The 72,089-nt window shown below is 44.0% G+C and overlaps 1 pseudogene; it reads right to left on the bottom strand.

Annotated features, from left to right (window-relative positions):
• Positions 1 to 27,999: 27,999 nt before the first annotated feature.
• Positions 28,000 to 45,343, bottom strand: LOC123429190 (annotated as a pseudogene).
• Positions 45,344 to 72,089: the final 26,746 nt, after the last annotated feature.

Genomic DNA, 72,089 nt, shown 5'->3' on the forward strand with positions numbered 1-72,089 from the left:
GTATGGCCAACTAGATCTATGATTCTTGCAATGGGAGAAGTGCTTGGTTTTGGGTTCTGTCATGTGGTGACCTTTCCCAATGACACTAGGGGCAGCAAGGCACACATCAAGCAGTTGCCATCAAGGGTAAAAAGATGGGGGTTTTATCATTGGTTTGAGATTATCCCTCTACATCATGTCATCTTGCTTAGGGCGTTACTCTATTCTTATGGACTTAATACACTAGATGCATGCTGGATAGCGGTCGACGTGTGGAGTAATAGTAGTAGATGCAGAAAGTATCAGTCTACTTGTTTCGGACGTGATGCCTATAGAAATAATCATTGCATAGATATCGTCACGACTCTGCACAGTTCTATCAATTGCTCGACAGTAATTTGTTCACCCACCGTCTACTTGCTTTCATGAGAGAAGCCACTAGTAAACACTACGGCCCCCGGGTCTATTCACATCCATCGTTTACATCTCCGCTTTTACTTTGCTTTGTTACTTTGTTGCTTTCAGTTCTCACTTGGCAAACAATCTATAAGGGATTGACAACCTCTTCGTAACGTTGGGTGCAAGCATTTCTGTTTGTGTAGGATCTTGAGATACTCTTTCGCCGGATTGATACCTTGGTTCTCAAACTGAGGGAAATACTTACCGTCGCTCTGCTACATCACCCTTTCCGCTTCGATGGAACACCAACGCAAGGCTCAAGGCCACGGGGGAAATCCTTTGCATACTTTCCTAGGAAGTCCCTTAAGGCGTAGCCGTAGCTGAAGGATTCCTAGTGCCGTCGACACAACTATTTCTGGCACCGTTGCAAGGGATACACAGCAAACATCAGAAGTATTTCTGGCGCCGTTGCCGGGGAGGAGAAATCAAGATCTATCCAAGTAGGTCTCACAAACTCTTCTCTTGCATTTACTTTTTTTGCGACTTGGCTCTCGTTTTCCTCTCCCCCACTTCACATTTGCCGATTTCATTTGCCCTTTGCCTTTTTCGTTCGCCCTTCTCTCTTGCTTGCTTTTTGTTCGCTTGTGTACCATGTGCCTTCAATATGCTTGCATCTTCGCTTGCTGAAAATCTAGTGATATGGATCCTCATCCACATGCTAGTCTCTTTAAGAGACCCACTCGTGTGGAACAAATTGCTAGTGAGTTGAGGGCAATTGACTATTTCTTTCGAGTTTTGCGTAAGATGCGTGAATCTGAAAATTGTGAGGAAGAAATTCATGAAGTGATTCACGAGGGCTCCTTGGATGAAAAGCATGATTGCAATGATTTCACTATAAATCCTATTAGTGACAATCATGATAAAATTATGCAAAATCCTTTTAGTGACAATCATGCTAAAATCAGCATCCAGGTCCCGCTATTGGATATTGACCAAAGAGTCCCTCGGGTCATGTCTACATAGTTCTCGAACCTGCAGGGTGTGCACACTTAAGGTTCGGCGATGTTTTATGCGTGTTTGAGTTATATGGTTGGTTACCAAATGTTGTTCGGAGTCCCGGATGAGATCACAGACGTCACGAAGGTTTCCAGAATGGTCCGGAAACGAAGATTGATATATAGGATGACCTCATTTGATTATCGGAAAGTTTTCGAACATTACTCGGAATGTACCGGGAGTGACGAATGGGTTCCGGATGTTCACCGGGGGGGGGGGGGGGGGGGGTAGCCCACCCGGGGGAAGCCCATAGGCCTTCGGGGTGCCGCACCAGCCCTTAGTGGGCTGGTGGGACAGCCCAAGAGGCCCTATGCGCAGGAGATAAAAAAATCAAAGGAAAAAAGGGGAAGTGGAAGGAAGGGAATGGGACTCCACCTTCCAATCCTAGTTGGACTAGGATTGGAGGTGGACTCCTCCACCCCTAGTTCGGCTGACCCCGTGGGGCTCTATTGAGCCTCAAGGCAAGGCCCTCCCCCTCCCTCCTATATATACTGAGGTATTAGGGCTGATTTGAGACAACTTTGCCACGGCAGCCCGACCACATACCTTCACGGTTTTTCCTCTATTTCGTATTTCTGTGGAGCTCGGGCGGAGCCCTGCTGAGATAGATCACCACCAACCTCCGGAGCGCCGTCACGCTGCCGGAGAACTCATCTACCTCTCCGTCTATCTTGCTAGATTAAGAAGGCCGAGATCATCGTCGAGCTGTACGTGTGCTGAACGTGGAGGTGCCGTCCGTTCGACACTAGATCGGAGCGGATCGTGGGACGAATCGCGAGACAGTTCATGGGACGGTTTGCGGGGAGGATCGAGGGACGTGAGGACGTTCCACTACATCAACCGCGTTTCTTAACGCTTCCTGCTGTTCTATCTACAAGGGTACGTAGATCCAAATCTCCTCTCGTTGAAGGACATCACCATGATAGGTCTTCGTGCGCGTAGGAATTTTTTATCCCGTGCCACGTTCCCCAATAGTGGCATCATGAGCTAGGTTCATGCGTAGATGTCATCTCGAGTAGAACACAAAAGTTTTTGTGGGCGGTGATGTGTGATTTGCTGCCCTCCTTAGTCCTTTCTTGATTCCGCGGTATTGTTGGATCGAAGCGGCTCGGACCGACATTTCTCGTACGCTTACGGGAGACTGGTTTCATCGCTACGAGCAACCCCGTTGCTCAAAGATGACTGGTGAGTGTCGGTTTCTCCAACTTTAGTTGAATCGGATTTGACCAAGGAGGTCCTTGGAGAGAGGTTAAATAGCAATTCATACATCCCCGTTGTGGTGTTTGCGTAAGTAAGATGCGACCCTACTAGATACCCATGGCCACCACGTAAAACATGCAACAACAATTAGAGGACGTCTAACTTGTTTTTGCAGGGTATGCTTGTGATGTGATATGGCCGATGATGTGATGTGATATATTGGATGTATGAGATGATCATGTTGTAATAGTTAATATCGACTTGCACGTCGATGCTACGGCAACCGACAGGAGCCATAGGGTTGTCTTTAAACTAATGTTTGTGTTTGCAGATGCGTTTACTATATTGCTAGGACGTAGCTTTAGTAGTATAGCATAGCATACACGACAACCTCGATGGCGGCACGATGATGGGGATCATGGTGTGGCACCGGTGACAAGAAGATCATACCGGTGCTTTGGTCATGAAGATCAAAGAGCACTTGATGATGGCCATATCATGTCACTTATGAATTGCATGTGATGTTAATCCTTTTATGCACCTTATTTTTCTTAGAACGACGGTAGCATTATGAGGTGATCTCTCAATAAAATTTCAAGACGAAATTGTGTTCTCCCCAACTGTGCACCGTTGCTACAGTTCGTCATTTCGAAACACCACATGATGATCGGGTATGATAGACTTAACATTCACATACAACGGATGCAAAACAGTTGCACACGCGGAACACTCGGGTTAAGCTTGACGAGCCTAGCATGTGCAGACATGGCCTCGGAACACATGAGACCGAAAGGTCGATCATGAATCATATAGTGGATATGATTAGCATAGGGATGCTTACCACTGAAACTATCCTCAACTCACGTGATGATCAGACTTGAGCTAGTGGAATTGGATCATGAACCACTCAAATGACTAGAGAGATGTACTTTTTGAGTGGGAGTTTAGCAAGTAATTTGATTAGTTAAACTCTAATTATCTTGAACATAGTCTAAGTCCACTTTGAAAATATTTGTGTTGTAGATCAATGGCTCACGCGACAGTCACCCTCAATTTTAATACGTTCCTAGATAAAGCTAAGTTGAAAGATGATGGAAGCAACTTTGTAGACTGGGCTCGTAATCTTAAGTTGCTCCTGCAAGTTGGGAAGAAGGATTATGTCCTTAATGCTGCGCTAGGAGATGAACCACCCGCCGCGGCTGACCAAGATGTTAAAACTGCTTGGTTAACATGCAAGGAGGACTACTCAGTAGTTCAATGTGCAATCTTGTATGGCTTAGAGCCGGGACTTCAACGTCGCTTTGAGCGTCATGGAGCATATGAGATGTTCCAGGAGTTGAAGTTTATCTTTCAGAAGAACGCCCGGATCGAGAGGTATGAGACCTCCGATAAATTCTATGCTTGCAAGATGGAGGAGAATTCGTTTGTTAGTGAACATGTGCTCAAAATGTCTGGGTACTCAAACCGTCTAGCTGAGTTCGGGATTGAACTCCCGCAAGAGGCTATCACTGACAGAATTCTTCAATCACTGCCACCAAGCTATAAGAGCTTTGTGTTGAACTATAATATGCAAGGGATGAACAAGTCACCCGCCGAGTTATTCGGGATGCTGAAAGTCACAGAGTCAGAACTCCGTAAAGAGCATCAAGTGTTGATGGTGAATAAGACCACTAGTTTCAAGAGAAACGGCAAAGGAAAGAAGGGTAATTCAAAGAAGAGCGGCAAGCCTGTTGCCAATCCGACGAAGAAGCCCAAAGCTGGACCTAAGCCTGAAACGGAGTGCTATTATTGCAAGGGTATGGGTCACAGGAAGCACAACTGCCCCAAGTATCTCGCTGATAAGAAGGCGGCCAAGGAAAAATCAGGTATATTCGATATATATGTTATTGATGTGTACTTAACCAGCTCTCGTAGTAGTGCCTGGGTATTCCAATACCGGTTCTGTTGCTATTTGCAACTCGAAACAGGAACTGCGGAATAAGCGAAGGCTGGCGAAGGACAAAGTGACGATGCGCGTGGGAAATGGTTCCAAGGTTGATGCAATCACCGTCGGCACAGTTTCACTTCAGTTACCATTAGGATTAGTTATGAAATTAAATAAATGTTATTTAGTGCCTGCGTTAAGCATGAACATTATATCTGGATCTTGTTTATTGCGAGACGGTTACTCGTTTAAGTCAGAGAATAATGGTTGTTCTATTTCTATGAGTAATATCTTTTATGGTCATCCACCCAATGTGAGAGGATTGTTCATATTGAATCTTGATAGTGATAATACACATATACATAACATTGAGACCAAAAGAGTTAGAGTTAACAATGATAGCGCCATGTTTTTATGGCACTGCCGCTTAGGTCATATTGGTGTAAAGCGCATGAAGAAACTCCATACCGATGGACTTTTGAAGTCACTTGACTTTGATTCACTTGACACGTGCGAACCATGCCTCATGGGCAAGATGACTAAAACTCCGTTCTCCGGAACAATGGAGCGTGCAAGTGACTTGTTGGAAATCATACATATCGATGTGTGTGGTCCGATGAGTGTGGAGGCACGCGGCGGATATCATTATTTTCTCACCTTCACTGGCGATTTGAGTAGATATGGTTATGTCTACTTGATGAAGCACAAGTCTGAAACATTTGAAAAGTTCAAGCAATTTCAGAGTGAAGTTGAAAATCATCGTAACAAGAAGATCAAGTTCCTACGATCTGATCGTGGGGGTGAATATCTGATTTTCGAGTTTGGTGCTCACTTAAGACAATGTGGAATTGTTTCACAGTTGACACCGCCTGGAAGACCACAGTGTAATGGCGTGTCTGAACGTCGTAATCGTACTTTATTAGAGATGGTGCGATCTATGATGTCTCTTACCGATTTGCCGTTATCGTTTTGGGGTTATGCATTAGAAACAGCTGCATTCACTTTAAATAGGGCACCATCGAAATCCGTTGAGACGACACCATATCACATGTGGTATGGCAAAAGACCAAAGTTGTCGTTTCTTAAAGTTTGGGGATGTGATGCTTATGTCAAAAAGCTTCAGCCTGAAAAGCTGGAACCCAAAGAGGAAAAGTGCGTCTTCATAGTTTACCCAAAAGAGACAATTGGGTATACCTTCTATCTCAAATCTGAGGGCAAAGTGTTTGTTGCTAAGAACGGAGCTTTTCTAGAGTTGGAGTTTCTCTTGAGAGAATTGAGTGGGAGGAAGATAGAACTTGATGAGGTTGTCGAACCTCTCATCCCTCTGGATGGTGGCGCAGGGCAAGGGGAAACCCCTGTCGTTGTGACGCCGGTTGAGGAGGAAGTTAATTATGATGATCATGAAACTCCGGATCAAGTTCCTGTCGGACCTCGCAGGTCGACGAGACCGCGTACTACTCCAGAGTGGTACGATAATCTCGTCTTATCAATTATGTTGTTGGACAACAATGAGCCTGCGAATTATGAAGAAGCAATGGTGGGCCCGGATTCCAACAAATGGCTGGAGGCCTGACTCCACAACAGCAGACCTTCCCTTGCAACGGCACCAGAAAAATGTTTGATGTCTGTGCTTCCCTGGCAACGGCACCAGAAGAATGTTGTTGACGGCCCACCAGCGCGTGGGATCGTAGCAGTTTTCGTGGGTAGAGTATTCAACCCAAATTTGTTGGTTCGCACGACGGGAGGTGAGAGAATACTCTCAAGTATTAGCAGCTGAATATGTCAGATTCAACCACACCTGAAAGATGAGTATCTGCAAGCAAAGTAGTAGTAGAAAAGTAGCGAGTAGCGGCAGTGGCAAGGAACAACAGTAGTGACAGCAGTAGCAAGTAGCAACAGTAGCAGTAGGGCAAGACAAGTAACAGCAGTAGCAACAGTAGTAGCAGCAACAGAGCAAGACAAGTAAGAGCAGTAGCATCAGTAGTAGAAGCAGCAGAGCAAGACAAGTAACAGCAGTAGCAACAGTAGTAGCAGCAGCAGAGCCAGACAAGTAACAGCAGTAGCAACAGTAGTAACAGCAGCAGTAGGACAAACTCGTAGGCAATGGGTCAGTGATTTGTTTGGATGATATTCATCATGCAACCGTTATGACATGGAGAGATATGTGGGTAGCTCCCGTTCGTCAATGTGATGTAGGCATGCATTCCGTGTGTCGTCATACGTGCTTAGGGAAAAGAACTTGCATGACATCTATTGTCCATCCCTCCCGTGGCAGCGGGGTCCAAAAGGAAACTACAGGATATTAAGGTTCTCCTTTTAATAAAGAACCGGACCAACACATTAGCACTTGGTGAACACATGAACTCCTCTAACTATGGTCATCACCGGGAGTGGTTCCGGTTATTGTCACTTTGGGTTGCCGGATCATAACACATAGTAGGTAACTACAACTTGCAAGATCCGATCTAAAACACACATATATTGGTGACAACATAATAATTTCAGATCTGAAATCATGGCACTCGGGCCCTAGTGACAAGCATTAAGCATGGCAAAGTAGTAGCAACATCAATCTCAGAACATAGTGGATACTAGGGATCAATCCCCATCAAAACTAACTCGATTACATGATATATCTCATCCTACTCATCACCGCCCAGCGAGCCTACGAATAGATTACTCAAGAATGACGAAGAGCTTCATGGAATTGGAGAGGGAAGAAGGTTGATGATGACGATGGCGATGATTTCCCCTCTCCGGAGCCCAAGACGGACTCCAGATCTGCCCTCCAGATGAAGAACAGGTGCTGGCGGCGCCTCCGTATCACAAACGCGACGAATTCTTCTCTTTTTATTTTTTATGGGATGAAAGTGAACTTACAGACCTGAGGTTGGGGGCGGCAGAGCCGTGTGGGCCCCACAAGCCTGCCCACCGCCACCAGGGTGGTGGTGGCAGAGCCAGGGCTTGTGGCCCACTGGCCGACCCCCTCATGTGGAACTTGGCACATATATTTTTCATATTTTCCAAAACTGCTCCCCGTAGATTTTCAGGACGTTTCGAGAACTTTGATTTCTGCACAAAAATAACACCAAGTCAATTCTACTGAAAACAACGTCAGTCCAGGTTAGTTCCATTCAAATCATGCAAATTAGAGACCAAAACAAGGGCAAAAGAGTTTGGAAAAGTAGATACGATGGAGACGTATCAACTCCCCCAAGCTTAAAACCTTGCTTGTCCTCAAGCAACTCAGTTGACAAACTCAGAGAGAAAGAAAAACTTTGACAAACTCTGTTTGATCTTGTTGTTGCAACTATGTCTAACTCATAACCAGAATTTCAGCAAGATCACAAGTTAACCACATAAGCAAATGACACAAAGGTCTTATGGTAAACTAATATCAATGGCATAATCAGCTAACGAGCAAATAATAATGAGTTTCAAATACCAACACTTCAGTCAAAACAAGCATGCAGCAATATGAATATGTGGTATCTCGCTAGCTCTTTCTAAGACCGCAAAACATAAATGCAGAGCACTTTCAAATATCAAGGGTTGACTCAACATTGTAATTCATAGCAACGAAGATCCAGTCATAGTCATTCTCAATATCACTCAAAAGCAAAGCATAAAAATGACAGAGGTGCTCTCTAATTGGTGCTTATATAAGAGGAGGATGACTCAACAGGAAAATAAATAGACATGCCCTTCGCAGAGGGAATCATTGATTTGCAGAGGTGCCAGAGCTCAAGCTTTGAAAACAGAGATAATAATTTTGGGTGGCATGCTTTCATTGTCAACGCAATGACCAAGAGTTCTCAATATCTTCCATGCTACTCTTGCTATAGGCGGTTCCCAAACAGAAAATAAAAGTTTTAACTCCCCCACCACCAATCAATCACACTCCACGGCTAGCCGAATCCTCGGGTACCGTCCATACTAACATCAGTCGAGGGGGAGTCTTGTTTTATAGTTATCTTTTCGATTTAAGCATGGAACTGGGCATTCCAATTACCGGCCCCTTTCTCGTGAATGACAGTGAATAAACACATGTCGAGGATAACACTCCTAGCATGGAAGATACCAATAGCCACTTGTCACCACATGAGCGGTTCAGGCATGCAAAACAGATTATTTCTTGAAGGTTTAGAGAGTGGCACATGCAAATTTACTTGGAACGATAGGTAGATACCGCAAATAGGTAGGTATGGTGGACTCTCATGGAAAAACTTTTGGGTTTATGGAAGTGGATGCACAAGCAGTATTCCACTTAGTACAAGTGAAGGCTAGCAAAAGACTGGGAAGCGACCAACTAGAGAGCGACAACAGTCATTAAGATGCAATGAGTTTGACTAACATTGAATGCAGGCATGAACAGGATATAAATCACCATGAACACGAACATCATAGAGGCTATGTTGATATTGTTTCAACTACATGCATGAACATGCGCCAAGTCAAGCCACTTGAAACATTCAAAGGAGAATACCATCCTATCATACTACATCATAGTCCTCTCAAAATCTATGTTGGCATTCAAAACAAACCATTATAAGCTCTCAGCTAAATAGGCGTGGCATCAAAAACTATGATCTCTAAGTTGTCATTGCAAACATGGTTCTCTCACAACAAAGCTGAATCTGGGTTGACAAGCTAGTCATATTTACAAAAACAAAATAGATAGAGTTCATACCAGCTTTTCAGTCTCAGTCACTTCATCATATATCATCATTATTGCCTTTCATTTGCACGATCGAATGAAGTGAACAATAATAAGAGTGCTCGTGCATTGGACTGAGCTGAATCTACAGGCAAACACAAAGGAGAAGACAAAGTAATTTGTCTCTTTTGAAAGCTAAACAGGTAAGTATGCAAGAACCACTAAGCATTCTAACCAATATCTTCTACCTTGACCCAAAGACAAAAGAAAACTATTTACACAGGAAAGCTCCCAACAAGCAAAAGAAGAAAGGAAAATCTTTTTGGGTTTTCTCAAAAGGATACAAAACAAGAAAACAAGAAAACGAAAATAAACTAGCATGGATAATACAGTGGCAAAGTGTAAACACCGGCTAACAAAGTGAAAGCATAAGCATGAATGTAAAGTCGGTGAGAACACGTACTCCCCCAAGCTTAGGATTTTGGCCTAGCTTGGTCTACTCCCATGGATGATCCTGGCGAAACCCAAAATCATAATGGGTGTTATACGGGAGTGCTGCAGCCACTGCCTGAATAGCTGCCTCACGAAGTCGAGCAGCAGTCGCCTCCCTCTCATACTCCTCTGCCTCTCCTATGGTTATGTAGTATCTTCGTTTAACCTGAAAGTCAAAGAAAGCAGGAGCAGGAAGGGTAATATGGAAAACACGCTGCCGGGTAAATATCAAGCGGTATAGGAGGGATCCATGATCTCTCTCAAGGAACTGATAGCGTGTTAGAGCGACACAATCAAGGTAAGCTATACGGAGAGGAGGGTCTTCTGGACGGATGGATACTCCAAGAAAATTTGCTAAGCGTGTAACATAAACTCCACCAAAGAAATCCCCCTCACTGGCATTTTTATTCAGCCTCCTTGCTATTATAGCTCCCATATTGAAGCTCCTGTCACCTGTTACTGTGCTCTTAAGGATACTAAGGTCGGAAGCGCATAGGTGACAATGTGCACCATTGCCGTTAATGTACCTACCTATGAAGAGGGCAAGGTAGTGCAAGGCAGGGAAATGGATGCTTCCTATGGTGGCTTGGGTGATATCTGTGGTTTCTCCAACAGTTATACTAGAGACAAAGTCTCTGACCGAAGACTTAGAAGGATCATTAATACTACCCCCATCGGGTCTCTTGCAAATCCTATTGAAATCCTCCAAATCCACGGTATAGGATTTATCGTATAGATCAAATAGTATGGATGAGTCACGACCAACTAAAAATTTAAATTTACGCACGAAAGACGCAGTGAGCATAGCATACTGTTCACATTTATCTGAGAGGAATTCTTCTAACCCGGCATTGCGGACAAGTGTATCAAACTCATCCTTGAAACCTGCTTCGATCATGAACTCATCGGAAGGCCATTCACATGGTTGTACCGGTGCGTCCCTTAGTTGAAAAGGTTCGGGCTCCCGAAAAGAAAGACGATGACCTTTCTTACTTGAGGAACCACCATGAAACTTCCTCCTGAACGTAAGTTCCTTTTGCTGAAATTTTTGAAGTTCAAGAGAAAAGTGAATAAAGACCCACCACACCTTGTAGCAATTACTCATACTAGTGCCTAGAAACCGTATCATGCGCTAAAACTACTTGGGATCAGCTAAAATCAACATTTCTAGCTCAAGAACACGGTCACCAAGGTAGCAAGAATTCGCGAAGGATAATGCACTAGAGCAAAAACTAATTGGAGCAATGAAGGAGTCACTTACCAAGGAGTAATTTCCCCAAAACGGTTCAGAGAATGGTGCTTTGAGCAAGGAGATCGAAAATCACAGCCAAATGAGCAAGAACACGGGTTTGAGGTGCGAAACAATTTTTTCTGGAGGTGAAAGAAGAGGCTGGGAGCTGGAATGAGTGGAGGGGGTCCTTGTGGGCCCCACAAGCTTGCACTCCGCCACCTGGGGGGTGGCGGTGGCATGTCTTTTAGCCCACTGGTCTGGCCCCCAGGCCAGCTCTCAGGCCTAGTAATTTTCAAAAATTCCAGAAAAAATCATACTAAATTTTCAGGACCATCGGAGAACTTTTATTTTTGAGGTATTTTTCTCCGGGACGCTAAAACAGAAAACAGGAAAAGCTAAACTAATTCTATCATTTTTCTTCTAAACAACAGAAAATGAAAGCTTAAAACAGAGGTATGTGACTCTTTGATTCATCCGTTTCATGGTTATCGAAAGAAATCCGTCAATGGGGTTGATCAAGTCCTCATGACAAAACCTTCTCGAATCGCAAGAGAGAATGGAGAATTTTCGAATAGCCACTAAGTCACCTCAATGGGGATATGTATCTCCCCAACAAGCAAATCATACTTCATCTTGACACAACGAATAGGGCATTCAAAGCTCCCAATAAGAATCGATGAAGTCTTTTCGATAGCATTGATGCAATGTACTTGATATCGTTTCTTCGGAAAGTGCACGTTGTGCTCATTACCGTTGACATGAAAGTGACATTGCCTTTGTTTCAATCTATAACAGCCCCTGCAGTGTTTAAAAAGGGTCTTCCGAGGATGATAGCCATGGCATCGTCCTCAGGAATATCCAAGATAACAAAGTCTGTTAAGATAGTAGTGTTAGCAACCACAACAGGCACATCCTCGCAAATGCTGATAGGGAAAGCAGTTGATTTGTCGGCCATTTGCAGAGAAATTTCAGTGGGTGTCAACTTATCCAGTTCAAGTCTACGATAAAGAGAGAGCGGCTTAACACTAACACCGGCTCCAAGGTCACATAAGGCAGTTCTTACGTAGTTTCCTTTAATGGAGCAAGGTATAGTGGGCACTTCGAGATCACCAAGTTTCTTAGGAGTTCCACCTTTAAAAGTGTAGTTGGCAAGCATGGTGGAGATCTCAAGATCTGGTATCTTCCGTTTATTAGTCACGATATCTTTCATGTACTTGGCATACGGAGACATCTTGAGCATATCAGTTAACCGCATCTGCAAAAAGATGGGTCTTATCATCTCAACGAAGCGCTCAAAATCCTCATCATCCTTTTTCTTGGATGGCTTAGGAGGGAAGGGCATAGGTCTCTGAACCCATGGCTCCCTTTCTTTACCATGCTTCCTAGCAGTGAAGTCATTCTTACCGTATCTCTTAGGTTGTGGGTTATCAGGATTAACCGAAGGTTCAATCTCCACATCCTCATCATTGCTAGGTTGAGAATTATTATGAACATCACTGTCCATATTGTCACCAGGTTCATGTTCATCACCAGATTGTGTTTCTGCATCAGACACAGAAATATCATTAGGTTCTTCAGGTGTGACAGTATTTGGTGAACTGGCATGTAGGTTTCTATCATCCTTCTTCTTCTCCTTAGGATGACTGGGTGTATCAGCATTGATTCCTTGAGAATCTTGATCAATTCTCTTAGGATGACCTTCAGGATACAAAGGTTCCTGAGTCATTTTGCCTCCTCTAGTAATGACTATGACAGAGTTGTCATTTAATTCATTGAGCAAGTATTCTAAGCTTTAAGTACTTGTTCTACCTGAGTAGTAATCATAGAGGCATGTTTACTCAGAAGCTTCGGATCATTGACATTTCTGTCTACACAAGCACTTAAATGGCTAAGCATACGAGTACTGTTGGGGAACGTCGCATGGGAAACAAAAAATTTCCTACGCGCACGAAGACCTATCATGGTGATGTCCATCTACGAGAGGGGATGTGTGATCTACGTACCCTTGTAGACCGTACAGCAGAAGCGTTAGTGAACGCGGTTAATGTAGTGGAACGTCCTCACGTCCCTCGATCCGCCCCGCGAACCGTCCCGCGATCAGTCCCACGATCTAGTGCCGAATGGACGGCACCTCCGCGTTCAGCACACGTACAACTCAATGATGATCTCGGCCTTCTTGATCCAGCAAGAGAGACGGAGAGGTAGAAGAGTTCTCCGGCAGCGTGACGGCGCTCCGGAGGTTGGTGATGATCTCGTCTCAGCAGGGCTCCGCCCGAGCTCCGCAGAAACGCGATCTAGAGGTAAAACCGTGGAGATATGTGGTCGGGCTGCCGTGGCAAACTTGTCTCAAATCAGCCCTAAAACCCCACTATATATAGGAGGAGGAGGGGGAGCCTTGCCTTGGGGTCCAAGGACTCCCAAGGGGTGGCCGAACCAAGGGGGGAGGTCTCCCCCCAAACCGAGTCCTACTTGGTTTGGAAGGTGGAGTCCTTCTTCCCTTTCCCACCTCCTTCTTTTTTTTCTCTTTGATTTTTCTTCCAATGCGCATAGGGCTCTTTTGGGCTGTCCCACCAGCCCACTAAGGGCTGGTGCGGCACCCCCAATGCCTATGGGCTTCCCCGGGGTGGGTTGCCCCCCCGGTGAACTCCCGGAACCCATTCGTCATTCCCGGTACATTCCCGGTAACTCCGAAAACCTTCGGGTAATCAAATGAGGTCATCCTATATATCAATCTTCGTTTCCGGACCATTCCGGAAACCCTCGTGACGTCCGTGATATCATCCGGGACTCCGAACAACATTCGGTAACCAACCATATAACTCAAATACGCATAAAACAACGTCGAACCTTAAGTGTGCAGACCCTGCGGGTTCGAGAACTATGCAGACATGACCCGAGAGACTCCTCGGTCAATATCCAATAGCGGGACCCGGATGCCCATATTGGATCCTACATATTCTATGAAGATCTTATCATTTGAACCTCAGTGCCAAGGATTCATATAATCCCGTATGTCATTCCCTTTGTCCTTCGGTATGTTACTTGCCCGAGATTCGATCGTCAGTATCCGCATACCTATTTCAATCTCGTTTACCGGCAAGTCTCTTTACTCGTTCCGTAATACAAGATCCTGTAACTTACACTAAGTCACATTGCTTGCAAGGCTTGTGTGTGATGTTGTATTACCGAGTGGGCCCCGAGATACCTCTCCGTCACACGGAGTGACAAATCCCAGTCTCGATCCATACTAACTCAACGAACACCTTCGGAGATACCTGTAGAGCATCTTTATAGTCACCCAGTTACGTTGCGACGTTTGATACACACAAAGCATTCCTCCGGTGTCCGTGAGTTATATGATCTCATGGTCATAGGAACAAATACTTGACACGCAGAAAACAGTAGCAACAAAATGACACGATCAACATGCTACATCTATTAGTTTGGGTCTAGTCCATCACATGATTCTCCTAATGATGTGATCCCGTTATCAAGTGACAACACTTGCCTATGGCCAGGAAACCTTGACCATCTTTGATCAACGAGCTAGTCAACTAGAGGCTTACTAGGGACAGTGTTTTGTCTATGTATCCACACAAGTATTGTGTTTCCAATCAATACATTTATAGCATGGATAATAAACGATTATCATGAACTAAGAAATATAATAATAACTAATTTATTATTGCCTCTAGGGCATATTTCCAACAGTCTCCCACTTGCACTAGAGTCATTAATCTAGTTCACATCACCATGTGATTCCAACGAATCCAACACCCATATAGTTATGGGGTCTGATCACGTCTTGCTCGTGAGAGAGGTTTTAGTCAACGGTTCTGAAACTTTCAGATCCGTGCGTTCTTTACAAATCTTTATGTCATCTTATAGATGCTGCTACTACGTGCTATTCGGAAATGCTCCAAATATCTACTCTACTATACGAATCCGTTTCGCTACTCATAGTTATTTGGATTAGTGTCAAAGCTTGCATCGACGTAACCCTTTACGACGAACTCTTTAACCACCTCCATAATCGAGAAAAGTACCTTAGTCCATTAGTTACTAAGATAAATTTTCACTGCTGCTAGTGATTCAATCATGGATCACTCTCTGTACCTCTCAACAGATTTTGAGTCAAGGCACACATCAGGTGCAGTACACAGCATGGCATACTTTAGATTATACGGCTAAGGCATAGAAGACGACCTTCGTCTATTCTCTTTATTCTGCCGTGGTCGGGTTTTGAGTCTTACTCAAATTTACACCTTACAACGCAACCAAGAACTCCTTCTTTGCTGATCTATTTTGAACTCCTTCAAAAACTTGTCAAGGCATGCATCTTATTGAAACTTTCATTAAGCGCTTTTGATCTATCTCCATAGATCTTTGATGCTCAACGTTCAAGTAGCGCAATCCAGGTATTCCTTTGAAAACTCCTTTCAAACAACCTTATATGCTTTACAGAAATTCTACATTACTTCTGATCAACAATATGTCTACCACATATACTTATCAGAAATTCTATAGTGCTCCCACTCACTTCTTTGGAAATACAAGTTTCTCATAAACCTTGTACAAACCAAAAATCTTTGATCATCTCATCAAAGTGTATATTCCAACTCCGAGATGCTTGCACCAGTCCATTGAAGGATCACTGGAGCTTGCATACTTGCTAGTATCTTTAGGATCGACAAAACCTTCTGGTTGTATCACATACAATGTTTGCTCAAGGAAACCGTCGAGAAAACAATGTTTTGACATCCTACGTGCAATATTTCATAAATAATGCATCAACAACTAACATAATTCTAACAGACCTTTAGCATCGCTACGAGTGAGAAAGTCTCATCATAGTCAACTGTTTGATCTTGTCGAAAACATCTTTGCGACAAGTCGAGCTTTTCTTAATAGTGACTTATCACCATCATCGTCTGTCTTCTTTTAAAGATCCATTTTTTTACTCAATAGTCCTATGACCATCAAGTAGTTCTTCCAAAGTCTACACTTTGTTTTCATACATGGATCCTCTCTCGGATTTCATGGCTTCCATCCATTTGTCGGAATCTGGGCCCACCATCGCTTTCTCCATAACTCGTAGGTTCACTGTTGCTCAACAACATGATCTCCAAGACAGGGTTACCATACCACTCTGTAGTAGTATGCGACCTTGTCAACCTACGAGGCTTGTAGTAACTTGATCCGATGCTTGATGATCACCATCATCAGCTTCCACTTCAATTGTTGTAGGCGCCAAAGGAACAACTTCCTGTGCCCTGCTACACACTGGTTGAAGTGATGGTTCAATAACATCATCAAGTTCTACTACCCTCCCACTCAATTCTTTCGATATAAACCTTTCCTCGAGAAAGGATCCGTTTCTAGAAACAACTTTGCTTTCGGATCTGAGATAGGAGATGTACCCAACTGTTTTGGATATCCTATGAAGATGCATTTATCCGCTTTGGGTTCGAGCTTATCAGACTGAAATTTTTTCACTTAAGTGTCGAAGCCCCAAACTTTCAAGAAACGACAGTTTAGATTTCTCTAAACCTCAGTCTATACTGTGTCATCTCAAAGGAAATACGCGGTGCCCTATTTAAAGTGAATGCGGTTGTCTTTAATGCATAACCTATAAACGATAGTGGTAATTCGATAAGAGACATCATAGCATGCACCATACCAAATAGTGCGTGGCTATGACGTTCAGACACATCATCATACTATGATGTTCCAGGTGGCATGAACTGCGAAACAATTTCCACATTGTCTTAACTGCGTACCAAAACTCGTAACTCAGATATTCATTTCTATGATCATATCGTAGATCGTTTATCCTCTTGTTACGACGAACTTCACTCCGAAACAGAATTGAACTTTTCAATATTTCAGACTTGTGATTCATTAAGTAAATACTCTTGCATCCACTCAAATCGTCATTGAAGTAAGAACATAATGATATCCACTGCGTGCCTCAGCACCCATTGGACTGCATACATCAAAATGTATCACTTCCAACAAGTTACTATCTTGTTTCATCTCAATGAAAATAAGGCCTTGCTCATGTGGTATGATTTGCATGTCACTAGTGATTCAAAATCAAGTGAGTATAAAGATCCATCAGCATGGAGCCTTTTCATGCAATTTATACTAACATGACTCAAGCGGCAGTGCCACAAGTAAGTGGTACTATCATCATTACCTCGTATCTTTTGGCACCAATATTATGGACATGTGTAACACTACGATCGAGATTCAATAAACCATTGAAGGTGATTATTCAAGTAAACAGAGTAACCATTATTCTCTTTAAATGAATAATCGTATTGCAATAAACACGATCCAATCATGTTCATGCTTAACGCAAGCACCAAATAACAATTATTTCGGTTTAACACCAATCCCGATGGTAGAGGGAGTGTGCGATGTTTTGATCATATCAATCTTGGAAACACTTCCAACACGTATCGTCACCTCGCCTTTAGCTAGTCTCCGTTTACGCCGTAGCTATAATTTCGTGTTACTAATCACTTAGCAACCGAACCGGTATCCAATACCCTCATGCTACTAGGAGTACTAGTAAAGTACACATCAACATCATGTATATCAAATATACTTCTTTCGACTTTTGCCAGCCTTCTTATCTACCAAGTATCTAGAGTTGCTCCGTCTCAGTGACTGTTCCCCTCATTACAGAAGCACTCAATCTCAGGTTTGGGTTTAATCTTGGGTCTCTTCATTAGTGTAGCAACTGTTTTGCCGTTTCACGAAGTATCCCTTCTAGCCCTTGCCTTTCTTGAAACTTAGTGGTTCTACAAACCATCAACTATTGATGCTCCTTCTTGATTTCTACTTTCGTAGTGTCAAACATCGCGGATCGCTCAAGGATCATTGTATCTATCCTTGATATGTTATAGTTCATCACGAAGCTCTCACAGCTTGGTGGCAGTGACTTTGGAGAACTATCACTGTCTCATCTGGAAGATTAACTCCCACTTGATTCAAGCGATTGTCGTACTCAGACAATCTGAGCACACGCTCAACGATTGAGCTTTTCTCCTTACTTTGTGGACAAAGAATCTTGTTGGAGGTCTTGTACCTCTTAACATGGGCACAAGCATGAAATCACAATTTCATCTCTTTAGAACATCACTTATGTCCCGTGACGTTTCAAAACATCTTCGGCGCCTTGCTTCTAAGCCATTAAGTATTTTGCACTGAACTATCGTGTAGTCATCAGAAACGTGTATGTCGGATGTTCACAGCATCCACAGACGACGCTCGAGGTGCAGCACACCGAGTGGTGCATTAAGGACATAAGCCTTCTGCGCAGTACAGACTCAGTCTGCAAAGTTTGCTACTATCAACTTTCAACAAAATTTTCTCTAGGAACATATAAAAATAGTAGAGCTATAGCGTAAGCTACATCGTAATTCGCAAAGACCATTAGACTATGTTCATGACAATTAGTTCAATTAATCATATTACTTAAGAACTCCCACTCAAAAAGTACATCTCTCTAGTCATTTGAGTGGTACATGATCCAAATCCACTATCTCAAGTCCGATCATCACGTGAGTCGAGAATAGTTTCAGTGGTAAGCATCCCTATGCTAATCATATCAACTATACGATTCATGCTCGACCTTTCGGTCTCATGTGTTCCGAGGCCATGTCTGCACATGCTAGGCTCGTCAAGCTGAACCCGAGTGTTCCGCGTGTGCAACTGTTTTGCACCCGTTGTATGTGAACGTTGAGTCTATCACACCCGATCATCACGTGGTGTCTCGAAACGAAGAACTGTCGCAACGGTGCACAGTCGGGGGGAACACAATTTCGTCTAGAAATTTTAGTGAGAGATCACCTCATAATGCTACCGTCGTTCTAAGCAAGATAAGGTGCATAAAGGATTAACATCACATGCAATTCATAAGTGACATGATATGGCCATCATCACGTGCTCCTTGATCTCCATCACCAAAGCACCGACACGATCTTCTTGTCACCGGCGTCACCCCATGATCTGCATCATCATGATCTCCATCAACGTGTCGCTATCGGGGTTGTCGTGCTACTCATGCTATTACTACTAAAGCTACATCCTAGCAAAATAGTAAACGCATCTGCAAGCACAAACGTTAGTTTAAAGACAACCCTATGGCTCCTACCGGTTGCCGTACCATCGACGTGCAAGTCGATATTATCTATTACAACATGGTCATCTCATACATCCAATATATCACATCACATCGTTGGCCATATCACATCACAAGCATACCCTGCAAAAACAAGTTAGATGTCCTCTAATTTTGTTGTTGCATGTTTTACGTGGTGACCATGGGTATCTAGTAGGATCGCATCTTACTTACGCAAAATCACAATGGAGATATATGAATAGCTATTTAACCTCATCCAAGGACCTCCTCAGTCAATTCCGATTCAACTAAAGTTGGAGAAACTAACACTTGCGAGTCATCTTTGAGCAACGGGGTTACTCGTAGCGATGAAACCAGTCTCTCGTAAGCGTATGAGTAATGTCGGTCCAAGCCGCTTCAATCCAACAATACCGTGGAATCAAGAAAAGACTAAGGAGGGCAGCAAAACGCACATCACCGCCCACAAAAACTTTTGTGTTCTACTCGAGAAGACATCTACGCATGAACCTAGCTCTGATACCACTGTTGGGGAACGTCGCATGGGAAACAAAAAATTTCCTACGCGCACGAAGACCTATCATGGTGATGTCCATCTACGAGAGGGGATGTGTGATCTACGTACCCTTGTAGACCGTACAGCAGAAGCGTTAGTGAACCCGGTTGATGTAGTGGAATGTCCTCACGTCCCTCGATCCGCCCCGCGAACCGTCCCGCGATCAGTCCCACGATCTAGTGCCGAACGGACGGCACCTCCGCGTTCAGCACACGTACAGCTCGATAATGATCTCGGCCTTCTCGATCCAGCAAGAGAGACGGAGAGGTAGAAGAGTTCTCCGGCAGCGTGACGGTGCTCCGGAGGTTGGTGATGATCTCGTCTCAGCAGGGCTCCGCCCGAGCTCCGCAGAAACGCGATCTAGAGGTAAAACCGTGGAGATATGTGGTCAGGCTGCCGTGGCAAAGTTGTCTCAAATCAGCCCTACAACCCCACTATATATAGGAGGAGGAGGGGGAGCCTTCCCTTGGGGTCCAAGGACTCCCAAGTGGTCGGCCGAACCAAGGGGGAAGGTCTCCCCCCCCAAACCGAGTCCTACTTGGTTTGGAAGGTGGAGTCCTTCTTCCCTTTCCCACCTCCTTCTTTTTTTTCTTTTCTCTTTGATTTTTCTTCCAATGCGCATAGGGATATTTTGGGCTGTCCCACCAGCCCACTAAGGGCTGGTGCAGCACCCCCAATGACTATGGGCTTCCCCGGGGTGGGTTTCCCCCCTCGGTGAACTCCCGGAACCCATTCGTCATTCCCGGTACATTCCCGGTAACTCTGAAAACCTTTCGGTAATCAAATGAGGTCATCCTATATATCAATCTTCATTTCCGAACCATTCCGGAAACCCTCGTGATGTCCGTGATCTCATCCGGGACTCCGAACAACATTCGGTAACCAACCATATAACTCAAATACGCATAAAACAACGTCGAACCTTAAGTGTGCAGACCCTGCGGGTTCGAAAACTATGTAGACATGACCCGAGAGACTCCTCGGTCAATATCCAATAGCAGGACCTGGATGCCCATATTGGATCCTACATATTCTACGAAGATCTTATCGTTTGAACCTCAGTGCCAAGGATTCATATAATCCCGTATGTCATTCCCTTTGTCCTTCGGTATGTTACTTGCCCGAGATTCGATCGTCACTATCCGCATACCTATTTCAATCTCGTTTACCGGCAAGTCTCTTTACTCGTTCCGTAATACAAGATCCCCTAACTTACACTAAGTCACATTGCTTGCAAGGCTTGTGTGTGATGTTGTATTACCGAGTGGGCCCCGAGATACCTCTCCGTCACACGGAGTGACAAATCCCAGTCTCGATCCATACTAACTCAACGAACACCTTCGGAGATACCTGTAGAGCATCTTTATAGTCACCCAGTTATGTTGCGACGTTTGATGCACACAAAGCATTCCTTCGGTGTCCGTGAGTTATATGATCTCATGGTCATAGGAACAAATACTTGACACGCAGAAAACAGTAGCAACAAAATGACACGATCAACACGCTACGTCTATTAGTTTGGGTCTAGTCCATCACATGATTCTCCTAATGATGTGATCCCGTTATCAAGTGACAACACTTGCCTATGGCCAGGAAACCTTGACCATGTTTGATCAACGAGCTAGTCAACTAGAGGCTTACTAGGGACAGTGTTTTGTCTATGTATCCACACATGTATCTAAGACTTTATTCAATACAATTATAGCATGGATAATAAACGATTATCTTGATACAGGAATTATAACAACAACTTATTTATCATTGCCTCTAGGGCATAATTCCAACAGTATCCCACTTACACTAGAGTCGATAATCTAGTCCTCACATAATCATGCACCCGCTGACTAAACCTCTTCCACGAGCAAAGCATGATCAACACCAGAACTGTATGGGTATTAGAGTTATTACAATGTAATTCGCATGATGATGTGAGGACTAGATTATCGACTCTAGTGCAAGTGGGATACTATTGGAATTATGCCCTAGAGGCAATGATAAATAAGTTGTTATTACAATTCCTGTATCAAGATAATTGTTTATTATCCATGCTATAATTGTATTGAATAAAGTCTTAGATACATGTGTGGATACATAGACAAAACACTGTCCCTAGCAAGCCTCTAGTTGGCTAGCCAGTTGATCAAGGATAGTCAAGGTCTTCTGACTATGTGCAAGGTGTTGTTGCTTGATAACTGGATCACATCATTGAGTGAATCATGTGATGGACTAGACCCAAACTAATGAACGTAGCATGTTGATTGTGTCATTTTGTTGCTACTGTTTTCTGCGTGTCAAGTATTTATTCCTATGACCATGAGATCATATAACTCACTGGCACCGGAGGAATGCATTGTGTGTATCAAACGTCACAACATAACCGGGTGACTATAAAGATGCTCTACAAGTATCTCCGAAGGTGTTCGTTGAGTTAGTATGGATCAAGACTGGGATTTGTCACTCCGTGTGACAGACAGGTATCTCGGGGCCCACTCGGTAATACAACATCACTCACAAGCCTTGCAAGCAATATGACTTAGTGTAAGTCACGGGATCTTGTATTACGGAACGAGTAAAGAGACTTGCCAGTAAACGAGATTGAAATAGGTATGCCGATACTGACGATCGAATCTCGGGCAAGTAACATACCGAAGGACAAAGGGAATGATATACGGGATTATATGAATCCTTGGCACTGAGGTTCAGTCGATAAGATCTTCGGAGAATATGTAGGATCCAATATCGGCATCCAGGTCCCGCTATTGGATATTGACCGAGGAGTCCCTCGGGTCATGTCTACATAGTTATCGAACCCGCTGGGTGTGCACACTTAAGGTTCGACGATGTTTTATGCGTATTTGAGTTATATGGTTGGTTACTGAATGTTGTCCGGATTCCCGGATGAGATCACAGACATCACGAGGGTTTTCGGAATGGTACGGAAATGAAGATTGTTATATAGGATGACCTCATTTGATTACCGGAAAGTTTTCGGACATTACCTGGAATGTACCGGGAGTGACGAATGGGTTCCGAATGTACACCGGGGGGAGCACACCCGGGGGAAGCCCATAGGCCTTAGGGGTGCCGCACCAGCCCATAGTGGGCTGGTGGGACAGCCCAAGAGGCCCTATGCGCAGGAGATAAAAAATCAAAGGAAAAGAAAAAAAGGGGAAGTGGGACGGAAGGGAAGGACTCCACCTTCCAATCCTAGTTGGACTAGGATTGGAGGTGGACTCCTCCACCCCTAGTTCCGCCGACCCCTTGGGGCTCTCTTGAGCCTCAAGGCAAGGCCCTCCCCCTCCCTCCTATATATACTGAGGTATTAGGGCTGATTTGAGACAACTTTGCCACGGCAACCCGACCACATACCTCCACGGTTTTTCCTCTAGATCGTATTTCTGCGGAGCTCGGGCGAAGCCCTGCTGGGATAGATCACCACCAACCTCCGGAGCGCCGTCACGCTGCCGGAGAACTCATCTACCTCTCCGTCTCTCTTGCTGGGTCAAGAAGGCCGAGATCATCGTCGAGCTGTACGTGTGCTGAATGTGGAGGTGCCGTCCGTTCGACACTAGATCGGAGCGGATCGTGGGACGGTTCGTGGGACGGTTCGTGGGGCGGATCGAGGGACGTGAGGACGTTCCACTACATCAACCGCGTTTCTTAACGCTTCCTGCTGTGCGATCTACAAGGGTACGTAGATACAAATCTCCTCTCGTAGATGGACATCACCATGATAGGTCTTCGTGCGCGTAGAATTTTTTTTGTTTCCCGTGCGACGTTCCCCAACAGTTATTTCTGTAGCATGCTATTTTTCCATGGTTATTTCCCATGCATGAGTCATTTCCGCCTGATGAGTTCATCACTTTGTGGGCTCTGTGGGGAGCACGGAAGGCGATTCATGAATTGTGTAGTCATACATTGGTGAGCTGAAAGCCATTCAAACATCAGCTCCACAATCAACTAGTTCTTCTATTTTGCGTCCAAGGTCCAAGAGAGAGAAGAAGCCATCTAGATGAAGTGGACTACTCACGAGTCATTGGAGAGGCGATGATGTTGAGGTAGCAGCCCTCCAACTCTGAAGTCCCCTCCGGCAGGGCACCGGGAAGGGTCTCCAGATGAGATCTCGCAGAAACGGAAGCTTGCGGCGGCGGAAAAGTGTTTTCGTGGATGCCCTCATTTTTCTGGATTTTTAGGGAATTTATAGGCCAAAGAGCTATGGCAGGGGAGCGTCAGGGAGGCCACAAGCCTGGTTGCCGCGGCCCCCCTGGCCGCGGCAACAGGGCTTGTTGGCTTCCTTTGGGCCCACTGCCTTGGCCCTCAAGCCTCTCGATCTTCTTCTATTCTGGAAAAATTTATTTCGGGGATTTTATTCCGTTTGGACTCCGTTCCAAAATCAGATCTGAAAAGAGTCAAAAACACAGAAAAAACAGGAACTCGCACTTGGCACTGAATTAATGAGTTAGTCCCAAAAAAGATATAAAAGGTAAACAAAACATTCAAAGTTGATAAGATAACAGCGTGAAACCATTAAAAATTATAGATACGTTTGAGATGTATCATCAACTAGTTCTTCTGTTTTGCGTCCAAGGTCCAACCGAGTGGTCAGTGGATCGCTCCTCCGGCAGGCCTAGTGAAGATCAGTGCTGACAGTGCGGTGGGGAGAGATGGACACTCTCAAGTTGTGGGGGCGGTTTGCCGAGACCAAACATGCCAATTTCTGGGAGCATGCTATTTTTCCTTGGTTATTTCCCATGCATGAGTCACTTCCGCCTGATGAGTTCATCACTTTGTGGGCTCAGTGGGGAGCACGGAAGGTGATTCATGGATTGTGTAGTCATACATTGGTGAGATGAAAGCCATTCAAACATCGGCTCCGCAATCAACTAGTTCTTCTATTTTGTGTTCAACCCAGTGGTCAGTGGATCGCTCCTCTGGCAGGCCTAGTGAAGATCAGTGCTGACAGTGCGGTCGGGAGAGATGGACACTCTCAAGAGCTGGGAGCGGTTTGCCGAGACCAAACATGCCAATTTCTGGGAGCTTCGGTCATTGTTTTCCAAAGCATCTCTGACCCTTGGATGCATGGCAATAAGGAAGGCCGTAGCTCTAGCGGATGATCTCATTTGGAAACGGTAAACTCATAGCTTTCTAGGCAAGTGCTTTCACAATTTGGTACTACTACGTATTTGTTGTACCTGATTTCTGGCAGCTCTTTTCCAACTGGGTGTGTTCCTGATTTCTGGGCTACTATTTGTTTCTATTTGGTTTTTCTTTTATTGTGAGCACGCGGGTCTGATACGTCTCCAACGTATCTATAATTTTTTATGGTTTCATGCTATTATCTTGTCAAACTTTGGATGTTTTGTATGTCTTTTATATGTTTTTTGGGACTAACTTATTAACTTAGTGCCAAGTGCCAGTTCCTATTTTTTCCGTGGTTTTGACCCTTTTCAGAGGAGGATTTTAAACGGTGTACAAACGGAATAAAACTTCCGAAAAGATTTTTTTCGGAACAGAAGATACGCACAACACTTGAGAACCAAGGCAGGGGCCAGCAGGGGACCCCACAAGCCCCCTAGGCGCAGCCAGGGGGCCCGCGCCTAGCAGGCTTGTGGGCCCCTTGTAGCTCTCCTGCCCTACCTCTTACGCCTATAAATTTAGAAAAATTCCAAAACTGCACAAGAGATCCACGAAAATACTTTTCCACCGCCGCAAGCTTGTGTCTCCGCGAGATCCCATCTGGACACGTTCTGGTGCCCTGACGGAGGGGGGATTCGGATACGGAGGGCTTCTTCATCAACACCATGACCTCTCCGATGATGCGTGAGTAGTTCACCATAGACCTTCGGGTCCATAGCTAGTAGCTAGATGGCTTCTACTCTCTCTTGGATCTTCAATACAAAGTTCTCCATGATCTTCATGGAGATCTATCCGATGTAATCTTCTTTTGCGGTGTGTTTGTCGAGATCCGATGAATTGTGGATTTATGATCAGATTATCTATGAATCTTATTTGAGTTTCTTCTGATCTCTCTTATGCATGATTTCATATCCTTGTAATTCTCTTCGAGTTGTGGGTTTTGTTTGGCCAACTTGATCTATGATTCTTGCAATGGGAGAAGTGCTTGGTTTTGGGTTCATACCGTGCGGTGACCTCACCCAGTGACAGAAGGGGTAGTGAGGCACACATCGTATTGTTGACATCAAGGGTAAAAAGATGGGGTTTTCATCATTGGTTTGAGTTTATCCCTCTACATCATGTCATCTTGCTTAAAGCGTTACTCTGTTCGTCATGAACTCAATACACTAGATGCATGCTGGATAGCGGTCGATGTGTGGAGTAATAGTAGTAGATGCAGAAAGTATCGGTCTACTTGTCTCGGGCGTGATGCCTATATGTATGATCATTGCCTTAGATATCGTCATGACCTTGCGCGGTTCTATCAATTGCTCGACAGTAATTTGTTCACCCACCGTATTATTTGCTATTTTGAGAGAAGCCTCTAGTGAACACTATGGCCCCCTGGTCTACTTCACACCATATTTTCAGCCTTACAATTTTACTTTGTTGTACTTTCCGCCTTCAGATCTCACTTTGCAATCAATCTGGAAGGGATTGACAACCCCTTTATAGCGTGGGGTGCAAGCTCTTTTGTGCTTGCGCAGGTACTCTGGACTTGGCGCGATTCTCCTACTGGATTGATACCTTGGTTCTCAAACTGAGGGAAATACTTACTGCTCCTGTGCTGCATCGCCCTTTCCTCTTCAAGGGAAAAACCAACGCAAGCTCAAGAGGCAGCAGAAGATTTCTGTTGCCGTAGCAGGGTCCAAGCTTTGGTTATCTTTCTAGTAGCTCTTTGCCAACTGAAGCTCACATCTTGTTGTTTTCTCAACAGATTTCAGCTCCTGCCTCAAAAGAAAAAAAATGATAGATGTCAGTTCGAAAGCTATATGCTGAAGAAAAGTTACAGGACGTAGGAACGTCTAATGATTTATGCCAACAAAAAATCCATACACTAAACATCTCGAACTAAAGTATTTTTTTAACACAGTACAATCAAAGTTGCTCACGCACATGAGCATCAGGCACGGCCGTGATGCACACCTACGTCATCAAGCGCCTGCTACCAGACATGGGTATCACATCAGCGCCCAGCATCGCTGACCTAATCAATTTGAGGTATATCATATTACTATACCCTACAACTTTAACTAAAACTTAATTTGTGCTATGAGGAAGAAATAGTTTTATCAAAATAGTTGCCTAAGAATAAATTCTACAAGCTGAGAAGATTTTCATGTTAAATGTTTTTTTTGGTTGATATGAATCAATTCAATGAAGAAAGTATTTAAAGAAGTCATGGTGTTTAAAGATTTGTTCTGATTTGTTGTGCCTGTGATTGTTGCATCAGCTAAAAGAGGGTTTTCAAACTTGAAATTATTGAAGAACCATTTGGCATAAACAGTGACCCAACATAGCTTAATTGGTTAGGCAATATTATGCATGAAGATGAAGGATGAGATTGACATGGAAACGATCATAAGTAGCTTTGCATCAAAGAATGTTACAAGAAAATTTTAAGATAATACGTATATGCTAATATATGAATATGGATTTTGCATGTAGTTCAATATTTATTGGTAACATTTCTATACACTTAAATTAATTACTATTGTTACCATGTTTGTATTAAGGGGCCCCGAATGTTACTTTTTCCCCAGGCCCCCAAAATCTTAGGACCGGCCCTGATGAGCATACACTCACATTTATGAACACACACATGCACATCCTACCCCTATGTGCACTTTCAAAAGACTGAGCCGACACATCATCTTAAGATTGACGAAGTCATCACACACGGCTTCGTAGTCGATGGAAACGTTTTCTTCCACTGAACGCACATCACCGGAAGGCCTGAAATAAATCCAAGGCAATGCGAGCACGAATGTCAAATCTGGAACTTGAACTATGGTGGACAGGATATCATTGTCTTCCTAATTAACCATCCAACCATAGGTTGGTTTGCCAAACTGAAGTACCTCTACAATGTACACACGTTGGGGACATACACAAATTATGCAGTTCTCACTGACTGCAACTGTTGCATGCATATGTTTTGTATGATATTATTGTACAACTCTCTGTATATATATTGCATAAGTTTATATCCATCAAACACATACATGAGTGGCTGACATGGATAAAAAAACTATATAATAGGTACACCATATGCAGTTGTCACTAAAACAAAATGCAATATGTAGTACACCTCATAGTATCCAAGAATTTATTGAAAAATACAATATTTATGTGAGATCGTCGTCTCATATGTGTTTTTTGTTTAGTAAAGGTTAATATTTCATATGTGGTTCACATAAAGTGAAGTCAAGGTCTCTTTGAGATTATATGGAAGGGTAAATGCATCTTCACGCTTGTACATAACATCCATTGTTCGGGCAAGGTCGGTTGCCTTCTCTAGAAGCACCATTGGTTGTTTTTTGTGGAGGCATTCGTGGACTATGTCCATCCATGCTTCTTCAATTATCACCTTGAGCTTCTCATTGGCTTCTCCTATCGTTATCCCATGCTCTTTTGTAGAAGTTTGCACAGTGGATTCCACATGTTGTGTTATTTGTTCACTCTACAAAAAGAAAAGAAGAAAATCATTACTAACTATAGAAGAGGTGTCATCATTTTCATGCATGAATCTCGACATATAAATGTTTTTGTATATATGGATTATGTAACTCTCCCAACTCTCTACTCATGCACGGGCAACCTCCAATGTAAAAATTAACACACATGTTGGTTCACCACCTTCTTGATCCCTCATTGCTGCCACCACTGGCGATTGCTGCAAAGACAATAAGGTAGTTGATCCCCTAGTTTTGGCTCCTAGAGAAAAGTGTCTCGTGTTCTAGCATGGGAATTTCTCAATGATGGTAGTTGAGTCGTTGCACGTTAGTCATCTAGCATAGGGCCTCGACACCTGATAAAAAGCCACAATGGTGTCTTGGTTGAGCTGCTCAATAACCACTTGTCGTGCGGATCTAGCACACCATCATTGATCTTGCATGTTCCAGACTGGGATGGTCACATCTTCTTGACTTGGGATTCTAGACGGTGTGGTGTTGGGCAAGGCACGCGGTGGGGGTGGTTTTGGCATTGGCTAGATGGTAGTTGGCTGGTGCTTAGTTGTGGATAGTTCCTACAATTGGTGAGTTATCCATGGTGGGTGTTGGCTAGATCTGACTAGGTCTCGTAGGCGATGTGTCAATACATATGTGGTTCAACGGGTTGGAGGAATGACGCATTCTGAGAGAAAGCTTCTATTCGATGTGGGTCCGTGCCGGCGAGGATGGCAAACGTAGGAGTCTTTTGTACCACACGGATGCATCGTTGGCCAATCATTATTTTCCTCCACATGACCATTACCACTTGGACTTGAGGTGATCGTGATGGCTGCTGAATTTGCAAACCCCCTCCCTAGGATTTTTAGAATGTGGTAATTTGCTAGGATCTAGACAGAAGATTTTCCCCGGCAGGGGCTAGGGCCAGTAATAGTGGCAACCGTAGACATCGCTTCCCTACTTTTAGGATCAACGAAAGAGCTCCATTCGCACCCTACTATTTGAGGTGGTTGTGTATGCTAGTAGACAAATGAAAGTTGTTAGTTGGGGGCATCATAGTGCGGGTTGAAAGTGCGTTTTATACCTAATAGTGTTTTCGTGTTGATGACAATAGGGCTAGTGAGGACTAATTTTAGTTATCAAGTTTATCTTAGGACATTGGCCTCTTGATGTCTTCTACGGACGAAGTTGATGCCCCTATTGCAAAAAGGAAAAAAGTGTCATTTTACGAGGACTCGAAGGTTTTTCAACTTTATTTGAATCATGAGTCCACCCCACTATCAAGAGGGATCTCTCAATGAGTCATGGTAGCGCTATTTTTATCTTTGGATATTATCTATCTCCACCATATATCCATCCACCAAAGTCCTCGAAGAATATCTCCAACAAATACACCATATGATGCATTTCTATGTGGTACTAAACCAAGACCGGAGCTTCCGAATTGTGTTCTTGGGCATCCAAATCCGGACCATGTTCTGGATTATGTTCCGGCAAAGCTCAGTGAACTCCAATAAATTTGATTTAGGCCATAACCTTCTACGGAACCTAGTCCGGAGTCTATACCATGTTCCGGAGTGAGTTCCTCCATAGCCTAGCTGACTCGAGTGGGTTTATGCTAAAGCGGAACTTGTCCCGGATCCTTGCTCCATTTACTCATCATCCCTCACCCAATCACTCCACTCATTTGAAGCAAAATAGAGAGGATCATACGATCTACACTTACACCAAACGGATTAACGTTCCACATTGATTTCATAAAGAATTTGTTTATCTTGGAACTTGGACTCCTAGGTGGTTGGATGATAGATTCATCTATAAGTTTCTTCGCTTGCGGTCTGCTCTAAACACATTTGTAAAGGTGTGGTGATCACCATCAAGATAAACCCAGAGGGGTTCAAGGCTCATCCGTTTGGGGTGACTCAAGGAGAACACAGTGAGCCACTTGGTGGCATTCCGGAGCCTTGGCACGAGCAGTGCTCTAATGGAGATTAGCACTTCCCCAAGTGTGAACTGGGGATATCTACGTCCCGGACTTAAAATTGGTAATTAAGCATAAAATGTGTAGTCTCCTATTGATCTTCCTCTTGTCTACTGTATCAATCCCCCTCCCCCCTCTAGTCTAATGTATCGTTCTATTCCTCAGTGTGCTTATTTCGTTGGTTATCACTATATGCCTAGTTTAGTCAGTTGCTTCCTGATGTACAGGTTTTCCACAACGTTCCTTGATTCAATCATGCGTTGTAACCTTTTCAACTTGATTTCCCTCATAAATTGTGCCAATATCTGTTTTTTTATAGTTCGTGAACAACTCAATTGTTGGACTAAGTGACTACTAGATAGCTTTAATTAGCATTGTTGTTGGTAAGGAAAGATATGTTTAAAACATCAAAAAATTAACGGAGAGAATTAGTACCTCATGTGACACCATGTCATTGCCAATGCGCCCAACAATGCATACAGATCTGATGATTTTTGGATAGGTTAAAACCCACTCAAGAACCTCTCTTGTAGTCACATCACCCAATGAAATGAATACAAAGCTTGCTATTTGCATACAAGCACTGTTGCGCACCGAAATTTGTAGATTCCCTTCAACACTAGTTGGTAGGTACTGTTCATCACACCATTTTACCTCGGCGTGTTAGCATTTGGCCATGTGGATTAACTAAACAATTTGAAAATTAAAGGTTAAACATATTTAAATGCATTCGAAATTTGTAGATTCCCTTCAACACTAGTTGGTAGGTACTGTTCATCACACCATTTTACCTCGGCGTGTTAGCATTTGGCCATGTGGATTAACTAAACAATTTGAAAATTAAAGGTTAAACATATTTAAATGCATGAAGAATGTTTGGTTTCAAGGTGCATTTATAGTTGTAGTCTATTGGGTAATAACAAAGCATAAATAATTGCCTTTTTGAAACATACTCATATTTGGATTTCCTTGTCCCACCTACGCAAGAATCTCATATCTAACACATAGATTCTCTTGTATATTACTTAGGTACAAACTCATATATTACTTTATTCACACAAAAATGTATATTACTTAATACGAAATCCTCAAATACTACTATATTTATTTATTTTGGCATACATCAAAGTTATATTATTCTTTGGCTAATTTAGTACAAACTTATAAAAACACTTACCAATTCTTTTATCATTTCGGCATTCTTATTTTTGTGACGCTTTAATTCTTCCTCGATATCATTTGTAGTGTTAAGTATGTTGATGTACAATTCTTTCAAGTTTGCTGGTAAATTTTCTGCGACTTGTTCGCTCCACCTGTAGTATAGGAAAAATGTGAGTTAATATAAAAAATTGTATGATGTTGAATCGAATGTTGCATATAAATTGCAACGATAAATATTTATATTTTAAAAAGGTTATGCAAATTCTGTGGCTGATGAAACCTAATTTATTTTAGGACCCAGACGTTTAGATGGATAGCTTGCACATCTTGTTATATGTGCAACTTTTGACAATATGTTGTTACCTTGATGCACTACATATGACCCAAAACTTAATGCGGAAAAGTTCTATAATTTAATATTGTTGAATTATGATTGTAAATTGAGATAGATGTGAAATAAATATCAGGAACTGGGGCGCCAAATGTTTTTGCAGAAAATTCTTGAGTAAAACAAAATTATTTATATATCATGAGTGTTTACAAAATTATGAGAGTCATAAATCTGTAGTTAACTCATCATCTGCAGGTTATAACAAGTATTTAATGGCGGCATGTAATAAACTCGAGTCAAGGACATTTCTAAGGGCTATGTTGGAGAGTCTTTACTGGCTTATAGGAATTCGCTATGGCAGGACGATGCGTCTCTTATCATAAGAATTCATGTCATATATTGACAACTTTGGCTTGTGTACATTGTTTGGTATAGTAAAGGCGTAGTCTCACTTGGAGGTATAATATTTCTAGCGACATTACTATAATACATAACTTTGACAGAAAATGTTAGTGATCAAGTTAATTCTGAAAGATAAATATATGTGTTCTACACAATTATTGTACATCAAGTTGGTGAAAAACAATTACTTGTAGAATGATTTTTTCTAAAGCATTTTACAATCACAAATTTTGTACGCAATCGCAATGATTTTCCTGCTATTTTTTTGCTAAAGTGATTATGGACCAAAAATACATTTTAGTGGCCTACTGAATCAACACTTATTAACTTACCAAAGAAAGCATGATTTTATTTGGTAATCAAATATGACGTGAGGCGGTTTTAAGAAAAACAGATGGAAACATCGGTAGAATTGAAAAGGAGGTGGATGGGGAGAAGCAGCAAAAGAGGCGAACGTAAGATGAAACCTTACATATTTTGTAAGTACTCTACCGTTGTTCATCCCGATCGTAGACAAAATCTGAGTTTGATCCTTGCTTGGAAGGCTATCTATAAGCTCAACACATGCAAGTCAAACATTGTTTTTCACAGAGCTGAGCATAAGGAAAAGAGTCTCCTAGCTAAAGTTGTGTCGTTCTGCTTCAGAACTACAGGGTGTGCACTATGATTATCACCTAACAGCCTCTTTGTTTGTTGGGAATCAGAATAGTGAAGAACAAAGTGGAGAGATTTCATGTATGGTAAATATTTTGGATGTCATTGTCTTTGTGGAAGGTCGATAAAGACTACCCCCAAAAAAAGAGGTGAACATACCTTTCCATGGCTATGGTGAAGATGTTGCTTTCTTCTGTGGTGCTATAGTTTTCATACAAGTCATCAAATAGCGACACAAATATGACCAGTTTTGTGAGCATTGCACGTGAATAGGAATATTGCGGCTCATAGACAACTCCAAGTATCCAGAAGTGTAGCTCCACCATTCTGTCTCGTGCAAATTTTAGATCCGTTTGTGATTTGAAGTCTTTCCACCAACTATTAGGTAATAGTCAAATATGTATTAGCGCAAGTCATACTGTGTATCTCTAATTATAATGTTCATTTTTGTATTTCAATTTTAGTTAGTCTTCTTACATGGTAAGAGCTTTTAACTCCTCGCAATAAAGTGTTTGCAAAATGTTGAAGTCAATCTTAGCAAACTCTAATATGTCTTCATCTCGTGTTGTCTTCTTCTCATACAACGGAATGTACCACCAAGTTTCCACTCTCTCGACTCTCTTGAAACTAGGTGTCTCGAGTGTACACCGGACCTCTTATGCAAACCACGGTTCTAGATGTTCTAGCATGCATTGTAAATGTCTCTTGGCAAAAATAATGGGATCATCCAACACATCTTCCCCACAAGTCCTAAGATATACCGCATTGTACAGTGCCAACAACTATTTCACATCATTGCTTGCAAAGTTTCCTCGGTTATCTATGAACTTCAGAAACACATCTGCAATTAGTATGGCATATATCATGGCTTATATGTACACAATCTAATACTTGAATTGAAATAATGTAGTTGTACGTATATGCAGGAAATTACCACCGTGGTGATAATTATACCAGGAGAGACGTGGTAGCTATGCTTCCTCAACAAGTAGAACCGCGACGCACTTATGTGGAGGTCGTCACCAAAGCCTTGTTCATCACCTTGCATGCCACGTAGTAACTCATCACCGGTCCGTTGCAGTGTGTCGACAAGCTCTAGCTTCTCACCCGCTCCTTCTTGATACTCGCCATGTCCTTCATAGCCGAATACTTCAAGAAGGAAAACTTATATCAACTTGGAAATTTGTGAGACTAGTGGGGACGGGGTCTTTAGCCCCGGTCCGTAAGGGGCTTTAGTCCCGGTTCACCAACCGGGACTGAAGGGGCGGGACTAAAGGCCTAACCTTTAGTTCCCGCCCTGTTACAAGCCGGGGCTAAAGGTGCTCCACGTGGGCGCCTCGTAGCGCCCCAGGGGCAGGACCTTTAGTCCCGGCTCGTTACACGGACCGGGACTAAAGAGTTTCAGATTTTGCTTATTTTTGGGTTTTTTTTGAATGAATTTATTTTTGGGTTTTAGGATTTTAGGGTTTAGGTGTTCGGGAGATTAACGTGATGCCTCGTTTGGTGTTCGGGAATTAGTTTTCATATAATTTAAATAGAAATAATTATGCATATATATATAAGATTAACTTATCTTACAAGTGAGCATATATATACAATTATATGGAGATCTGAATTATCGGGACTAGAGCCCGTCTATCCGATTACATGGACGAACATCAGTAATGGCCCCTAGCTACACTAAATCGTCCTTTGTCATCTATAGCTTCCGTCCTCAGAAATCCCGCAAGCTCCTCTGCAACAGCAATCGCGCGTTGCTCTGGTAGGACCTTCGTCCTCATGGCCGTGTGCTATATAAGAAGAGGAGATGAATATGAATATCAATCATGATAACAAAGAATGACGGGTAAAAATAGAGGTGTGAATGTTCAGTTCTTACGTCGAATCTGTGATCCTTGTGCTCAGAGGTAAACGTGCGAATGGTCTCGCAAATATAGTATCCGCATAGATGCGTTCCCCGTGGCTGCTGGTCACACTTTACGAGAATAGAATATATATAATCAAAATAATAATCTAGCATCATAAATGTATTGAAAATAGAAGTATATCATACTACTACTTACCTGAGCCGCTCTAAAGGTCAGCTTCTCAGGAAAGTTACCGGTAGTCACGCACTTGTACCGCTTCCAAACCCTGCCCGACAAGGATAATGATTTGCTAAGTTTTTCATAAATTGATATATCAGAAAATCATCGAAAGAGATCGATAGAGCGCAAGAATGATTGACATTAGCCTTGGAGCATGTCCTGCAGGCTTTGGAACTGTTCCAAGGGTCTCGATAATGGGTCAAAGGCATCAACTCTTCCCTTATCAATTTGAATGTCCAACAGAATCCAATGGAAGCTGCACATGTATATATATATGTGTGTGTGTTAGTAACTTATCAATTACACTTATAAGTGAATGGACACAACAGAGTAAAGACACTCACCTAAAGTTGTATGGAAACAGTATGTGGTCACAGAAATTTTGATCTGTTAGAAACCTTAGAAGGTTTTCCTCCGTCTCCTTGGGTTTATCAGTTAGCGTCACTATATGTATTTTATCTGGGTCCATAAACCCAATATTTAGGATGTTCTTACTTTTACATTCCAGAATCTTCTTTCTGCATAATAGAGTACAAGTTATATATAGACAATGAATTGAAATAACTAAACAAGTTATATGTAGACAACGAATTGAAAAACTTACAGACAATAGCAACTCATAAGCGATTTGTCGAGGGCGTCGGCATTGTACATGTGGAAGAGTTCATCAAAGTCGATATGGATTACTTCGGGGCGGCCGTAGTACTCCCGTGGGACACTCACCACGATCATCGTTCTCCCATTCTTTGATTCACTTAAGTACCATTGATGCAAGTAACGCATATTTGTTGGGAGATCATCTTTGCTGACCAAAGGCTCTCCCATGACAAACTGTGGCTTAGGGGCTACCACAGCCTTGGGTAACCTGTCGTCTTGGGAAGCCAGAATGTCTTCAACCGGGACACCCCATTGAGCCACCCAGTCCTTTGCTATTTCAAAAGCTTGCCCCTGCACAGGAGGGGGAACATTCTCGGTTAACACCTTGAGGGGTGGGATCGACTGTTTGGCCTGTTGTCCAAGCTGAGGAACGTCTGATTTTTTCTTGCTTGTAGTTGAACTTGATTTGCTCCCACTTGCACTTGCACGTGATCTGCTCTTTTTCACTTCCTTCTACAATGTGCGTGTATAGTCATCAGGCTTATGGTGTAAGTCATACTGTGATGGAAGGGTCGTGAAGTATTTTGCAAATGCTATTTGCTTCTCGGTGTATTCCGGGCGGGGCTCGGGTTCCTTCTTTTTCATCTGCGCATCATGATGTTCCTTTGCTATCCTGGCATTTTCCCCGGGGGTACGATCATAAGGTCTGATAGGAAGATTAGCATGACGTACCTTTGGGAGGGGCGACCGTTTGCGCTTTGGGGGGCTCCGTCGCGCAGGAATCGTCGGCGGAGCGTTCTTGGTGGCACGCTCCCGCTTAGTATCCGGAGCGGGCGGCGGCGGAGACGGACGACCCAAGTCCGGCGGCGGTGATCGAGATGGACTCGTGTTGTGCTGGCCGACGTCATGTGGAGGGCTTGGACGTAATGGAGGTGTAGGTGACCTGCGACGACTCGGAGGCGGTGTTGTCCTTGGGGCCGAGCCTGGAAGCTTGATGTAGTTCTTGTCCCATAGGATGACTCCACCCAGTACTTCTCTGAGTGTCCTCTCATCTTCGGGTCCAGCTATGTCGAGCTCCATATCATGAAACCCCGTCAGGATTTCATCCACCCCGACTTTAGCAAAGCCAGCTGGAATCTCACGGCCATGCCAGCGTGCATCAGGGCCAGAAGGTAAAGCTTGTCCGACGGCCACCTTCATGGATATGTTCTTGAATTTCTGATGGAGTTCACATGATGTTGACTCCTTGATTCCATCCACGGGGTAGCCGGGACCGCCCTCTATCATTCTTCGTGCATCGTCGGGCGGGGCCTCAGATTCAGCCACGCTGCTTTTCCGCTTAGATGGGGCGCCGGTAATATCAAGTGTAGGATCTTCCTGGCGCGCTACTCCTCTAAGCTCATCAATCTGCTTCTGTTGCTCGTTAATCCTGGCAAGCAACTGGTTGAACTTGTCATTCTCCTCATCCTGCTGCCGCTTCTTTGCTCTCTCTCGGCTTCTGTAAGTGTCTTGGTCTCTGGCAAACCCAAGCCACCACGGGTAAGAAGGACCGAAGCCTCGCGTTCGTCCTCCATGTTCGTCATTGCCGAGGACCAGTGTGAGCAAATCGTTCTCTCTATCTGCAGTGAACTTTCTTTTTCCCTCCTTAATTTCTTTCACTATCCTTTTCCAATTCTCCCTGGGTATCCTAAGACCGTCAGTGCAGACGAGGTCCCCTGTTTTTTCGTCGTACGAACCACCATGCGCAAGGAACCAATTTCTTGCTCTCAATTCCCACTCATCACGGAGTGGTTCAGGTACGATGCCTTTATCTAGCAGATCTTTCTCTTTCTTATCCCACTTTGGGATGGCAGTCTCATAGCCCCCTGGCCCCAGCTGGTGGTGATATTTCTTCTTGTCGGCATTTATCTTGTTCTTTTCTGATAATGCCTGGGCATCTTCTGACTCCTTGTACTCTTGAAATGCCTTCTAGTGATTCGCCTGCTTGGCTAGATACCCCTCGAATACTGGCACTTTCTTTGTCTTCAGATAGTTTTTCCATAGCTTCTTCTTCCAGCTACGGAACAGTTCGGCCATCTTTTTTAGAGTCCACTGCTTGACTTTGGCCCTCAGTTTGTCTGCGGCGTCTTCATTCTCACATTCTGGCAGGTTGAAATGTGACATGAGATTATTCAAAGATTATATTTGTACCTTTCGGCGACACAGTCACTATCGGCTGCCCCTTTGCGCTTGTTCCACTCCCGAACGCTGATCGGGACGTGATCCCTAACGAGAACTCCGCATTGCTTCTTGAATGTGTCAGCAGCATTCTTAGGAAGCTTGGGTTCGCGCGTAGGCAATATCACCTCAAAGGTGTAATGCGTCCGTGCATCCAACTTTCTAGTCGGGCCTCGTTTCGTAGCTTTGCTCGATGTGGAGGCCTAAGAGGGAGAAACATTCGTCAAATGAATGTATATGTATACAATATAGAGCTATCTCCAATATTTTTCACATATTACAAGTGATTGTCGAACTTCATATGTATACCTCGCCGGACTTTATTATTTCTTCACCGGCTTCTCCACCGGCTTCTCCATCAGTGGAGCTATCACCTTCTCATTCATTGGACCTATCTCCTGCCCCATCGGTTTCATCTTCGTGTCGCTCGACCTCCATTCCATATCCGGAGGGGTTTATATATGACGATGGAGATACAGCTGGTTCAACGTTGGGGCCGTCTTTGATTATATCTTCGAGAAGTTCTTCCTCTTCGAGGTTCCTGATATGTGGATCCATAGTTCTGCAAAAAACGAACATTTGATTAACTAATAAACTAACAAACTATATAAGAGGGGTTGGAAACTTCGAAGTGTCATTTTATATAGGAGGACCTTTAGTCCCGGGTCTTGGCTAGAACCTAAACTCTAAAATACCAGCCGGGCGGAGCCCAGTCCCGGACACTTAAGCATATACAATAGCAAAATTAAACTAGTTCTATTAATTTTCTTATTAAAAATAAACTATTAACACTTAAGCATATACAATAGCAAAATTAAACTATTAACACTTAAGCATATACAATAGCAAAATTAAGCAATAATCTAAGAAACACTATTAACACTTAAGCATATACACTATACAATAGCAAAATTAAATGACAAAAAAAAATATTTCTTCTTCTTGCAACCCTAAACTAATTTTTCCTCTTCTTCTATTTCTCCTCTTCTTCTACTTCTACTTCTCCTCTTCTTCTACTACTTCTCCTCTTCTCTTCTTCTACTTCTCCTCTCCTCCTCTTCTAATTTTTTCTCTTCTTCTACTTCTCCTCTTCTTCTATTTTTCCTCTTCTTCTCCTCTCCTCCTCTTCTTATTGTCCTTTTTCTTCTTTTATTCTCCTCCTCTTCTTATTTTCCTTTTTCGTAATTCTACATATTACTAACCCTAATAATCTAGCACAAACCTAATAACAATAGGAATTAAATGACAAAAACAATCTTTTTCTTCTTTTCTTCCCTTTTTCTTCCTTTCTTCTCCTTTTTCTTCCTTTCTTCTCCTTTTTCTTCTTTTCTTCTCCTTTTTCTTCCTTTCTTCTCCTTTTTCTTCTTTTCTTCTCCTTTTTCTTCTACTGGCCGGAGTGTTGGGGAGGAGGGGGCGGGGGGCTTGCCGGCCGGAGGTGTCGACGGCGCGCGGCGAGGAGGACGGCGGTGCACGGCGAGGAGGGCGGCGCGCGGCGAGGATGACGGCGGCGGCGAGCAGGACGACGGCGATGGCGAGGAGGATGGTAGGCGGAGGCGAGCAGGACAGCGGGCAGCCTGACGACGTCGTCGAGTTCGTCGCTGTGCCGCGCCGGGCAGGAGAACGAGATGAAGAAGAAATGGACGATTTGGGTTGGAAATTTTCTAACTCCCGCTTATACAGGTGGATCTTCAGTCCCGGTGCGTGGCTCGAACCGGGACTAAAGACCCCCTTTAGTCCCGGGTGGAGCCACGACCCGCGACTAAAGGCCCTTTTTCGGGCAGACCAGAAGGCGGGAAGCAGGGACCTTTAGTCCCGGTTCTTGCCACGCCCCGGGACTAAAGGCCCTTTTTCGGCAGACCAAAAGGCGGGAAGCAGGGGCCTTTAGTCCCGGGGTGTGGCAAGAACCGGGACTAAAGGTTAGGCTATTAGTCCCGGTTTTAGACAACAGCCGGGACTAAAGTGTTGCCTATATAAACCCTCGCCCCTGCCCACCATATCCCCTGTTTTTTGGTTGTTAAAGTGTGACCATGCCATGCTCTTGCCAGTCTAGTTCATGCACATCACGTGTTCGATGAAATGCCCGAGCCACTCTACTTAATCTTTCTCCTCTCCAAGCTCGACCTCCAAGCTCCATTTTCCTTAATATTTGTCTAGGTTTGGCCGTGCACCAACTGCACAAGTGTTTTAAAAGGTTAGCTACTTCATCCTTTCATTTGTCACTGCTAGTGTAGCTCATTTCAAATGCTCAAATTAACTTCTTAGAGTCTGCACATGCGTAGGGTGTCGTCCCGTGCCCGTCCTCACCATTGTGGATCGCCCCATGCCGATCTCGTCGCCAGCACCACCGTGGTGAGCATCTTGTTCTTATCTTCTTTTTAAAAGAAAAGAATCTTACTTGTATGATTTAGATACATACTTGTATAAATTACTCACTTTTATTATTTTTTATTATTATATAGTGCGATGGTTTTGGTATCCGCCTCCGTCGGCCCTCGTCTTGTCTATGATTCGGATGTGGTATATATTATCTTTTATAACTATTTGTTTTATTTAGTGTTTATGACAATTATGACGACCAACGTGACATATATTTTTTTAATCTAGGAGGTATATGAACCGGAAATTCCAACCACATAAAAATGCTTGTCGAGAAGTTAAATTTGGTTGAAAAAGAAAACAAATACTTGAAGAAAAAAATAAAAATAATTGAGGATAAGAATATGGAACTGGAGTTGCATGTCGCCGATGTCATCGATGATCGCAAGATGAAGATCGATGCGATGCGGTTGAAGATGGATACAATGCGCTTGAAGATGGATGAAATGCGCTTGAAGATTAGGAATATTAGAAAATATGCCATTGATAAAGAGGCTTGGTATCATTATGCTGTTGGGTCAATTGTTACCTTAGTTGCGATTTTGATCGCGTTTGTTGTTGCATTTAAATGTTTTACATAGTTGTATGTCGTTTTATGAGAGAACTTTATGTATTTATTTTTTGTAATAATAACAATTGATCACTACTGTTCTTTGGCTTTAATGTGATGATCAACTTGTATTAATTTGGTCATATGTTCTGTAATGGTTTTTTGATATATTTAATTTCATAATATGGTTTTTTTGAACTTATTTGAACACCATACTTTTTGTGTGTTCAAAATGCACCATTCAAAGGCACATCACAAAATTTCAACAATTTCTGTCTTTATTTGGTATATTTCGTGCATTTACTTTTTTTTTGAGCTAGTTGACCCTGAAATTGAAAAGCTCTACAAATGAACTCTGAAAATGTTGAAAGTTGGCATGCTATCAATATTTCACCCACATAGCATGTGTTAAAAAGTTGAGAGGGCTACGACAAAAACTGGATGCACTCGTGTATAAAACGGGCAATCTCTCTCGAAGTATCAGGGTTTCGAACGAGAACTCATCTCTTACATGGATACTATGAAAATGAAAAGTGTTTCAAATTTAGTACATTCCATACATGCATTACATAAAAGGTTTAATACATTATTACATTATTGCACCAATATTCCTATCTATTATTTATGTTTTCTTCTGGGTCGTAGCCATGGAGAATCTTCATCATTCAGTAGGATGCTTGGGTCAGTTTTCACTTTGAAGGGCGGAATTTCATGAAACTTATTATAATCTTTTGACATGTTTTTCTTGTCATCTACTCCCACGATGTTTCTTTTCCCTGAAAGAACTATGTGGCGTTTTGGCTCATCGGACGATATCTTCTTTTGCTGATTTCTTTTTCTCGTTTTTGTAGACATGTCCTTCACGTAGAAAACCTGAGCGACATCATTGGCTAGGACAAATGGTTCGTCCATGTACGCAAGATTGTTGAGATCCACTGTTGTCATGCCGTACTTTTGGTCTACAACTACCCCGCCTCCTGTCAGCTTCACCCATTTGCACCGAAACAAAGGGATCTTAAAAGTAGGTCCATAGTCAAGTTCCCATATCTCCTCTATGTACCCGTAATATGTTTCCAAACAGTGCCCATTCTCGTCTGTTGCATCAAAGCGGACAACACTATTTTGGTTGGTGCTCTTTTTATCTTGGGCAACCGTGTAAAATGTATTCCCATTTATCTCATACCCTTGGAAAGTACATATAGTCGAAGATGGTGGCCTGGCCAAACAGTACAGCTCATCTCCAATGGTGTCGCCATTCATGAGATGTGTCTTCAACCAACTGCCTAAAGTCTTCTCGTGTTCCCCTTTAATCCAAGAGTCATCCTTCCCTGGGTTTTTGGAGTGTAGAATATTCTTGTGTCTCACGATATACGGAGCCACCATGGTGGAATTGTGTAGAACTGTGTAGTATGCTTGAGAGAAAGAATGCCCGTCCATACATACTTTTGCTTTCCTTCCTAGTGTGCCTTTTCCTCTCAGCCTACCCTCATACCGAGATTCAGGAACACCAATCAGCTTAAGGTCAGGAAGAAAGTCCACACAAAACTCAATGACCTCCTCTGTTCCATAGCCCTTGGAGATGCTTCCTTCTGGCCTAGCACGGTTACGAACATATTTCTTTAAGACTCCCATGAACCTCTCGAAGGGGAACATATTGTGTAGAAACACAGGACCGAGAATTCTAATCTCTTCGACTAGGTGAACTAGGACTTGTGTCGTTATACTGAAGAAGGATGGCGGGAACAACAACTCAAAGCTGACCAGACATTGGACCACATCAATCTGTAACCCTGATAGACTTTCTCGATCTATTACCTTCTGAGAAATTGCATTGAGGAATGCACATACCTTCACAATTGCCAGGCGAACATTTTCTGGTAGAATTCCCCTCAATGCAACCGGAAGCAATTGCGTCATAAGCACGTGGCAGTCATGAGACTTTAGGTTTTGGAATTTTTTGTCTTTCATATTTACGATTCCCTTTATATTCGACGAGAAGCCAGTCGGGACCTTGATACTGAAAAGGACTTCAAAGAAGATTTCCTTCTCTTCCTTAGTAAGAGCGTAGCTGGCACGCCCTTGAAACTGCGCTGGATGCACGCCATCTCTTCCTTTATGACGTTCCTGGTCCTCCCGTGCTTCCGGTGTATCTTTTGACTTCCCATACAAGCCCAGGAAGCCTAGAATATTCACGCAGAGATTCTTCGTCAGGTGCATCACGTCGATTGCCGAGCGGACCTCATGGATTTCCCAGTAGGGTAGCTCCCAAAATATAGATTTCTTCTTCCACATGGGTACGCGCTTATCAGGGCCGTTAGGAACAGGTTGGCTGCCAGGACCCTTTCCAAAGATTACTTTTAAATCTTTGACCATATCAAATACTTCAGCACCAGTACGGATGACAGGCTTCCCCCGGGGTTCTGCCTTGCCATTGAAATGCTTGCCTTTTTTCTTTAAGGGATGCTTGGGCGGAAGAAAACGACGATTGTACGGGTACACATTTTTCCGACATTTGTCCATATATATACTTTCTGTCTGATCCAAACAGTGCGTGCATGCATTGTATCCCTTGTTTGACTGTCCTGAAATGTTACTAAGAGCAGGCCAATCATTGATGGTTACGAAAAGCAACGCTCAAAGGTCAAATTCCTCTTGCTTGTGCTCGTCCCACACACGTACACCTGGTTCGGCACACAGCTGTAAAAGTTCATCAACTAATGGCCTTAGGTACACATCAATATCATTGCCGGGTTGCTTTGGACCTTGGATAAACACTGGCATCATAATGAACTTCCGCTTCATGCACAACCAAGGAGGAAGGTTGTAGATACATAGAGTAACGGGCTAGGTGCTGTGACTGCAACTCTGCTCCCCAAAAGGATTCATGCCATCTGTACTCAGACCTAACCATAAGTTCCTTGCATCAGCTGCAAATCTCGTGAACTCTCTCTCGATTTTTCTCCACTGCCGACCATCAGCGGTGTGTCTCAACTTATCGTCTTTCATACGATCTTCCATGTGTCATCGCAACAACTTCGCATGATCTTTATTTTTGAACAGACGTTTCAACCGTGGTATTATAGGAGCATACCACATCACCTTGGCAGGAACCCTCTTCCTGGGTGGCTCGCCCTCAATATCACCAGGGTCATCTTTTCTGATCTTATACCGCAATGCAGTGCATACCGGGCATTTATCCATATTCTCGTACTTCTCACCGCGGTAGAGGATGCAGTCATTAGGGCATGCATGTATCTTCTGCACGTCTAATCCTAGAGGGCAGACAAGCTTCTTTGCTTCGTACGTGCTGGCGGGCAATTCGTGCTTTCTTGGAAGCATCTTATTCATCAGTACCAGCAACTTTTCGAATGACGAGTCAGTCACACCGGTCTCTGCCTTCCACTTCAGCAATTCCAGTGTGCTACCCAGCTTCTTCTGGCCATCTTCACAAGTTGGGTACAACAATTTGTTGTGGTCCTGTAACATCTGCTCGAACTGCAACCTCTCCTTTTCTGTGTCGCAACCTTGCCGTGCATCAGAAATGAACTGGCCAAGATCATCAGCGGGCTCATCTGGGTCCAGTTCTTCATCCTGATCTTCTTCTTCATTGTCTTCCATTGCGGTATCAGCATACTCAGGGAACATAGATCGGTAGTTGTCATCATCATTCTCTTCTTCTTCATCGTCGTCTTCCATCATAACCCCTCTTTCTCCGTGCTTGGTCCAAACATTATAGCCCGACATAAAACCGGACCGAAGCAGGTGGCTCTGAATGACTCTTGAGGAAGTGTAATCCTTCTCATTCCGACATTCAACACATGGACAAAACATATAGCCACCACCATGCTTGTTTGTATCGGCTGCATCTTGAAAAGAATGCACGCCTTCTCTGTAAGCGGTTGTGCGTCGATCACCGTACATCCATGGATGGCTCATCTGTGTTATACGACAGTATATCAAATACAATCACGATCCTAAAAAATAGTACCGCACGGTCTAAACGAGGAAATATAGTTGCTAACCTTTTAGAATAAGTAGAAATAAAGAGGAAGAGGTTTAAGCGTGGTTCAGGCATCTCATATCGTAGTTGTGTTCAGTGAACTAAAGCGGCATCGCTCTAACACACATTTCAACAAACACCTCTAGTGCATAAAAAAGTGGAGAGCTAGCACCCACCCACAATCCTCCATCCAAGAAAAATGCAAGGAAGAGGGGAGAGGGGGGTTGTGCTATATATAGGCAGAGGACTTTAGTCCCAGTTTGAGACACAAACCGGGACTAAAGGTGGCGCACATGCGGGCTGCCCACCGCGTAGCCCTTTAGTCCCGGTTTGGGACACGAACCGGGACTAAAGGCTCCTTACGGGCCGGGCCTAAAGCCTCGAGCGAGGCATTGAGAATTGGGGCGACGTGGCCGGGCCTTTAGTCCCGGCCCAGAGGCAGGCCGGGACTAAAGGGTCCCGGCCAAAGGCCCGTTTTCCACTAGTGAGCTAGCAGCTAAGAGTGCATGCTCGGGCTCAACGAGAGTATTTAAAAAAAACTGAAAACATTCATACATGAACACATGGAAAATTATATATATGCCATCAAAAATAAGTCGAAGCTTCTAAATAAACCTGTGATGGAGCGCATGGGTTGTGGTTTAGGAAGAAGTGGCCCCAGAGGCTGGGGATGTATGGTCGGGGCTTGTGCAGGCCAGCAATAAGAGGAGCAGCCATATTATGAACTCTGCACCGGTTGTGGGTTCCGATATGTTATGTGGATGGATCAGTGACGACATCGGTTTTAGATATAGGGAGTGAGAGTACTCCATATTATCGAGTTTTGTAGGTGTGAGTGGTGGCTTCGGATGGTTTGATGTATATTCTTGTTAGACCTATGTTAAATAATTAATAAAAATGGTCGTATGCATCGATTGATGCAGAGGCCGGAGGTCTGAACCTCCTTTTTTTTTTAAAAACATATGATGAACTGCTAGCCGGGGAGGGATTGCTGATGATGTGTGGATCAGTGTGGTGCTCAAGTAAGGCCTGATGCACTGCAAGAGCAGTAAGCTTGCTTTGCTTGAAGAAGTGCAGTGCTACTACCTTGCATATATTTAGAACAATTAAATCTGCTAAGCAACGGACATGTCGTGCGTCCATAGTTGTGTTGCTAGCACTTGACTATTTGACATGTGGCAAACATAGAACAGTGCCCACAGATGAACAATGTACGTAGATAAGCAGTGCATGTAAATGTTATTTTTGAAATAAGGCAAACACAATTAAAAAATATACTAATGATAATTAGTTATGCAGAAAGTATTTTCAGAAATTAAACTACAAACTTCAAGTTTAAAAGAACTGTGATTTTTTTATATCATAGACAAGCGATCCTGCTACTAGGTTTATGTATATTTACACGCTGAGATGACATCAAAAAGTCAATGCTCAAATCAGCTTCCTCTTTCCCCCCCTTTCCCTGACTAATTTACATTGAAACCATACGTGCTTATCCACATGGCCGCTGCTTTGACTAAATGTTCACGAATATTCTCTTTTTTTCTAGCTTCTGCCTCACTTCCAGTTACTTCTTTTTAAATTTTGTTAAATTTGTTTAAATTTTGTTTAGGCTATGGGAATTTAAAACATGAGGTAGTTGGCAATGCATAATAATATCGTTTCTTTTCTGCCTTCTCATAATTCTACAATAATGGGGAGCAAGTATAAATGAAATTTCATAAATGAAACAATTAAATGGGCCATGCAATTGTCAATTCCCGCCGTTCGAGTGCTTTATCATGAATCTTCCCTGGATCACAAATGTCCTAAGTTTTTATTCTGGTTCACTGTTAATTTTGTAACTTGAGTAATTGGTTCACCATTTAGGTGCTCAAAGGGTTTTCTGTCTAAGTGTGATTTTTCTGGTGAATTTTCTACGTGACCATTCCCAAGAGGTCGAGACTTTCTCGAGTGCTTCTTCTCCTTTACAACATCATTTTTTTCCTAAAAAATATTCCATCTCCGGTCTTTCTCACAAAAACCAATAGGCCGGCGCAACAAAAGCATCAACGCCCCTCTCTCCCGTCCTCTCCAACCTCTCCCTTGCTGGCCTTTGGCCCCATCCATGTGTCTGATTCAAATCCCGCCCCCACTTTTCTCTCCATGATATCCACCCTAGACCTAGGACTTGGTAATTGAAAACTCTTGGCTCTTTCCTATCCGATTAGGTCTTCTTCGTAGCAATATATCACCCATGTCATCATCCTAACTTGAGTAAGAACAATTCAAGCTGCTAAGCAACAGCGCATGTCGTCGTCCATAGTTGTGTTGCTAGCACTTGACTATTTGACATGTGGCAGACATAGACCAGTGACCACAGATGAACAATGTACGTAGATAAACAGTGTATGTAAATGTTATTTCTGAAATAAGGCAAACACAATTAAAAAATGTACGAATGATAATTACTTATGCAAAAAAGTATTTTCAGAAATTAAACTACAAACTTCAAGTTTAAAAGAACTACGATTTTTTATATCATAGACAAGCGACCCTCCTACTAGGTTTATGTATATTTTCACGCTGAGATGACATCAAAAAGTCAATGCTCAAATCAGCTTCCTCTTTTCCCCTTCACCTGACTAATTTACATTGGAACCACACGTGCTTATCCACATGGCCACTGCTTTGACTAAATGTTCACGAATATTCTCTTTTTTCTAGCTTCTGCCTCGCTTCGAGTTACTTTTTTTAAAATTTTGTTAAATTTGTTTAATTTTTGTTTAGGCTCTAGGAATTTAAAACATGAGGTAGTTGGCAATGCATAATAATATCATTTCTTTTCTCCCTTCTCATAATTCTACAATGATGGGGAGCAAGTATAAATGAAATTTCATAAATGAAACAATTAAATGGGCCATGCAACTGTCAATTCCCCGCGTTCGAGTGCTTTGTCATGAATCTTCCCTGGATCACACATGTCCTAAGTTTTTATTCTGGTTCACTGTTAATTTTGTAACTTGGGTAATTGGTTCACCATTTACGTGCTCAAAGGGTATTATGTCTAAGTGTGATTTTCTGGTGAATTTTCTATGCGACCCTTCCCAAGAGGTCGAGACTGTCTCGAGTGCTTCTTCTCCTTTACAACATCATTTTTTTCCTTAAAAAATTCCATCTCCAGTCTTCCTCACAAAAACCAGTAGGTCGGCGCAACAAAAGCATCAACGCCCCTCTCTCCCGTCCTCTCCAACCTCTCCCTTGCTGGCCTTTGGCCCCATCCATGTGTCTGACGCAAATCCCGCCCCCACTTTTCTCTCCATGATATCCACCCTAGACCTAGGACTTGGTAATTGAAAACTCTTGGCTCTTTCCTATCCGATTAGGTCTTCTTCGTAGCAATATATCACCCGGTTCGTGTGGAACCATTTGTCCCGGTTCGAGCCACGAACCGGGACCAATGGTCCTCGCTGCTGGCCCACAACCTTTAGTCCCGGTTCATGCCACAAACCGGGACAAATAACTTGCCTACATATATACCCACCGCCGCGGCAGAGCACTCCACAGTGCTCTGTTTTTGTCGAGCCGGCGAGGGGAGGGCATTTGGGTGCTCTAGTTCACCTCCTATGCACATGAGGTGTTCGATGAAATTCCCGAGCCACACTAGTTAAGCTTTATCCTCTCAAAACTCGACCTCCAAGCTCCATTTTCAACGAGACTTGTCTAGATTTAGCGGTCCGTCACGCCCCGTCCCCGCTCCATCTTCACCACCGTCGATCGCCCGCGCCAATCTCGTCGCCGGCACAACCGTGGTGAGCCTCTTGTTCTTATCTTCTTTCTGAAAGAAAAAATTTCTGACTTCAGATAGATACTTGTCTAATTTTCTTACTTATATTATTCCTTGTTATTATATAGTGCGATGGTTTTGGTATCTGCCCCGTCGGTCCTCGTCCTATCTATGATTCATATGTGGTATATATTATCTTTTCATAACTATTTGGTTCATTTATTGTTTATGACAATTATGATGACCAACGTGACATATATTTTTAATCTAGGAGGTATGTGAACCGGAAATTCCAACCAACCTAGAAATGCTTCTCGAGAAATTAACTTTGGTTGAAAAAGAAAACAAATAATTGAAGGAAAAATTGAAAATAATTAAGGATAAGAATATGGAAATGGAGTTGCATGTTGCCGAGGTCATTGACGATTGCAAGATGAAGATCGATGCGATGCGGTTGAAGATGGATGCAATGCGCTTGAAGATGGATGAAATGCGCTTGAATATTAGGAATATTAGAAAAGATGCCATTGATAAAGAGGCTTAGTATCATTATGTTGTTGGGTCAATTGTTACCTTACTTGCAATTTTGATCGCGTTTGTTGTTGCATTTAAATGTTTTACATAGTTGTATGTTGTTTTATGAGAGAACTTTATGTATTTATTTTTTAATAATAACATTTGATCACTATTGTGCTTTGGTTTTAATGTGATGATGAACTTGTATTAATTTGGTCATTTCTCTATTCATTTTGTTCTGCAATGGTTTTTTGATATATACTTAATTTCATAATAGAGATGAACCGCCAATGGATGTACGGTGATCGACGCACTTTGGAGTACATTACGAACCGGGACTAATGCCCGAGTCAAAAAGGGTTGTAAATTGATGACGTGGCTTTGAATGGTGCATTTTTAACACAGAAAAACTATGGAGTTCAAATAAGTTCAAAAAAATGAAATCCCTTTGTAACAGACGAGTTTCCGTATGAAACCCTGATACTTCGAAAGATATTGTCCGTTTTGTACACGAAGTGCATCCAGTTTTTGCCGTAACGTCTCATCTTTGTCGCACATGCTATGTGGGTGAAATGATGATACCATGCCAACTTGGAACCTTTTCAGAGTTCATTTCAAATGCTTTTCAATTTCATGGTCTTATAGCTTAAAATAATCAGTAAATGCATGAAAAATAACAAATGAAGTCAGAAAGGGTTGTAAATTGATGATGTGGCTTTGAATGGTGCATTTTGAACACAGAAAAACTATGGAGTTCAAATAAGTTCAAAAAAATGAAATCCCTTTGTAACAGACGAGTTTCCGTATGAAACCCTGATACTTCAAAAGAGATTGTCCGTTTTGTACACGAAGTGCATCCAGTTTTTGCCGTAACCCTCTCAACTTTATCGCGCATGCTATGTGGGTGAAATGATGATACCATGCCAACTTGAAACCTTTTCAGAGTTTATTTCAAATGCTTTTCAATTTCATGGTCTTATCGCTCAAAATAATCATTAAATGCATGAAAAATAACAAATGAAGTCAGAAAGGGTTGTAAATTGATGATGTGGCTTTGAATGGTGCATATTGAACACAAAAAAAACTATGGAGTTCAAATAAGTTCAAAAAAATGAAATTCCTTTGTAACAGACGAGTTTCCGGGACTAAAGATCCAGCGAAACCACGTGGCATGACGCGCAAACATGTGGCATGCCGCATATGTTATTAGTCCCGGTTCAGGACAAAAACCGGGACTAAAGATCCAATGAAACCACGTGGCGTGCCGCGCAAACACGTGGCATGCCGCATATGTTATTAGTCCCGGTTTTAGATACGAACCTGGACTAAAGGATTGCCTATATAAACCCTCCCCCCTCCCATCCCTCTCCTGTGTTTTTGGGCGTTGAGGTGTGAGCATGCATGCCATGCTCTTGCCACTCTAGCTCATGCATATGAGAGAAGAAGAATGCTGGATGTTGTTATGGGGGTCGCTCTTCCTTCTTCTCCTTGTGCTAGATATTTGTTATGCATTAGGGGAAGAAGGAATAGCGGCCATCATCGACGGTCGAAAAATCAGGTGAGGGAGTCTCCACCATATATGAGAGAAACTTTAATAGCAAAAAGAATTATCATAAAATAAAATTAATACGTAATTATAAACAAAATAAAATAAAATAACTAATTATTTTTTTTTGTAAGTAGAAACAAAACAAAATAAGCTAACTAGCACTTTGAATTTAAGTAGAAACAAAACAAAATAAACAAAAAAAAAATAAAAGAAAAAATAATCAGTAAATGCAACAAAAATTATCAAAGTGTTTTCTGTTAAAAATCATTAAAAGCAAAAAGAATTTTCATAAAGAACTTTTTTTGTTAGAAACATTAATGGCAAAAAGAATTATTATAAAATAAAATGAATAAGTAATTAGAAACAAAAAAATAAAAAAATATATTTTGTTGTAAGGAGAAACAAAACAAAATTAGCTAACTAAAAAATAAACAAAACAAAAATAAAGCAAAAAACAAAACAAAAATAATGGAAATTTTTTTAAAAAATAGATGTTCCTCTTCACGTTGCAGCCGCGGGGGAGCTTATAAACAGGGTCGGAAGCCCTTCGCTTGGCGAGGTGGGACTAAAATGCAAAAAAGAAATAAAATAAATAAAACAAAAAAGAAAACAAAAAAAACTGGGAAAAAAAATAAAAAAATTGCCACCAACTCGGCCACCACGACCTGAATACGACTAGAAACCCATCCATGGGCCAGGATTCAGGCCCGCAGTAGGCCCAGAAGGCCCATCAGGCAAAGCATTAGCAAGTAGGCCCGTAAGCCTGCAGTGGAGAGGAGCTCGAGAGGGGTGCGGCAGTGGGGCTTATAAGCCACTGCGTGCCCCTCTCAACTAGCGAGGTGGGACTAAACTTTGGCCGCGACGCGGGCAGCAGAGGGGCCTTTGGTACCGGTTCGTGGCACCAACCGGTACCAATGCCCACCCTTTAGTGCCAGTTGGTGCCACCAACCGGGACCTAAGGCCGCCGCTTCCCGCTATATAAGCCAGCAGTTGTGAAAATTTCGTCGGTTTCTTCGATTCCTCCGACGATGCTGCCAGGTTGCCCGAGCTCGCCGTCGTCGCCCCTGCCCCCGACCACGCCGCCGTTGCCCGGCCCGACCAAGCCGTCGTCGCCCCTGCCCCCCGACCACGCCGCGCGCCCTCGCCGTGCCTCTACCGTGCCCGTACCCGCCCCGTCGACGCCGTCGCCGCCCTTTGCCCCGTCGACGCCGTCGCCGCCCTTTGCCCCGTCGATCGCAATCGCCCCTGCCCCGACCACGCCGCCGTCACCGCCCTCTACACCGACGCCGGCGCCGTGCCTCTCCTTGGTCAGGCCGGCGTCGCCCACCCTGTCCTCTCCTTTGTTCATATAAATGATGATTTGTTTTTTGCATTTTTATAAAAATGTATGTATGTTCTCTATGCATATAAAAGTTAGATTTTTAGTACATTTGGGTACATTTTAGGTTAGTTTTATCTATATATGTTCTCTGATTTAGTACATTTTAGGTTAGTTTCATTTTTATAAAAGTTTTATATATTTAAGAAAAGAAGTTAGAGAAGGAATAAGGAAGGAGGAAGAAGAAGAAGAAGAAAAAGTTTTATATATGCAAAAGTTACATTTTTAGAAAAGTATTATATATAGCTAGGAAGATAACGAAGAAGAAGAAAAAGAATGAGAGGAGAAAAAGGAAAATAAGAAGAGGAAGAAAGTAGAAGAAGAGGAGAGGAAGAAGAGGAGAAATAAATAAGAAGAGGAAAAAAGAAGAAAAATAAGAGGAGAAGAAGAAAGGAATAGATTTTTTTCTTCTTTCTCCTCTATTCCTTTCTTCTCCTCCTTTTTTTTCTTCGATTGCTTCTTCTTCTCCTATTTTTATTTCTGCTTTTGTCTTCTTATTTTTTATCGGGTATGTCGTTGTCGATATACCCCCTCCCGATCGAACTTCAACACGAGGGGGGGGTACCGATATACCTCCTCCCCGATAACATTATTTCCCCATGTATATGTATGTCGCGTCGTTGTCGATATAACCCCCTCCCGGATAACTTCGACATGAGGGGCAGTCGATTTATATACCCACTCTCGACCGTGATAACTTATACCACGGGAGCACCCCCCTCGGCCCTCTCGCTCGACCAAAACTCTCGAGGACACCCAAACCCTAGAGAAAAAATGATGTTGGTCTCCTACCCCCTCCCGCCGCGCCCCTACCCGACAAACTCTCTCGAGGCCACCCAAATTTACCAAGTTAAAAGAGCGTTGTCATCGAGGCCACCCCAAACCCTTGAAGCGTTGTGTCGAGGCCACCCCAAAGCCCTTGAAGCGTTGTCTAGGCCACCCCAAACCCTAGAGAAGCAGCGTCGAGGCCACTAACATGATTCCTTATTGTGATTAGCTAGCTAGTTCTACATTTGCCACTAATATATATCCATATGTACCATGTTTGAATAATAATTAACATGTTGTAAATATTTTGCAGAAACTATGGATCACTCGCGAGATGAAGAGGAAGAAGCAATGTTGGGGGAGATAATCGCACAAGGAAGTGATGTCATTGCGTCGTTTCTCAGAGACACCGATGGTCTGGAAGGACCGGTTGAAGAAGAGGGCTATATTCATGATGATCTGGAAGGACCGGGTGAAGAAGAGGGCGTTCATGATGATCTGGAAGAACCGGGTGAAGAAGAGGGCGTTCATGAGGCTCCGTTGACTGAACCGAGTCCAGCCAGGTATATATATATTAGTTAAGCCCGTGCTGACTAGTTAATTGATGCATTCATAGTTTTCATATGTACACATATTAATTAACTCTCGTCTTTCTTCTCTTTTCTCTAGCCCTCCGGATCGACCTCAACTTTGGTGAAGAAACGAGGCCCGAAGAAAAAGTTGCGATCGGATGAAAGGTTTGAGATCACAGTAATCGTGCGCGATGGCAAGCCGATTGAACCCATGCGGACAAGGGATGCATTTCATGCTCAGTGCCGGGTTCTTGTTAGGGACAAGATCCCGATTAGTATCCAGCAATGGTTAAAGCCAAAGAAGTAAGACCCTGAGGTGCCGACGTCTTATGTCTCCGATAAACACAAAGAAGATCTTTGGACAACGCTTAAGGAAAATTTCACCCTACCATCAGAGGAGGATCCAGAGAAGCCAATTAAAGAGGAATTAATCAAGTCTCATGCTCTTAAGAAGATGGCAGAACTATTCAGGAGGTGGAAGAATCAGCTCAAAACGTTTGTCGACAAAGAAGAGACACCAGAATTCCACCAGCCGGTTTGAGAAGATCAGAGATCAATGGCCCGCATTTGCGGCCCACAAGACATCAGAAAAGAGTAAGAAGATGTCAGCGACAAACAAGAAAAATGCTGTGAAGAAGAAGCATCACCATCGCACAGGGTCAGGTGGTTACCTCAAAGCCCGACCTTTGTGGGACAAGGCTGAGAATGACCTGATTGCTAAAGGGGTCAAACCAGAGACATTGAGATGGCCAGACCGTTGCCGGACTTGGTTCTTCGGGGTTGGCGGAACCTTGGACCCTGTATCAGGGGAGTGCGTTTGGACGGAAGAGCAGCTGCAAATACCCGTCAGGACGCTTCAGCACTATATCACCGCAGCACAAGAAGGGGCGTTCATTCCAGACAGAGAGAATGAAGAGCTCACAATGGCCCTCGGGAATACTGAGCACCCTGGACGGACATGAGGCACGCCAGGCTCCCTTCCATGGAAGGCTGGGTTTCCGGACGTAGGGGGTTACAAAACCCAGGAGAGGAGGAAGAAAGCGGAGCATAGCCAACTGCAGGCGCTGCATGAAAGGGTACAAGGGCTAGAGGAACGAGAAGCAGATCGCAGCAAACGACCTGCCGAAGCTTCCCCTGAAGCTACCCCGCCATCTCACCGGAGAAGCAGCGTGGCTTCCAGTGAGCAGACTCAGCAGCTGGAGCATGTCTTCACGTGCTACCCCGTGGATGCTATCACAGAGTCTCAACATTGCCACCTTATGACGCAATGGATGACATTCAAAGTCAAGGCGGTTGTTGGCTCTGTTATACCTAATGAACCTGGCTCAACCTACCACGGCCAGCTGATTCCAGAAGGATATGCTAGGGTGATGGTGGATCAAATAACGGAAGGATTTGAGGACCTTGAGCTTGACCACCCTATGGGTGAAGGGGAGATTCGGCTGGGTTCTTCTCTGAAGACTCCATGCCTATGGCGAAAGGAGCTCATCCACCTTCTGAATTGGACGCCTCCGCCTCCACCTCCTCCTCCGGTGAGTCAGGGCCCGCCTCCTCCTCCGCCTCCTCTGGCGAGTGATCAGGGCACTCAGCCTCCTTCTCCGGCGCGTGACGGCACTCCGCCTCCTTCTCCGCCTGCGCTGGCGCGCCCGAGCAGCCAGCGGCCTTGTAATGCCCCAAGTGTAGAACCTACCCTTTTTGGACCTACTTCATGTGGGACCACCTTGTCAGAGTTTGTTATGTTAAGTTGGTGCCATGATTTCATGTGGAATCCTTACTATCTCCTTCTCATGCATGCATGCATAGCATATCATTGCATGCCCTTTTGCTTGTGTTGTGCACTATGTTTTTCATGAGGTCTTGTGGTCATGATGTTGGATGTGATCTTGTGATGTTGGTGTGTGGTGTGTAGAAGTGGTGGTTTGGGTTTCAAAGCTCATTGCATTTTTCAAAACCTTTTTCCCTCCTTTTATCTCATTTCAAATTCTATCTTCCCAAAAGTTGTTCTAAAATGTCTTGTGATTAGAGTTTAATGTGGGTATGATGATGTGTGTATTTGCTGTTTGTACCTTGATGTTTTTAAAGGTGCAAATAAACCCAAAACAGTAAATTAATTTCTGTTTTGCATTTATTCAAATGGCTCCAAATATTGTTTTCCTATTTTATTCTAATAGGCCATAATTCCTTATGGCCAGGGGCATTTTTGCTTTGATTTTTACCCCAACAGAACTGCCAGTGGATTTAAGTCCTAGCTGTGGTTATTTTAAAAAAAAGTTCAAATCCCTCTCAGCCCTCTCCTCTAAGTGACGCCAGTGGCAAGCAAACCAGCGCGGCCCAGCCCACTCCTTCCCAGCTCACGCGCGCGGGCGTCGTCCTCCTCCCGCTTTCCAGCGACGCAGTGGGGCCCTGCGGTCAGCCTCTCTTCTTTTCTCCTCTGTTTCACCGGAGAGAGCACGCACGCTGGCCACCGCGCATCCCTCGCTTACCCTCTCGGCCTATAAAAGCCCTTGGCATCCGTGCCTCGGCTAGGGTTTCCCCTTCTGCCGCCGCTCCACCCAGATCCCTCCTCCCTCCTTTCTCTCTCGTCGCGGTAAGGTAAGCCGACGGATCCGCCATGGCCGACGGGTGAAGGAGATCACCATCGTCGTTGTGGTACCTTCTCCTCCACGTCGAGAGGTCCAGGAGCATGCGGGCCTCTCCACGGGCTCGTTCCTGCTGTTAGATCGTCGTCCCCGACTCTGCATCATCTTCCTCCCGGAGGCCCTTCTTCTCTGACGAGCTCCACCGCTGCGCGTCCTTCTTCCTGCTACTTCCTCTTTGGCCGCTCCTTCATCGTCCCGTACGTAAGCTAGTGCCCCTCCTCCTTCCTTCCTGTGTTGATTAGTGCACCGTAGCCGTAGTTTCGTTGCGCGCGTGCCTCTGTTGCCGGAGCTGCTGGTCACCGTCGACACGCCGGTGTAGCGCCCCTCGGGAGTAGATAGGTTTAGGAATGGGTTCGTGTGGATGTGGGTTTCCTCCCCTCCACGAGCCGGAGTTGAATTCGGCTCGCAGCGCCGGCGAGACACCTCCCCTGTTCCGGTCAGTCGCCGGTAGCAGATGAGCACGGGGTGTCCTCTTCTGTTTTGCAGCGTATAGAAGTTTAGACCTCGCACTCTTTTGTTTTGCAGGTTGTGCCTGATGAGAGGGCGCGGGTTCGATCCCCCCTCGGCCTCTTTTGTTTTGCTGATTTACCTGCACGGTGACCACAGGAGTAGCATAACCTGTTACCTCCTCTACCCTGTCGACTAAGTGACAGTAGTGTGGTGGATTGGTGTTGTTGCTGGTCACCAGAGGCTCTGGGTTCGATTCCCAGGAGCCCCTGTTTCATTTTTGTTGTCTTTACTTTTACTGCCTATTCTCTGTTTTGCTAACTCTTAGACAAAGTGGCATTTTAGTTCTTTTCCCTGCTAGTGTAGTTAGGTGCAGATTTCTTTGTGTGTGTGTTTTGCACACTAGGGAAGTGATAGATGATGTTTTGCTAGCCTTGTCTTACCTTAGCGGTATATCTTGCGTATAGGAATCCCGGCGAAACTTTGGGTTCCCCCAGAGTTGAGGTTTTCCTCTAAGGAATCCGACGAGATCACGAGATTCATGATAGAGGATGCCTTTGCGGCCTGTGTTCGTTTGTGATGGACTAGTTGGAGCACCCCTGCAGGGTTTAATCTTTCGGAAAGCCGTGCCCGCGGTTATGTGGCAACTTGGAATATTTTGTTAACATCCGGTATTAGAGAACTTAAACATAAACTAATAAAACTGCCAACTGTGTGCGTAACCGTGACTGTCCCTTCGAAGATCTCTCTTCGATCGGGAACACGGTGGGGTTATGAATGCCGTAGGTAGGCATTCAGGATCACTTTCTGATCAAGTAATCCCGACCGTTAGCGTAGACCACCTTCACTTCTCTTTGCGTAAGTTAGTCACTTATTCAATCATAGGATGCAGCAGCCTAATACACTTCATCCCTACCCTACCCAATAACATGACTAGTTCTGGCACCAAGGTCTTAGATTGCTGAGTCCCCGTGGCTCACGGATTCCTCTGAAACTCCGAGCAGGTACAGGTACCCCAGAGGCAGGTGATCCCGACGGCACCCAGCTGGCGTGGCAGTACGACGAGGAGACAGACCGCCTTTACGTGAACTATCCAGAGGACTGAGCCGTGGTCGTGATCGTGGGCCTGCAGCAGGGTAGCATAGCATTTTCCATGTTTTGTAGTCTGTACCGGAACTACCTTCCTTGTATCTGTGTTGTACTCTGAGTTATTAATAAGAAGACAGTTGAATCCCGAATTGTCTACTTGTATTATTATTTTTGTGCTATGTTACTTGCTTGCGAAACTCTTAGATGCGCTTCTTTCCTATTCGGGGGCCTCGACCCCCAGATCGGAAAGGACCGCACCTTGGTCGTTACAAGTTGGTAATCAGAGCCTTACGACCATAGGAGCCTTAGTGTGATCGTATTTGGCCGAGTCGAGTCTAGAAAATGTTTTCAGTCGTAGTTATATCGGAGAGTAGGTTTCTTTTTTCTCCTCTTCTTTGCTCTGGTGAGGCTTCCGTCTTAGGAAATCTTTAAATCTACTCCTTTTTTCGCTTAAATTTTTTTTAGGATCACGCGGGTATTTGTGAAATCTATATGATTTCGATGTGACGGAATCATGTCCTCGTGCCTCCTATCTGCTCTAAGTATCAGGGGAGTTGAGCTCCAGGGATTATCACGCACATCGCCATCATTCAGATTTCTGAGTATCTAAGAACGGAGGGTGTTCGTTATTGCTTCAATATGGGTAGTGGTGAGATTACCCCGATGTCCCCAGTACTGGTGTAGATTGTTCGGGGGTACTACCACACTTTGTATCGTTGTGATCACGAGGATCTGTTGTAGACGAAGGTCCGAGATGCTGGTTGTGTGTTGAAGGATGTGATACAGGTGACGGGTTAGTTTAGGAGTCGTGTGAAATACTCCTTGTATCCGTGTGCCTGACTGCATGACCAGTTATTTCGGGAATTCATAGGTGGGATATGTAGTAGTATCTTATAGGACTATCTTCCTACAGACGCGTGATTGAGGTTGGGGAAATCTTGATTATATGTTTGTTCCGAGCAGTTCTAGCTCACACTTGTTTGCAGTGGCCCTTATCGGAATTTTGTCGTCTGTTACTTTGAGGATGCACTCTTGCTATGTTGTTCGAGTGCTATGCTAAATTCTATTCAGATATTCTGTCTTTTGGTTCAGCAATATCTTCAATTATTCTGTGGACTGATATGCTGTCCGTCTTGAGGATGGCTCCACCAACTCGTCAGACCCCAGCGCGTGAGGATATGCCGCCTCCACCTCCTCCTCCTCCTCCTCCGCCGCCGCCTCCTCCTGTAGAGGCCTGGCAGGCGATGATGGCAGCTACCAATGCAAACACTCAGATGCTGTTGCAGTTGATCCAGGAGAGAGCCAATCATCAGCAGGGCAATTTCCAGCAAGGTGGCAATCACTTCGCCAGTCTGAGTCAGTTCCTGTCAAATCAGCCTAAGACGTTCACTTCTTGCGACTAGTCGTTTGATGCGGAAGATTGGATCCGTGATATGAACAAGCATTTCGAGTGTAGCAATGTGCGTCCAGAGGACTATGTCAAGTTTGCAACATTCCAGTTGAAGGGGCAGGCTTCTATTTGGTGGCAGCAGCTTAAGGACTCCAGAGGTGGCAGGGTGATGTCTTGGGACGAGTTTTGTCGTGACTTCAGGTCCCACTACACCCCTTCCAGTTTTGTTGAGGAGATGCGTGAGAAGTTCACGCGCTTGAAGCAGGGCAGCAATTCTGTGTACAAGTACAATGTTGAGTTCCACGAGCTGGCCCGTTACGCATTGCAGGATGTTCCGGATCAGAAGAGCAAGATATACCAGTTCAGGGGTGGCTTGAAGGAGGATTTGCAGTTAGCACTCTCTTTGCACAATCCTGAGGAGTTTGACAAATTCTACAACTTAGCTCTCAGAGCAGAGGCAGCCTTGCTCAGGGTGGAGAACTCCAAGAAACGTTTCAGAGATTCCAGCTCTTCCTCGACTCAGGTGGTTCAGAAGCAGCAGAGGTTTTGGGTTTCTCCTCCTCCTCCTCGGCACTCTCAGCAGCCGAAGCACTCAGGTGGACGTGGTTCTTCCCACCCACCCAACCCTGGCTTCCAGCAGAGATATCAGCATCAGAAGCAAGGGTCTCCTCAGATTCAGTTCCGGCAGCCAGCAGATGTCACTTGTCACAAATGTGGGCAGAAGGGTCACTATGCCAACAAATGCACTTCTTAGCTCCGTCTGCCGCCTCCTCCTCCAGGCAAACCTCCTAGCAACGCTCTTGTGAAGTTCAACCCCATATCAGCTCGAGTCAACATGGTGAATGCAGCTGAGGCAGAAAATTCATCGGATGTGATCATGGGTAATCTCTCAGTCAATGATTTTCCTGCTAAAGTCTTGTTCAATTTTGGTGCTTCGCATTGCTTTATGTCAAAGTCATTTTTCATCAAGCATGATTTTCCCTCGACAAGTTTGCATAGACCTTTGGGTGTTGTTTCTCTGGCTTCTCAGATGAGGTCAAATTGTAAAGTTCTCGATGCTTCTATCAAGATGGGCAATTATTCTTTTTTGGCGTCTCCGTATGTCTTGGGCAATTCCGACATTGATTTGATCCTTGGTATGGACTGGTTGGCCATGAATAAGGCATCAATTGATTGTGAAGCTAAAGAAGTGAATCTTACCCACTCTTCGGAGGATGTGATTATATTCGCGGCGCGCGATGACACAATCCGCTTGTTCTCTTTGAATGAAAAGGGTGAGATCAATCCCATTGAGCAAGTTCCAGTAGTCTGCGAATATCAAGACGTGTTTCCTGAAGAGCTGCCAGGGATGCCTCCGCATCGGGAAGTGGAGTTCGTCATTGAGCTTGAGCCAGGCACAGAGCCAGTGTGCAAGCGGCCGTACAAGCTAGGTCCAAATGAGTTGAAGGAACTCAAGAGGCAACTCGATGAGCAGGAGCGTTTGGGTTTGATCAGACCAAGCTCGTCTCCGTGGGGATGTGGTGTTCTCTTTGTCAAGAAGAAGGATGGTACGGACCGGCTGTGTGTCGATTACCGCCCATTCAACAAGAAGACAATCAAGAACAAATATCCACTTCCGAACATAAATGAGTTGTTCGAACAGCTGAAAGGTGCTAAAGTATTCTCCAAGCTTGAGCTCAGAATGGGCTATCATCAGATTCGCATTCGCGAGGAAGACATTCCGAAGACGGCATTGAGGACCAGTTTTGGCTCGTATGAGTATACGGTCATGTCTTTTTGTCTGGCTAATGCTCCTTCGACTTTTTGCCGATTGATGAACTATATTTTCTCGCCATTCAAGAATGAGTTTGTCTTGCTCTATCTCGATGACATTTTGGTCTTTTCTGAGGATGAGGAAGAACATGAGAAACATCTCAGATTGGTGCTTGATAAACTGAGAGAATACAAGCTGTATGCCAAGTTTTCCAAGTGCGAGTTCTGGCTGAAAGAAGTGGTTTATCTTGGGCATATTATCTCTGCCGAGGGCATTAAGGTTGACCCGTCCAAGGTTCAAGCCATTGTTGAATGGGAACCTCCGCAGAATGTGAAGCAGCTTCGAAGCTTTCTCGGTCTTGCCGGATATTGCAGAAGATTCATTGAGAACTTCTCCAAAATCGCCAAGCCGCTCTCTAGTCTTCTTCAGAAGGGTGTCAAGTATGTGTGGTCTCTAGAGTGTGAACTGGCTTTCGATACACTCAAAGAGAAGCTTACCTCCACTCCGGTATTGGCTCCTCCAGATGATTCCAAGCCGTACCAGGTCTTTTGCGATGCTTCTCTCCAGGGTTTCGGTGCAGTCTTGATGCAAGATAGGAAGGTGGTTGCTTATACCTCCAGGCAGCTGAAGCCTGCGGAGAAGAACTATCCTGTGCACGATCTCGAGCTAGTAGCTGTTGTGCACGCCTTGATGACTTGGAGACATCTCTTGTTGGAACGTAAGGTTGAAGTTTTCACCGATCACAAGAGCCTCAAGTATATCTTCACTCAGCCTAACTTGAATCTTCGGCAAACACGTTGGGTGGAAATGCTCCAGGATTTTAATCCGAGTGTTGAGTACACGCCAGGCAAGGCAAATGTTGTGGCAGATGCATTGAGTAGGAAGGCATATTGCAACAGTCTGATTCTGCAACCTCTCCAGCCGGGCCTTTCTGAGTCTTTCAGGAAGCTCAATCTTCAGCTGGTTCCTCAGGGTTTTCTTGCGAACCTTCAGATCTCTCCTACCTTGGAAGATCAGGTCAGAGCAGCTCAGTTACTTGATGCTATGGTGAAGAAGGTAAAGATTGGTGTGGGAAAGAGTCTTCCCAAGTACAAGTGTTTCACTGTGGATGCCAGGGACACTTTGTTTTTCGAGGACTGCCTTGTCGTCCCGAAAGGTGATCTCAGGAAGGTGATCATGGAAGAAGCTCATAACTCTCTGCTTTCTATTCATCCTGGAAGTTCCAAAATGTACCATGACTTGAAGCAGACTTTCTGGTGGACCCGTATGAAGCGTGAAATTGCACAATTCGTTAATGAGTGTGATGTCTGTCAAAGGGTGAAAGCAGAACATCAAAGACCAGCGGGCCTCTTGCAGCCTTTGCCGATTCCCGACTGGAAGTTCGATCACATTGAGATGGACTTCGTCACAGGGTTTCCAAAGTCCAAGAAGGGCAATGATGCTATCTTCGTCGTCATCGACAAATTGAGTAAAGTGGCGCATTTCCTTCCAGTTAAGGAGTCCATTTCAGCAGCTCAGCTGGCTGAGTTGTACACCTCGAGGATTGTCTCGTTGCACGGTGTACCTATGATGATCTCATCAGATCGCGGAAGTATCTTCACTTCCAAGTTCTGTGACTCCTTTCAGTCTGCTATGGGCACGAAGATCCGCTTCAGCACAGCGTTCCATCCTCAGACTAGTGGTCAAGTGGAGAGAGTGAATCAAGTTCTTGAGGACATGCTGAGAGCCTGTTGTTATCTCTTTTGGTATGAAGTGGGAAGATTGTTTGCCTTTCGCGGAGTTCTCGTATAACAACAGTTATCAATCTAGTTCTGGCAAGGCTCCGTTTGAAATTCTCTATGGCAGGAAGTGTCGTACTCCGCTCAACTGGTCCCAGACAGGCAAGCGTCAGATCCTTGGCAATGATATGATAGAAGAAGCTGAGGAGATGTGTCGGATCATTCACGACAACCTCAGAGCAGCGCAGTCCCGACAGAAGAGCTATTACGATAGCAAGCACCGTGACATGTCATATGAGCTTGATGATTTTGTCTATCTCAAGGTGTCGCCTATGAAGGGTATGCAGCGTTTTGGCATCAAAGGCAAGCTTGCGCCTCGTTTCGTTGGTCCGTTCAGAGTGGTTGGCAAGAGGGGCGACCTCGCGTACCAGCTCGAGCTTCCGTCAACCTTTGCAAATGTCCATGATGTGTTCCATGTTTCTCAGCTCCGGAGGTGTTTCAAGAACCCCGAGCGCACTGTGGATCTTCAAGATATCGACCTTCAGCCTGACCTTTCTTATCATGAGCATCCGGTTGCGGTTCTCGAGGCGACTGAGCGCAAGACCCGTAACAAGTCTGTCAAGTTTCTCAAAGTGCAGTGGTCACACCATTCCGATAAAGAGGCTACGTGGGAACGCGAGGATCACCTCCGTTCCGAATTTCCGGATTTCTTTCAGTCTTAGATCTCGAGGTCGAGATCTTCTTTGTAGTGTGGGAGAGTTTGTAATGCCCCAAGTGTAGAACCTACCCTTTTTGGACCTACTTCATGTGGGACCACCTTGTCAGAGTTTGTTATGTTAAGTTGGTGCCATGATTTCATGTGGAATCCTTACTATCTCCTTCTCATGCATGCATGCATAGCATATCATTGCATGCCCTTTTGATTGTGTTGTGCACTATGTTTTTCATGAGGTCTTGTGGTCATGATGTTGGATGTGATCTTGTGATGTTGGTGTGTGGTGTGTAGAAGTGGTGGTTTGTGTTTCAAAGCTCATTGCATTTTTCAAAACCTTTTTCCCTCCTTTTATCTCATGTTCAAATTCTATCTTCCCAAAAGTTGTTCTAAAATGTCTTGTGATTAGAGTTTAATGTGGGTATGATGATGTGTGTATTTGCTGTTTGTACCTTGATGTTTTTAAAGGTGCAAATAAACCCAAAATAGTAAATTAATTTCTGTTTTGCATTTATTCAAATGGCTCCAAATATTGTTTTCCTATTTTATTCTAATAGGCCATAATTCCTTATGGCCAGGGGCATTTTTGCTTTGATTTTTACCCCAACAGAACTGCTAGTGTATTTAAGTCCTAGCTGTGGTTATTTTAAAAAAAAGTTCAAATCCCTCTCAGCCCTCTCCTCTAAGTGACGCCAGTGGCAAGCAAACCAGCGCGACCCAGCCCACTCCTTCCCAGCTCACGCGCGCGGGCGTCGTCCTCCTCCCGCTTTCCAGCGAGGCAGTGGGGCCCTGCGGTCAGCCTCTCTTCTTTTCTCCTCTGTTTCACCGGAGAGAGCACGCACGCTGGCCACCGCGCGTCCCTCACTTCCCCTCTCGCCCTATAAAAGCCCTTGGCGTCCGTGCCTCGGTTAGGGTTTCCCCTTCCGCCGCCGCTCCACCCAGATCCCTCCTCCCTCCTTTCTCTCTCGTCGCGGTAAGGTAAGCGACGGATCCGCCATGGTCGACGGGTGAAGGAGATCACCGTCGTCGCTGTGGTACCTTCTCCTCCACGTCGAGAGGTCCAGGAGGACGCGGGCCTCTCCACAGGCTCGTTCCCGCCGCTAGATCGTCGTCCCCGACTCTGCATCATCTTCCTCCCGGAGGCCCTTCTTCTCCGACGAGCTCCACCGCTGCACGTCCTTCTTCCTGCTACTTCCTCTTCGGCCGCTCCTTCATCGTCCCGTACGTAAGCCAGTGCCCCTCCTCCTTCCTTCCTGTGTTGATTAGTGCACCGTAGCCGTAGTTTCGTTGCGCGCGTGACTCTGTCGCCGGAGCCGTTGGTCACCGTCGACACGCCGGTGTAGCGCCCCTCGGGAGTAGATAGGTTTAGGAATGGGTTCGTGTGAATGTGGGTTTCCTCCCCTCCACGAGCCGGAGTTGAATTCGGCTCGCAGCGCCGGCGAGACACCTCCCCTGTTCCGGTCAGTCGCCGGTAGCAGATGAGTAGGGGGTGTCCTCTTCTGTTTTGCAGCATATAGAAGTTCAGACGTCGATTCGTAGTGCAGTGGTAGCGCGTGGTTGTGCCTGATGAGAGGGCGCGGGTTCGATCCCCCCTCGGCCTCTTTTGTTTTGCTGATTTACCTACACAGTGACCACAGGAGGAGCATAACCTGTTACCTCCTCTACCCTGTCGACTAAGTGACAGTAGTGTGGTGGATTGGTGTTGCTGCTGGTCACCAGAGGGTCTGGGTTCGATTCCCAGGAGCCCCCGTTTCATTTTTGTTGTCTTTACTTTTACTGCTATTCTCTGTTTTGCTAACTCTTAGACAAAGTGGCATTTTAGTTCTTTTCCCTGCTAGTGTAGTTAGGTGCAGATTTCTTTGCGGCCTGTGTTCATTTGTGATGGACTAGTTGGAGCACCCCTACAGGGTTTAAACTTTCGAAAAGCCGTGCCCGCGGTTATGTGGCAACTTGGAATATTTTGTTAACATCCGGTATTAGAGAACTTAAACATAAACTAATAAAACTGCCAACTGTGTGCGTAACCGTGACTGTCCCTTCGAAGATCTCTCTTTGATCAGGAACACGGTGAGGTTATGAATGTCGTAGGTAGGCGTTCAGGATCAATTTCTGATCAAGTAATCCCGACCGTTAGCGTAGACCACCTTCACTTCTCTTTGCGTAAGTTAGTCACTTATTCAATCATAGGATGCAGCAGCCTGATACACTTCATCCCTACCCTACCCAATAACATGACTAGTTCTGGCACCAAGGTCTTAGATTGCTAAGTCCCCGTGGCTCACGGATTCCTCCGAAACTCCGAGCAGGTACAGGTACCCCAGAGGCAGGTGATCCCGACGGCACCCAGCTGGCGTGGCAGTACGACGAGAAGACAGGCCGCCTTTACGTGAACTATCCAGAGGACTGAGCCGTGGTCGTGATCGCGGGCCTGCAGCAGGGTAGCATAGCATTTTCCATGTTTTGTAGTCCGTACCGGAACTACCTTGTTTGTATCTGTGTTGTACTCTGAATTATTAATAAGAAGACAGTTGAATCCCGAATCGTCTACTTGTATTTTTTTTATGCTATGTTACTTGCTTGCGAAACGCTTAGATGCGCTTCTTTCCTATTCGGGGGCCTCGACCCCCAGATCGGAAAGGACCGCACCTTGGTCGTTACAGGCCTCCTCCTTCTCCGCCTCGTCAACAAGGGCTGAAGAGACCTGCCGCCGCTCCGGCTCCTCCGGCACGTAATCCTTATCCTCCGCCTGGTAAGAAAGGAAAGACAGTCGCAGCCGCTCCGTCTGCTCCGACGTGTAGCAGTACAGCCAGAGGTAGGCAATACAAATACGGTCCTTCTCTGAAGCCTCTAGAGAAGTTACCATACGAGAGGAGCCCGGAGGAAAACGAGAAGATCGTGGAAGCCGAAGTGAAGAACTTCTTTGAAGGGGTGAAAGCAAAAAAACATCCACATCCGGAGGAGAAGATAGATTCGGTAAAAGCAAAGCGTACTCTGGCTTCCCTGAAGAAACCACCAAAGTCTCCGACGAAAGGCAACTATGAGCGCATTATTACAAAGTCATTTATCGAAGCGCAGCGGTCGGGAAGTACTCTCAGTGATCAAAGGTTAGCAGAACGACGAGCTGGGAAAAAAGTTGCCCAGCTCGGCAAACAAGCGAACCAATCATTCCCCTCGCTCAAGGTGTCTAGTGATATCGTCGCTAATCATCCGGGGATCCTGTTGCCCGGTACCAATCCTACAGATTACCTGCCCCATGATGCACATTTTGATTTATTGAAGGTGGACGAACACAAATACGTGTACGGGAAGCCTCTCGTCAAAGATGAAAGATCTCTAACAACGATGATGCGAAGATTCCGTGATTGGTACATGAAAACTTGCAAAGAGTCTGGTGGAGTAATATTTTGGCGTTGGGAGTTAGAAAGGAGCATGACCTCGTTGGACTTGAACTGTTGATGGTTCCATTTGAGGAGTTCTTCCCGTTTTTCAATCTAAAGGCCCTCGATAAATTAATGATCACTTGCTACTGCCTGTCAGTAGTACTACTTCTGTCATTAAGTCTCTATATATAGGTCAACTCTTTCATTGCATGTATTTTTAATTATCCTCACTATATTATATGCAGATTGAAGATCGTCGAATTAAAGAAAAGACAAATCGGTGATATTGGGTTCATTAACACAAGTCTCGTAGATGCATTTATGATTAAATCTCAGGCCAAAGATACCGAGGCCAACTGCTACAATCGTTTGTATTGAATCAAAACAAAGCTATAATACTCTTCCCTTACGAATTTCAGTGAGTGATACTGTCTTGTGCATATTCGATTTCCCTTATTAGTCAACGTTATAGTAATGTAATTGATGAGTTATGCATGTGTGCGCAGCTTCCACTATATTCTCCTAGAGATTAAGCTTGAGCAGGGACTAGTAACCGTCTTAGACTCGAGACGAAAAGATCCCAACGAGTATGCGGACATGACTGAAATTCTAGAGAAGTAAGTTAAATCGATCATTATCGCACCATATCGGCAACTTTGTTCATTTCCTAATATCAAGTAATAGTTTTTTTTTGTCTGACAGGTTTAGGAAAATTCACCGCAAAAACTCCGGGACTGCCGAAGAAGCTGCAATTTAGACACCCGAATGTAAGTACTATAGTAGCATGTTCCACGCATCTCCAAGTGATTCAAGCGCTAGTTTCATCAATACCATTTAGCATGCTTGCTAACTATCAGTTTGATTGACCTCTATTTCTTGTAAAGTGGTTGTGGCAGGAACCACGGAATGATTACTGTGGATACTACATTTGCGAGTCCATCCGCCACGTAACCTGTGAGCGGGGCTACTCTGACAAACAATATGACGTGCGTAAATAATAATATTCACAATTTTATTTTATTACCATCATTTGTGTTCAGTTTCATTTGTTCATATATATGTATTGACCCCCTTCTTCAAATTAGATATATCGGATGCGGAATGAACTCCTACCAGCAGATCGTATGCGAGGAATTCAAGAGGAATTGGCGGCATTCTTTCTTGACCACGTGATCGCTAAAGACGGAGAATACCATGTGAACCCTAACGAGTTGAATTTTAATTAGGAGATTATATTGTAAGAGATAATTATATTGTATATATGTAGCCAGTAGCGTCGGATAGATATACAAGAACTTGTTGTTCGACCAATCTCTCAGAGAAGGAGAGGTGGTCGATATCACTTCTCTTTGTATGCATATGTTCATGACGATCTTCTGTTTCCTTCATTTGCTTACTAGCTAGCGTGTCTAGTCCTCTCTATACGTATAGTATGCAGCGTCGACCAAGCACGGAGATAAGAGAGGACACTTCTCTCTATTCATTAGCTAGCTAACACAATATATGAAACACCTAAATTAACCCCCCAAAACCCCCTAACCCCCCCTTTAAAAAAAACCCATCACCTGAAATGCTGACGCGTGGATGCCTTTTGGTCCCGGTTGGTGTCACCAACCGGGACTAAAGGCCCCCCTGCCCGAGCTCGCCGCACCGGCCACGTGGAGGCCCATCTGTCTCGGTTCGTGTAAGAACCGGGACTAAAGGCCAAGGACGTTAGTAACGACCTTTTAGTCCCGGTTCCGAAACCGGGACAGAAGGCCCTTACGAACCGGGACAAAGTGCCCTTTTTCTACTAGTGGTACTGCACTCGCAACCCTAACGGAGCCGACGGCGGCGGACGTCCCTCTGGCAAGGGACGACAACGGCGTGGTGAAGAACTTGGCGGTGGTATTAAGGACAGTAAAACTGAACCTAAAGCGAGCTCTCTCACGCCCTCGGCATTTTCGGCCGTCGGATTTCGCGCTAGATCGTTTCTGGCCGTTAAACTGATGTGATATTCCGTTTTTCTTTCGCTAAATGGGCCACCTGTCCTTAGGGAAGCTACTCCGGTGGCTGATTTAGAGCAATCTCGTTGATTGGGCCAGTCAGCCGAATGAAGCCCACTAAGAAATAGATCGATCGAAGCAATCCGCTCGCAGGAAAGTAGAAACAAGCTACGAGAGAGAGGGTACGCCGGCGCCGCCGCCGGGGATACATCATTTCCACTCATGCCCAATCCCCATCCCTCCCGACCCGTCTCCTCTTCCGAACTACGATCAATCCGTGTGCCGCCACCTTGAGCGATATGGTCGTCAGTGTGCAAGGAAGATGTGAAGGGTCAGTACTGCACTCGCAACCCTAACGGAGCCGGCGGCGGCGGACGTCCCTCTGGCAAGCGACAGCAACGGCATGGTGAAGAACTTGGCCGTGGTATAGGAAAGGAGGAGCCGAGAGGAGTGTGGGTGGTGGTCTGACAGGCCGGAGCTAGGACTAACAATATTGCCGACAATGGGTGTAGGACTTCCATAGTCCTTGCTCGGGTTGATTTCTGAAGGAATGAAGGTATGCTGATAGATGCGGAATTATAGTTCTCTATATTTCTTTGTTTGAAAAGTTGTTAGGAGAATTTTTTTTATTTTGAAACCTGAACCGACATCTCAATATTTTCGAAAAGTAGGTTCTTGCTGTTGGAATAAATCCGGTCCAAATTGCACGTGGCATTGGGAGTACTTCTGATGCGTTGATTTCTGAACTCAGCTTGATGTCACGGGAGGTATGATTTATCAGTTAATCTATGACTATGAATGTTTATGTATGTTCTTAGCAAAGATATCATAACATTTTGTAAACTGCTGCCTTCTAGATTGAAAACAATGAAATAAGGACATGTGGTCGCAGTTAGCGCGGGAAATGATTATGCCATCGGAAACATAATTTCTGATGCTTCTAAAAAAGTAGGCAGGGAAGACATGGTTAGAATTGAAAAAGGGAGACGCACTGTAAAGAGATTAGAGCTTGTCGGAAGAATGCAGTTTGTACGTGGTTACCTCTCACCTTTCTTTGTGACTAATCATGCAAAAAATGTCTGCGGAGTTCATTGACTGTAACTTATCATGCTAAATATGTCCACGGAGTTCACTGATTGTAACATAGTGCAGATATCTCCATCACATCTCCCCAAGCCACTATATCAGAAGATGCACACACATCACTATGCTGGATAATTTTAAGCGATTGTCTTTTGTAGATCTTGTTGGTTGACAAGATAATTTCTGATCCAAGGCATCTTTTATGGGCATGTTTTACTGTTGTAAAAGAAGGTTTTCCATTTTTTATTATCTGTTGAGGCTGTCAAAGAAGATACATACTTTGACGAGAAACAAGCTATATGGGATGATCAAAGTGGCAGCAATTAAAGCTCCTTCTTTCTGTGAACAAACCCCCCTATTTTTGGAAGACATTGCAATCATAACAGGAGGTAACTGGGTGATGAAATCAACTGATGCAACTCCCGTCATCAACATCTCTTATAAGTTTTTAGGTATAGCGTGCCCTCGGGATAACCTTACAGCTTAACATCTTCCTTACCGCATATGCTCTCCAGCCGTTTCCAACTTCAATCTTTCAACCATGGGGGATCTGAAATTAGGTAAAATCAAGGCTGCACGGCTTGACCCCAATCTGATTTTTTCTCGACAAGCGATGAGTCATGGGAAAATCAAGAATAAGTTTTGGTCCCACATATGAGGAGTACCAATGGAGGTTTATTTGTAGCAAATAAGCAGGCCACCTACACCAGTTCACACTACAGCAAATGCGGCTTTCCGCTTCCTTGACACCTACTTTGGACCATGATATCTCAATATCTGTCATTTGATTCTTTTCTTCATCATTTAGATCTGCAGTAACATTCCGATTGTCACTTGAAAAAGAGAAACACAAGGTTTTATGCATGTACTTTCATTGCAGGTCTATCTGAGATAATAGACACACATGATCAGAGCATTTCAAGCCACGTGTTGTTAGGCTCTTCTTTTTGTTAGCTCCAGTCCCATCTCACTTCTTAGTCATTAGCTTTCTTTTGCTCAAAGTTGTCTATGCCCTGCTTCGATGTAACATGTCAATTCATCCCTCTTGGTGATTTACAAATTTATTACCTTTACATATTCTACCACCTTCTGATGATTTTAGCATCCGAGAGCGCGTGTGACAATTGGAATATGTCCGTGCAGCAGTATTTGTCGTCTTGCTGGTTAATTTGGACCCACAAAATTTTGTGAAACAAATGGAGATTTAAGAGGCTCATGTAGTTGTATTATGCTATGTTCATGTTATTTGAATGGCACTTCTACCCACTCAGTACTCAATAGCCAAGTGATTATGTATTACTTTAATCCACTGCTATTCTATGGTCTGTTTAACACTCCCTCGGTCCCAAAATATAAGATCATTTTTGACACTATAATAGTGTAATAAACGGTATTACATTTTGGAATGGAGGGATTACATGGTAATGAAAGATATAATTTTAATAATATCTTAAATATGTGTGAAATACCCTCCCCAAATAATATAGGAGCCGGTGTCTTGCCTGCATGTGTAAGTTTATTTAACTGTACTCGTATTGAGCTTTTCCATCGAACTTTTTACATCAACAGGAAAAAAGACAATGTGGGCAATAATGTGTGCCACAAAGAAAAATAATATTGAATGCTCATATAACCAGTACTGCATCTAAGTGATGTATTACAACAAGATGACATATATCTGAGTTTCCATATTCTACATGAGATGGCTTCTGTATGTTCTGTATGTTCTAATGGATGCTGCCTTGTTTTGTGCAGGCTTATTGCGTGCTACATTGGTCCAACAAGTAGGGTATTGGTTCCATATCAGGATAGCTTCCCAATTCATATATGGACTTCAGCATATTAGGAAATAAGTGACCTTTCCCAAATGCAGTTTAGGGGACTTCTGAATGTTACTTTTCGAAAAGCGAGAAGGAGGATTATTGATATATGCACCGGACCATCGAATGATTCATGTCGTTCATAAATCAATACTAGGCTCTGTATTATCCTAGATATTAGTACTTGGATGTGTTCTTTTTTCATAGATGTCTTGCCCATCCTAACAGAGACCAATAAACAAAGTACGTAGTTATTACCAGAACATGTTTCCATTTTAATCCTCATACTTGATCTTATCTGTAAACTCAGATTCTTATGATTGTAGTCTACAGTCTAATATTTCCAGCACTGCTACACTTTATACCTTCTCAAGCGTACTATGATTTTTATTTTGAGCTTATTTTATTTTGCAAATAGACCCACTAGCTTATAATCTGCTATAGTATATTATCTTCATTGTTTAATGCTTCAAGATATTTATACAAATTTCTCTCATTTTATTTAACCAATGGATTGGTGCAGCAACCAACATCTTTTTGTGGCTCTTTCAAAACAGTAGGCAATGCCATAAAATATGTGATTCCATAATGACACACAATTTATTATTCCTTAGTTACCTAGACTCATCACATGTACTTTATGCTAGAGTTGATGTATAGCCTGTCAACTGATATTGTATAACTCATTTTCACCAGGTTTGCAGATATTGACCGGGGTCAGTGTTTCTAAGTGTTGTATACTATTCGACTGATGTATAATATGTCAGATATCGCTTCACTAATGTCTAATATTGTTTCTCCGGCAATATTACTTCGTATGAGTAGTGCAATACTTTTTAAACTATTTACACCATTGATATTTTAACAAAAAAATTCATTTTCATACTTTATTTATACA

The sequence above is a fragment of the Hordeum vulgare genome, chromosome 2H, assembly GCF_904849725.1.
Source record: "Hordeum vulgare subsp. vulgare chromosome 2H, MorexV3_pseudomolecules_assembly, whole genome shotgun sequence".
In the NCBI taxonomy this organism is placed as follows: domain Eukaryota; kingdom Viridiplantae; phylum Streptophyta; class Magnoliopsida; order Poales; family Poaceae; genus Hordeum; species Hordeum vulgare.